The following is a 72,089-nucleotide window of genomic DNA, read 5'->3' as shown; positions in this document are numbered from 1 at the left end:
GATTTCAAGATGTTTTGATATGCGAAATCGGATCTAAATGATCAAAATAAGACAAAATTAGGGTTTATGATTAAATGATTCATTGGAGAAATAAAATGAAATGATCACACTTAGGGTAAAGGGCCCAAATTTATAATAAGAAATGACCTTAGATTTAATTTAATTAATTAATTAAATTCTTAAAGGGGAATTAGAAATGCAAGATGCAAGACACACTAAGGTAGGTGCTAACCTAAGTGTGAAATTGTACCACCCTAGCAAGGATGTACAATTTATGACACTACATTTATCCCACACTTTAGTGGTCATAAGACACTACGTGCATATACAAGCTAAAGTACAAAAAAGTAAACATCATTAGAGAAAGGATAATCCATAAGTTGTCGGATGAAGCCCCCGATGGTATCTGCAATACACAGTTAGGAACCATACCCTAAAAAACCACATGTTAGATCATAAAATTACCTAATTCTTACTAAGGAAGGTGATTAAATTTGTGGGTAGCTATATGCCCCCCTATTTTGACTTTCTCATTAGTGAGGTGAAATAGGGTATCATGTTTTCCACAGCGAATTGCGATAAAGAGTTTGATGAAGGAAGTTCACAACAAGACTTGATTGTTCATCCAATAATATTATGGAACTAATGCAGAGCGAGAGGAAAAAATCACAATTCCAATGCCACCAACGGTGTAAGAATTAGAGCTTCCTAGCTCAAGATATGATAGATTGAAGAAAAAGTGCAAAAATTAGGGTTTTAACTTATAAACATAAAGTGAAAAAAGTGCATAACACATAAATATGAAAGTGACACCTTCATTTGTCACTTTCTAACTTTTTGGCACTATTCATTGCAAAGGAGCCCACATACAAGCCATCATGCCTCGATGTTGACTTGAGCGACCTACAAGGATGGAGATCCTACGCCAGTCTGTACTCGTCGACCGACCACTCGACGAGGTGAGTTGACCTTCTGTTGACTACATTTGGCTTTTTCATGTTTTCATAGTTTTTAGGAATGATAATGTCATTGCCTAGTCCGGGCATGGTCCCCTTCTTCGGACAACTAGGGGTCCTAGGGCACCATGTCTGAGTAGGGCGCCCTGGTCCCTGTTCAGGGTTACCAACAGTGACACAGGATCAGACGATGAAGGCTAGAACCAATAGAATGATTGCATTGATTAGATGATGATAGATAATTGATCGATTATTGATGATAGATTTCTTTGCATTTTGTAGACACTACCGTACATCTATGAGGATACCACCAGTCTCACCTTTCGAAGCCTTCTGGAGAAGATCCCGAGGCTGACAACAGGAGAGAGGGATTTGCTACATGCAGTGGGCCTATGGGATGCGATGACCATGCCTACCATCTGATTCCATTCTGCAATGTTGATGGAGAGGTAGGATGCAGACACTTCGATGTTCTCACTACTTGTTGGGAAGCTGACATTCACCCTTGAGGATGTATACCGCATCTTGCGCCTTCCCATTAGAGGAGAGATCGTGAGATATCGATCCGATCGGACAGAGGAGGATTACAGGAGAGAGCGGGTATATGTTGTGGGGAAAGTGATACATAGCGAGATGAGGGGTCGCATCATGGTTATCTGGCTCCTACACCCTACCAGCAAGGTTCCATTAGTGAGGTGACTCATGATTGCGACTCTTACATTAGTCGTGTGCCCTAATGGGCATGACACACATGTGCATGGAGGACTCATCTACGTCATACGAGCTATGGAGAGACACATGAAAGTATACTATTAGGGTCGGAGCATGCTTGCGGATCTCTATCATGACCTTGGGGAGTATGTGTTTCGAAAGGGATGCAGCCTGATGACATGCACACTACTATAGGTGTGGATTTTTAAGCATATTACCTGCACTAAGCCTGGTGGAGCTCCGATAGAGCTAGTCCCCGAGCAGCCTAGGGTATATGGTTATCCTCTTACCTATGAGTGGCGATTTGGCGATCTCCTATATTGGAGGTTGACCTTAGATAGATTGACAGCGAGTGGGGTCATATGGAGACCCTACCTCAGGATATCCATGTGAGCAGGGATATGTAGACAGATGTTCAACATGTAAAGGAACCCCCTACTAGAGGCACAATATAGCCACATATTCATTCCCTTCTACTTCGATGACAGTTTGGGTTTGAGTAGTGTGTTCCTACTGACATGCCTGTATACATCTAACACTCACGCGTGATGCTGAGGCTAGGAGCCATTCCTAGGCCTACCAGTGATGAGATCGGCATCACAGACTCATATGGGTCAGATCAGGACATAGCGATGGATTAAAGAGATGATTCAGGCACGCACTGAGGGTACATCACATGGTGGGGGAGAACATACCATGGAGCCATCTTCCCCATAGACTTCCTTGGAGGGAACCCCAAACCATGGAGAAAGTCAAGCGATGGAGAGGGAACTGATACATCTAAGGAGGATTCAGATGATCAGGCTGACGACACAGTGGAGCAGGAGATGGGCGGAGATGGAGACGATCCTAATACAGGAGAGGGAGACCAGGATGGAGATGATGAGGAGGATGGAGAGGAGGATGAGGATGAGGACGATGAGGATGAGGACGATGAGGATGAGGATGAGGAGGACGAGGATGAATCAAATGCAGTTCCTCATCACTATGGGGAGGATACCATAGCCCTAGAGCCACCGAGTTTCCCACTGCAATCAGAGAGGGACCCCATAAGGGGTCCTGATCCTAGTCCCCATCGGCCCACACCTACTATACAGAGACAGTACGAGCACAGAGATCCTAATGGGTCCCAGTCTCAGGCGGTCGCTGTCCATGATCCCTATTGGTGAGAGGGAGATCCAGGTAAGGTGTCTTGTTATTAATTAACTTATGTATCTTACCTATTTTGGGAGCTGATGATATAGAATGCTACTGATGAAAAATTTCTCTATCTTGCAGCTATTGTCCAAGAGTGGTGTTCTTTGATTCAGAATGCAGTGGCGGACCTTATTGTGACTGCACATGTTCCTAGTTCCTCATAGATAGCGCACAGATCCCAGAGGAATGCAAGACGACATGAGGACCTTTTCTCCCCTATTCGGATGGAGGTGGAGGTCCTATGAGAGAGATTATGATAGACAGAGTGCAACCTAGAAGCATCACAGAAAGAAGCAGCCACATACCGAGGGATCATGATGGAGAGGGATTACAGGAGCTCCTCGCGGTCTGTATCATGATACACTCCCATGGGGCCACTCCCACAACTAGATCAAGAGGGGGCATCTAGCGACCATCCTCCAACTACTAGTCCTAGAGATAGGAGATGATTTTGATGTATTGATGTATATATGATGACACTCATGATTTTGTTATTTTTAATGCTTAAACAATATATGCATTGTTTATATTAGAAGTAACACATTGAGTAATGAGCATGTATGTCTAATTTGAATTTCCATGTAATTGATTTCTCAATGCTTCATGATTAAATTTATACATGTGTGATTTAATTAAATAACCAAGTATTTAATCAAATGCTACTTTGATGATGTAAAAGAAGAATGTATTAAGCATGAGAAATATATGATTAATGTGATTTAATTAACTCTTAATTAAGCACAACATGATATAATTCTACTTAACACATAAGAAATTGTATAATATGCCAACACATATGAAATGTAAATCTATTCAATTTACATAAAATAATCCAAGACAAACAATAAAGTAATAAAACATGCTTGTCAAGAATGAAGTAATGTAGACCAAACAATATAACATCATTTAATCCCACATACTTTAATGAAGATATGCTAGCATATTACCCAATTTTGAACAAAGAAAAGATATAGAAAGAGAACATAAAGAAGACTAGAAAGAGAGAGAGAGAGAGAGAGAGAGAGAGAGAGAGAGAGAATAGAACTAGGCATAGTATCTATGAAGGTGCATAGAATTTATGGGTTCCTTGAGAGGCGTACCTTACACATCTATTATATTGTAAGCACCTGATCCATAGACCTCCTAAAAAATGTATGGTCCAAGCCAATTAGGACTGAATTTTCCCTTCTCCTCAAGTAAGGCATTCCTGTTGCGTTGATTCTCGTAAAGGACTAAATCCCCTAGCAAGAAGGAGCGTTGAATAACCTTATCATTGTAGCTTTGTTCCAAAGTTTTATGATAAGCTTGAATATGATCGAGGGCATTTATATGCCATTCATCGAGCATCTCAAGTTGTTGAATTCTTTGCTCTCTATAGGAATCATCATCCACTATACCCCTAAGAGAAACTCTCAAAGAAGGAATTTCTAACTCTAAAGGCATAATGACATCAACACCATAAATAAGATTATAAGGAGTACAACTCGTAGCAACACACACACTCATGCGATAAGCCCACATAGCATAACTCAATTGAGTATGCCAATCCTTACCATGCTTGTTTACAATCTTTCGAAGAATTTGTTCAATTATCCTATTAGAAGACTCAACTTGACCATTTGATTGAGGATAATAAGGTGTAGAAAATTCTTGTTGAACATGATATTTCTCGAGAAACTTCTTCACAACCTTATTTTTGAATGATGTTCCATTATCTGAAACTAAGGCGGAAGGTATCCCAAATCGAGAAATGATGTTTTCCAAAATGAATTGACAAATTAATTCAGTGGTAGTGGATCAAAGAGGAACGGCTTCCACCCACTTCGTAAAGTAATCAGTGGTAGTTATAATGAAAGTATGTCCTTGAGAGGAAGGAGGAGATATTTTACCAACAAGATCCAAACCCCATGTAGAAAAGGGCCAAGATGCTACCTGAGATCAAAGTTATTGGGCAAGGGTATGGATCAAATTGCTATGTTGCTGACACATGTGACATCTTTTAACAAACACAAAGGAATAATTTTCCATGGTTTGCCAATAATATCCCATTCAGAGAAATCTCTAAACTAAAGACCTACCCCCAAAATGCCCCCCGCAAGCACCTAAATGTGCCTCTTCAAGAGCAAGAGGGACTTCAACCTTGTTTAAGCATCGAAGAAGAAGACCATTATAACCCCTCCTATAAAGAACATTAGAAAGAATAATGTATCTAGCAGCCAATTTGTGAATCCTAGCCCTAGTATTCTTATTCACAGAGTCAGGAAAGGTACCATCACTCAAATATCTCACAACATGTGAGTACCATTCGTTAGAAACTATAATGCAACAATATGCCACATCACTAGGATTATCAACAATAGCTGGGGAAGTAAGGTTGTGAATAGTGAATTTAAGATCTACCAAGGGGTCCTCTAGAGAAACAAGACAGGTAACACATGCCATCGCATCAACATGTCAATTATCTTTTTGAGCAACCGACTCCATGGTATAGGAATCAAATTTTTGTAACAAGGATAAAGATAGATCTTTATATTGTGATATTTTGTCTTGCTTAGCTTGATAAACTCCTGTCACTTGTCTTATGATTAGTTGAGAATCTCTATAAATATGTAGATGTTTCACATTCAATGCCAAGGATGCTTTAATTCCAGTTATAAGAGCTTCATACTCAGCAATGTTATTGGTACATAAGAAATTGAGACGATATGATAAAGGAATAGGCTTCTTTTTAGGAGAAATTAAGACCACCCCTACCCCCGATCTTGTACGACACTTAGAGCCATCAAAGTACAATTCCCAAGTCTCATCAACCTTAATGGAAAAATGTGCTTATAGGGAAAAGACTCTAGATTAGGTAAAGAGAAGGGTGAAGGAGCATCAACAAAGTGATCAATCAACGCTTGACCCTTTATTGCCTTTTGTGAGACAAATTTAAGGTCAAACTCGATCAACATCATAACCCACTTAGCTAACTGTCCAAAAAGATCAGTTTTGGAGAAAAGATGGTTAAGAGGATCAAATTTAACGATAACATGGATCTCAACATTCAAGAGATAATGTCTCAACTTTTGGGTTGCAAAGACTAAAGCAAGCCACTGTCTTTCTATCGTAGAATATCGGACTTCATAATCAAGTAGAGTGCGGCTTATGTAATAAACCGGGCATTCTCTACCATCCTTATCACATTGCGCCAATAAGGCTGCAAGAGCTTGAGGGGAAGCAACAATATACAAAAGGAAAGGCTTAGTAGGATCAACATGTTGAAGAATGTGAGGATTGGCCAAATAAGTCTTTAGGTCTTCGAATGCTTGATGACAATCCTCATTCCATTGGAAATTGATATTCTTTTTAAGCAATTGTGTGAAAGGAAAGGTATGATCCACAAGTTGAGAGACAAACCTACGAATAGCTTGGATCTTTCCTTGCAAACTTTTTAGCTGAGAAACATTCTTAGGAGGTAGAATATTAACAATAGCATGTACCTTCTTCGTATCTACCTCAACGCCACAATGTGAAACTATGAATCCTAAAAGTTTGCCACTATCCACACCAAAAACACATTTTCGGGGATTCAAACGCATGTTATACTTATGAATTCTCTCAAATATTTGACTAAGGATCTTACCGTGATCTGTATGATGAACGAATTTGGTTAAGATGTCATCAACGTAATCTTCTAAGGTTTTATGCATATAGTCAAGGAAGATGAGAGTCATAGCATGCTGATAGGTTGCGCCTGTGTTTTTCAATCCAAAAGGCATCACAATCCAAGAAAACATACCCCATTGAGTAGTTAAAGCAGTTTTATATTGATCTTGGGGATTGATGAAGATTTGATTATATCCTGAGAAACCATCCATAAAGGATAGTAAAGCATGCCCTGCTACCGAATCCACTATCATATCGATATTCAGGAGAGGAAAGTCATGATTTAAAGAGGCCATGTTTAGATCTTGAAAATACGTACACATCCTAGTCTTGTTTTTAGCTTTAGCCATAGCAACAATCATTGAAATCCATGAGGAATAATCGATAGGATGAATGAACCCAACATCCAACAATTTTTCAATCTCATCTTTAACAAGTAATGCCACTTTAGGGTGAATCTTTTGAATCTTTTTCTTCACAGGTTTAGCATCAAGAATTAGGACAATGTTATGTGTGACAATCTGAGGATCTACGCTAGGCATGTCAGAATATATCCAAGCAAATATCTCGGAGAATTCATGTAACAACTCCGCATACTATTTTTGCTCTTCTTCATCAAGACATTTCCCTATCTTGATGATCTTATCTTCAATACAAGGATCCATCTTGATATCAATGGTGTCATTTATTAGGAGATTGCTTTATTGAGGAGCATCTCTCAATTGAGGAAATTCTTTAACTATCTCATTGTTATTTCTTTCTTTCCCAAAGTAGGCTTCTACATTTAAACAATAGGGAAAACTGCAGTTATGGTGATAACGAGGAAGGTTGTCATAAGCTCCTAAGAATTCAGCTAAGGAATCATTGTAAAAAAAACATCCAAAGCAAATACACAAGAAGGGTCACAGTCAATATATTTTGGATATTTTAGTTAAAGAGAAGCAAAAATGATATTAACACTAATAGATGGTCTCTTAGAGGCTTTAATACACTTGAAAGGATCATAACCAAGCCCAAATGTCTTATCACGAAAGTTATTTTCAAGGGAACCTTAATCCCTTGTTCTTGAGCACCACATCCATTTCCATTATATCCACACCTAGCCAGGATGTGAAAACCAAGACCATAAAGGTTAGTCATTTCCGAAGAAGAAGGAAGATTTTCAAAAAGTGAAGGATCAAAATCCTCTAGACTAGAAATTAAGGGAGATGAAATCTGAGAAGCCACAAAAAAGTTATTACTCAATGGCCCAGACAAAGTAGATTGCTTTTTAGGTTCTTCTTCTTCTTTCTTCTTTTCAATCTTAGGCTCTGTAGGGGGAATTTTGTATTCCCCTACGAAAGTAGGATTGAAATCAAGGGATCCCCAATCATCTTCTGCAAGAATTTTTTTAGGAGAGAAAGTATTCGCAATCGCAGAGTCGGGTTGAGAAGACTCTTCCTCTGAAACCTTAGGTCCACTTGAGGGAGTATTGGGGATCGATCTAGATATAGGAGATGGGTTTGATGAACTAGTCACACTAATCAAAGTAGAAGCTTTAGAATAATTTTCTAAGATAGTTAGGGAAGAATTGAGTGAAGAGGATTTAGAACTCGATGTTTGTAAACAATCTTGGAATCTTGTGTCACCTAACAAGGTGTATGTTGTATTGTTGTAAATGAAATTGATTTTCCTATGTAATGTAGAGGGAACAACTTGCATGCTATTAATCCAAGGTCTCCCTAGAAACAAGTTGTATGTAAACTCTCCAGACATGACATGGATAAGAGTAGGTAGAGTAACAAGCCCTGCCTTAGTAGGCAAGGTGATTATACCTAGTTAAAATTTAGCAACATTGTCGAAGCCACAGATGGTAAGAGAATCATGTTTAATAAGAGATGTATCAACATTGATCTTATGCAACAAGTTAATGCTACAAACATTAAGGCCAGAACCATTGTCCACTAATGTTTGTCTTATCGTACTATCATTTATGATAACCACAATCATTAAGGGATCATACTATTGTTGAATTTCACTAGAGGGTAGCTCATCTTGTGTAAACACAATCTGAGCCTTTGGTGATGTAATAGAGTGAATCAAGGAATACATATTATTGGATGTCACTGTGGGTGGGACATTCAATGTTTTCAAGGCATCTTGTAGCATTCCATGATGAGTCAAAGAAGTTTGAAACAAATACCAAACAGATATCTTGGCAGGAGTAGCTTTAAGTTGTTCGACAAGATCATATTCCTCACCAAGGGTTTGTGAAATACAATGTGCTTGAGGAAGAATGAGTTGAGGATCAGGTAGAGGAGTCAGAACAACTGAAGGAGGGTTAGGTTGCCTATTGTCATGCTATAGGTATGTGAAACTGCATTATAACTCTCCTTAGTTAGTTGTCTAGCATAGCTATAAGGACTCTTAGCGAAATTTCTTCTTTGAACCATAATGATAGGTTTGTTTGGAGTGCTAAAGGAATCATGACTATATCCACCTTAAACTGTGAAAAGAGGTTGATTAGGAAGAGGTGAAGTTGGAGAAGGACAAGCACCTTGAACAACAAAAAGAGGTTTGCTATGTTCATTCATATTGATCATATTGATTAGCCTTTTGGATGCATTATTCTTGTTTGAAGGTTTGGGCAAAGACATAAAGTCATCAAGGACATCATCCAATAAAGCATGGTCATAGTGATTGAAAGGCTTATCTTTGGACTCAAAAGGAGACATAACATCATAGAGGGAATCATGGGAATCAACTATGTTGCTAGATCTAGTAGAGGAGTTGATAGGAATGTACCCATGAGATGGATCATTCAACTTATCTTTCTCATCATCACAAAATGACATAGCAAAAAGGTTGATTACTTTTTGGCAAAATGAGGGTTTAGAAGGCTTAGGGTTCAAAAACTCATCTAGAGCTTCATCTAATGCATCCTTACTAAATTCATAGTCAACAAAATTGCATATATCATCAAAAGCATGAACTTATTGCAAATAGAAATCTGACATTTTGAAATGAAAATTGCATGAAACTTAAACACAAAATGCAAGGAAAATAAAAGAATCCTATCTCTTTTTTTTCTCTCTCTTTTTCTATTTTTTTTTTTTTTTAATGTTTTGAAAGCAAATGAAATAAACTAGATCTAGATATAACAATGCAATGCAATGCAAATGAAATTGGATTCACATCGGGTTCACCAAAGATGTGTAGGGGAAAAAGTGAGACTAAGTATGGAAACCCTAATCCCACTCTCATTCATGGAATACGAAAGAGCCTAGGGAGGTAACACACGTCGACTAATTCTTATGAGAAAGAGAGAGTTGGGGATTACCTCTTAGGTTTTCTATTCCTTTCCTGTAAATGAGAGAGGAATGATGCACAATGCAATCTAACCTAGAAAGCAAGTAAGCAAGCAAACCCTAGTCTGAGAATGCAGATCAAAGAACAACTGGTACACTGCTGAAAAGTACATATCAAAAGGAAAAATTAGAGGTGCACCCATGTCTGAAATATGAGCAGAAATGTTCGGGACCAGGATGCCATGCCATTGTCCTGATTCTGCAATTCTGGAGCTGAAACTGGCAGGAGGGATTCTAAGACTTGCAAAGTGTTGTTATGCCAAGTCCTGCTGACAGAGGGTAGGACCATGATGCCACACCACTATCTTGGGTAGGACTAGGGCACCACACCCCTATCCTTGGGGTTTCTGCCAAGATCTGCAACCCAGAACTGTCCCTGTGTGCTCTTTCAGTCCAGAAACTTCCAGCGATGTTCGGATCCGAACTTGTACCTGAAGTTGAAAAATAGGGTTTGGGGTGGCTATATAGGGTTTTGCCTTAGTCAAACCCTCATGTTGGTGATTTCCACCTCCACGAATAGCTGATAATGTACTGAAAATGTGTGTGCAAGATCTAAGAGTGAAAGTAATCAACCTAGAGCAACCCTAAAGAGTGTTGGCATTTTGAGTTTGTTGGCATTTTGCATAGAGATTGCATTAATGATATGTTGTCATTGATATCAATTGAACCGGCAAATGGTATTCATGTTATTCCTGATATTGTTGTTTTTGATATTGGCTAGTAATTGGTATGTTAAGTTTGTGAGAAGAACCAGTGAAATGGTGTAAAGGGTTAAACTTTTCTATGTAATGTAACCAGTAAACCCTATCAGTTGTTAAACCCTAACTAACCAAGTTTGATGGTTTATTATCTGATAAGAGGTAATTATGGAGATACGTGTGATCATTTGATTGAGGATATATTCAAATTATTTTGGCATGTTTGTTCTTGTCTAGGGAAGGAGCAAAGTGGATTGCATATAATGCATAGCGTGTGATGAGTTACAAAGCCCGATGAAGTAGTGATCATGGAGCGGTTGGAATTGTCTTGAAGAATGTGAATAGATTGTCATGATTTCTAACGGTCAATATTGAACTGACTTGTTTGTAATCTCGATGATGAGAATTAGGTTTTTGTTGTGTTACCGACCTAATTGATTTCTATTTAAGGTCGATGAAGTTGTTGTAAAGGTTGTTGGAAAGGTTGGTAGAAAACCTGTTGAGTTTGTAGTTGCCAAACCGGTGAATGGATCTACACTTTTGAGTGAAGGTAGACTAAAGGTTATAGAAGGATCTGAACAAGAAAAACTAGTGCTACTCAGACAGACCAAGAAAACCTGTTGTTTTCTAACAATTACAACAGAAGTAAAATCCCTTAACTGGGTAAGCTCTAACAAGCTTGGTTACTCATTAAATCCTCTAACAAGGTGGTCCATTAGTTTGGATTCTTAAATCCTCTAGCGAGGTTACTCCTAACAGGGTATTTTGCTTCTAACAAGGCATATTTGTAAATCCCTTAACCGGGTGATTCTTAACTGGAATTAGTTCTTAACAAGACTTATTGTAAATCTCTAACAGGCTTTGGCTCCTAACAGGGCGAACTTCAAAAGAGTTCAAATAGCTATCCTTGTGAGTCCCATGAATGAAGAAAGAGAGCTCTTAAGTATGAAACCCTAGATCTTAATTTCATGTTTAGGCCAACCTATGATTTTAATTTCCCGCTAATATCTTGGGGTTAAGCATTACTATATCATAGGACTGTGCTCCCAAAATTTTGGGGAAAAAGTCGCAGACCATGTGCATTCCCGCCATGGTCCGACCAACGTTTCACCAAATTTTTGGGGCCGTTAGATATGATTATATTAGAGCACATTCCAAAGTTACAGCTGATTTTGAGATATTTTGATATGCGAAATTGGGTCTAAACTATTAAAATAAGACATAATTAGGGTTTATGATTAAATGATTCATTGGAGGAATAAGATGAAAATGGGCACACTTAGGGTAAAGGGCCCAACTTTATAATAATAAATGACCATAGATTTAATTAAACTAATTAATTAAATGCTTAAAGGGAAATTAGAAATGCAAGATGCAAGACACACTAAGGTGGGTGCTAACCTAAGTGTGGAATTGTACCACCCTAGCAAGGGTGTACAATTGATGACACTACAAGATTATAGGAATGGTTAGTCTAGTAAGGTTCTACCCATAAGTTAACGCCTTCATGAAAATCTATAGTATCCTAGGAGGGGATTTGAACTTAGTTTTAATGTATCACTTGCCATATTTTGTAGCTTGATTATAATTAGATTAGATCAATGTATGACATGCATTATAAGGCATCATAAACAATTTTTTGATGGTATTTTTTGTTATATGTGGGGTGTTGTTCATATATGATGTATAAATAAGAATGTTCTTTTATAAGTTTCCATATTTTATGAGTTTGTATGCATAAGCAAGCTTTGTTCCACAGTTGATTTGCAAGCATGCCTTCATCCTCTTGCTTGGATATGAATTTCATTGGAGTAGGCACCCATATAAGAGGTGAATAAACAAACACATTTAATTTTAGAATCCTCTCTTGTTAATTGTAGAGTTTCACCATGCCATCATTATTACTGTATCTCTTAGTTACTTCAAGATTTGATTGTGTGTTTGTTTTTAGTATCTGGAAGCAGCTAAGATATAATCTAATGGATTGTGGAAATCTGATAAAATTGATTATCGGTGTTATAACTGTGGCATATCTTGTGTTATCTTAAAACAAATAAATCATAAAAGGGGTTGTGAAATTTTGTTTTCCTTAAGTACATGAATATGATTAATGAAACAAATTTACTTGTTGGGTTATAACAAAGTAATTATCTTTTGTTGTATGTATATAGATTTTTCCTGTACTTGTATGAGGTCTTGTACATATACAAGTAGGCAATGCTAACATAAACTCAGTGACAAATATTGGGGTTCATAGAATATTTAGTATGTTTATGTGAGGACCTTAAATCTATTTTTTTCTTTTCTTTCTATAATTGTCTTATTCTATAGATCTTAGAGAATACCCCCTTTTCCTTGCAAATTCTAAAGATAAAAGGTAAGTTTACCCACTCACAAGAATCAGTCCACTCATACCACTATTTGATCATAATTCATTCCCATGACTGACTTTTACTCTCCTTGGCCTTATGTTTTGGTGCAAGTATTTAGGATTTATAGGGATACACGTTTTAGTATTGACACAATACACCATTACTAAGGAAATAGAATATGTGTACTAAATAAAATGAAGACTTTTTCAATTAGATGAACCCTACCAAGTTTGTTTCATTGGATATCAATATGCTTCAAAATTTTCCTCATTTAGTGAGGTCCCTAAGTTGTTTTCAAATACCAATTTTTTTGTTTCTACAATATATATATTGTTGGTTCTTTACGAGCACATGTGAAGTGTTACAATAGTTGGTAACAAAGGTACATAAAGTTTTCTAACATCCCTTTTGGAACAAGGTTTCTTTCTTAGGAAAGAACCATTCATTTAAAAAAAATCCTTTACTATCCTTGTATCTTAAAAATTTATACTCATGTCTTCTTGGTATGATGGTGACTATTCTAAGGTTTTCTTTCCTTATATTCCAAACTCTATAAACAATAATGAAGAAGATGACCATGGTTCTTAAGATGATACCTCCACCTACTACTTGATCAAGTACCTAAGCATGCTATGCATACTCATGTCAAAGCATCAAATATGCCAAAGCCACCAAACATTCACACTAGAGCACAATGAACTTATTAGGTAGAGTAAGAAACTCAAAAATCAAATCCTGTTGTTCGAGTCTCATTTGCAATCTGAGTCCCAACCTATTTTTATCAAGGCTCAATCCACCATATCTCAAAGGATCAAAATTATTGATATTCCTCTTGTTGATGTATATGAAAAGGTAGACTTATGATTGGTATTTAGATGATTTTGAATGTATGACAAATGAAATCTACCTCCAAAATTGTCCAACTTTGAAGAGATATATATATCTTAGGGTTAAACATATGTCCAAGTATCTTAGGGTTAAACACATGTCCAATTATTTTATAAACAAATACAATGAATGAGTGAGTCCTTATAAAAGGATGAATGAAACCCTAAATACAAAACCCAAAGGCTAGATTGAATTATCATACGCCAAGTGTCACAATCATAATGAATGAGATAACTTAAGCTATTATTACCTAATTAAATAAAAATCTAAAAAACACCTAAGTTTAGCTTAAGTGACAAAGTAATTAAAGGACCTAATTAATTAAATAATTAGATAATTGTCTTAATTACTCCAACAATTTCAAAGGATGATCTTGATGGTTTCTCTTGTATGGATGTTGCTTGTAATGAATTTGTTGCTAATGTATGTCCAATTCAAGCTAACAAGGAATTTGCTAGACTTTGTGATAGTTGTATGGATTATCATGATATACTTTTCTTCAGCTTAATGGATCCATTCTTGATGATGATAATGTTGCCAATGATGTGCATGAAAGTGTTCAACTTGAAGAACAATAATGTGACTACTTGTTTGATATTTTTTCATGTTCTTATGCTTGTGAAGATAGTTTTGATCCCAATACCTATAGATGTTGTAGAGAGGCTATGATATGTTGTTCTATTTCTCATGACAATTAATTAAAAAATATGGTTAGTGTATACACAAGTGATGAATGTAATTGTTCAACTTTTGAAGAGAAAAATTATTAGAATGGTGATCTAACTACATCATGTGAAGAGTTAGGAAATGCATCATATGTTTGATGATGTTCTTGAGGACTATGATGCTAGCAAGCCACATTTTGAGGTAAGTTTTTTTAAGGAGATACTAATGCAAGTGTTTGTGAACTTGAAAATGGAGCTAAGGGATCAATGCTTAGTGATGAATACATGATGATGATGATTGTGTATATACTTGTAATCATGTGGAGGAATATGAAATTTTCTTCCTATTAGATATGTTGTCTTATTTATTTCCCTTGGATGATGATACATCAAGTGAGGATCCCTCTACATGTATTTGTACACATGAAGATGAAATGAGTGGTTCTATATTACATGAAGAGTTTTCTAATATGAATGCTAGTACAAGAATTTATATTTAGTTTGAATAATTTTCTCTGGATGATTGCGAAAATGGTAATCATTTGGGAGCATGTGAAAGATTATTACTTTGATGCAAGAAATGTAATATTCCTCATGCAACACATGAGACAAAGAATATGCAAATGTAGATTGTTCAAATAAGTGAAGATAAAATAGAAGAGTTTTGTGAGCCTAATTTTAGTAGTAGATTTTCTATAGTAGATTGCAACAAAGGATACAAAATAGAGATAAAACTTGAATATTTTGAGTTCGCATGAAGTGACTCAAATTTCTAATCTTTATGTTGAGGGTATAGAAAGGGACTTAAATTAGGCTTATGATTCAATAATGAAATAATACATCAACATTTGTGGTATGGTTAGGTTGTAGGCTTTAGATGAATGTGAACATTCATGATGGTATTGATAGTTAACTCCACAACTCCCAAAAAAACACCTACAACCAAAATGCCTATCACATAATGAAGAAAATAAGCCATAATTGAATGCTATACAACCTTGAGAGAGAGATTGATCCATGAAAGCATGACATATATGCCTTTATTGATTAATTGAACAAACCTAGATAAAATTGGATTGTTTACAATGACAACTTATATATTTGTAAAAATAAAACCCTAGATCTAAACCCAGGAGAGGATTAAATTAAAGCATGACAAGTGTCCTCATCTTATTTAATGAGACAACATGACCTAAAATTAGCTCAATCTAATAATTAAAAAGCACTCCCAATTTTAGCTTAAATGTAATATAGTGATAGGTGACATCAATGATTGATTAATTAATTACTAAGGTCATTACCTAATTACTCCAACAATTCACATGATATAGCTCAAGTTGAGATTGCACCTAAATATGAGATATTTTAGTTGAATGTCTAGGGAAGCCCTTTCCTTGATATGAGGGCTAGTCAAGATGCATATCATGCCACTATGGATTTTAGAAATGTGTACAACCATATGTGTGAATTAATGATAATGATGATACCTAGTACATATGGTTGCCTTGTCAAGATGGTGGTTGATTTCACTTTCAACATGATTCTCTTGACTTCATCAATTTGCACTAACTAATATGAAAGATGTATAATGATTACAATTTTAGTTTGAGGGTGATCAACTAATTCATCATACCTATCAAAGGCAAATGGTTTGTGGCACTTTACCCATGACATCACGTCATGAATCTTCTTCAAAGGATCTAACCTATAATTATTCTAAGGTTTTTCTTGTAGCCATACATTATCAATCCTTTCTTGTACCTCCATACCATTACTTGTAGGTTATTTTATGTCTTGTACATATTCTGTCGTTGTTGTTTTCTCCTACACATTTGTGTCTATCTTTTGGTTTCTCCTCCCTCCCATTTCCATGTGGTTTTTGATCTACTTCTTAAAGATCTTGTCTAAATTATTATTGTTCCTACAAGAAACACACACACCCAACTAAATCCAATGCTACCACCTACCCCAACATTCCAAAATCCTCTAAGTGTGGTGTCCCCATTTTTCTTTATCCTACGGATGCCCATCATTGCCAATTGATTAGATAATTTCTTTAATTGGCCTACTTAGTCAAATTTGTTCTTGGTGTTTTTCTTTTCCCTCTTAAATATTTTTCATGTGCCTAAATTACTAAAGTCAAAAGTTTTTAAGTATGAGGGTGTTTAGATCAATTTCCTACTTTGGGCAAGGTTTTAGATTTTGTCTTGCTAGAATGCCTTTCCTTTGTCCCTTTCATCATATTCTATGTTTGGATTATTAGAATTCTATATGTTAGCATCCCTTCCCCTATATTCACACACCTCCATGTTCCATCTTTGTCCCTTGTAGGGTTTTTAATTTTCTAGAGCATCCCTTTCATCCCCTTTTCTCTAAGTTACCAAGAATTCCCTAATCATGTAGGATTTCTAGACTCCCCTTCATAGGTTGCTCATTCATTATCTTGTTGCCCTACTCCCTAGTTATTGAATTTATTTTCTCTATCCTATTGCCTTCTTTATTTTTGGGCCTAGGCCTTTGGCAATCCTTTTGAACTAATATCAATAAGCAATATCCCCAAATTTCTATCACTAAAACCTTGATGTTTCATTTTATTTTGGTTCTTAAGGGTTATGCATCTTGTCATCCCTTTTATATAGACCTTGCTACTCATATTTGGCACTGCCCTATATGTTTGAAGTTGATTTTTTCTAACAACTAAATGACCTCTATACATTTTCAATTAGCCATTGTGCATGAGGGATTATAGTGCTTAAGAGAATTTGCATCAAGGTATCCCTAGGCCCCAACTTCCAATCTTAGGGTTTCAATATTTTCTCTCACAAATTTCCCTTCTTGTATCCTTGTTATATTTTTCCTCTAATCCATGGAGCCTCACAACTTGTATTTACTTCTCACTTGTTACCTTGGCCTCTAGGCTTGAACCTTTTGGATTTCTAATACCATCATACATGAGGATTCCATCATCATGCATCCTTAATCCCTAGTCCTCGATAGGTTTCCCTTTCCTTCATATGTATGATAGTTTTTTTCCAAGTCATGATGCTACTTCCTCTTCCTTCAATATCAAATTTTCCTTTTCTTTGATCCATGATTGCTTCATTCATATTGTGGGTTTTTAAGCCTCTCCTTCTTCCCTAAACATATTAAGTACTTGATAATCTTAATACTTGAGTCTTGTCATTCTACTAATGCACTCCTCTCAAGATTCCAAGATTTGTTTTCCTTCCCCACACCTTCTTCCTATGGTAGAGGGTATCATGTTTCTTTGATCCCCTTTCCACTTCATGCCTTCCCCTCATTAAACTTTTGAACTTTTTATGTCAATGTAGCTACTAAACATCATTAGAGTGGTACTTGATTTCTCAAATCACATTTCCCTTCCCTCTAATAAGTTGTGCTTTCAAAGCTTTGGAGTTTTTCTTACCTCTATTTCTCTTACAATTGGAATCATTGTCGTATCTCAAATCCTAAATCCTTGAATTGTTGTTGCTTCTCCATTCAATTTCCTTGAGCTCTCAACATTTTATCTCCCTATGCTCTTGCCATTACTACATCCTATTCCACAATTCCCTAGTCCCTTCAAACTAACTTGCCTTAATCTAAAATTAGTCACTCATGGGGAAGAGAGTACCAAGATCCAGACCTTTATAAGTGGTCTACCCAAAAGGAACACTTGAGTTGCTACAATGTCTAATGAGATTTTTTTTAGGATTCATTTCCCTCAAGGGCCCCAAGAATCCATTTAGTACATAAGGCAATACCTTGATAATGAAAATTGAAAGTGTTTTAAGCCACCAATATTGCGAGAAGACAATTAAAATTTCCAAGCAACATGATGAAATCCTTGATGCTCATCATTAGAGGCCTAAAGAAAGTTTGTAAGTAGATTTTCAATCTTTAAATAAGAGGCTTTTAAAGGCACCCAACAAGAGGAATACTAAACATGAGTGCTAAAAAATAGCTGGAGCAAATCTAAAATTTGCCAAGCAAAAAAAGAGGCTTGGTAATCTTGTAGTTGAGTTTTTTTGTTCAATCATACTAGTAATGGCTTGGCAAAGGGAAATAGGAGAAGCTTGAAAAGCAAAGGGAATGCCTAAAAAAATGGAAGAATTCCTCATGAATGATCCATTTCCAACTAAAATTATTTGACCATCCTACCTTACGAAGAAGTAGCTAACTTGTTTTTTTGTTAAGTTGATTAAAACCCCCAAACAATAGAATTCAATATGCAAAATGAGTTGACCATCCTACCTTACGAGAAGTAGCTAACTTGTTTATTTTTGTTAAGTTGATTAGAATCCCCAACAAATAGAATTCAATATGCAAAATGTCATATTAGAGGCAAAGCCCATTACAAATTGTATTGGCCCAAATTGTATAGGGCTAGTAAAGGTTTTTAAAATGTATTGCTAGCCTCTTTAAATGTAGTGGAGCATTTTTACTACAAATTTAGTGGCTCACTCCATTGACACAATTTTGATTAAGTAAAGACACGAAATTTCCCTAGTCCATACTGTTAGCTTGCAACTTTTTGGACTAAACTATGTGAGCATTTTTCTTCATCAGTGTTTGAGATTATACTCCATGATCCATCATCAAGATGAACAAGCAAAATAAGAGAATTGACATATGATTTTGATTATCAACATTAACTTGAGTTCTTTGAATATATTTAATATTGACTAAGAGTCTATCTTTAATATATTCACATCTTATATTATCTTAATTTTTTTTAATTGTACAAATATAATTATTTTATGTTTAAAATAATTATTAAGGTTTTATTTTACAATTAATTATATTGTTAACAATTAATTTTATATTTATTAATATTTTTTTTTTAATTTTAAGATAAATGGTTATTTCATATAATAAAAATACTAACATTGATTCAACCCATTGAACAAATCCCAATCACAATCATATTTACCTTAAGGCAAGTAGGTAATAGGATCTAAAGTCAAGTATTGATAAGATTAATCATGTCATGCTTTGTAATCCTGGGAGAAAAGTGACAGCAAATTTATCTTTCTTTGCACTTAGTCAAGTTATATTTGATTGGAAATTTCCAACCTCCTGTTATGAAGTCGAAGTCTTAGGAGAAGCTTTGGTGTGTAGGGCTCCTTGAGACAGTGATAGAATCCAGTAAGCAAATCCAGCAGCGAAGAGGCTTACAAACCATGCATTGTTATATAGAATTCCATAAATGGGCGAATTAAGTTTTAGCACGCCAATTGTCTGCAGAAAGCCTGGAATGACAGGTAGAATGCCGATCAACAATGATACCAATGCGGTGATATTGTATCCTTTGTAGTGCCAATACTGTGCAAGGGGACTGCCTGAGTATAGATCATTGATATCTAAATCACAGTTTCTTAGAATATAGTAGTCAACAAGAACAATGGCTCCTATAGGACCCAACAAAGCTGAATATCCAATCAACCAAGTATAAATGAAACTTTCACTGGATTGCAGTAACCTCCATGGCTGAAAGAGGATTCCAATAAGAGCTGTCAACAATGCACCCCTTCTGAAAGTAAACCAAGAAGGACTGAAATTCACCAAAGCATTGGCAGGGGCCACCACATTAGCAGCAATATTTGTTGTCAGTGTGGCCAGTGCAATTCCAAAGATGGATAGGGAAATAGGCACAATACCACCAATTCGCCCAAGAACATCAATTGGATTCGAGATCACTTGGCCAAAAATTATTTCTGTGGAGGAAGTTACCGCCAGGCCTAAAAAAGTGAAAGCTCCCATAAATATTGGGAGACCCACTTGCCCAACTATCTGATCTGCTTGGCTCTTAACATACCTTGTAAAATCTGACACGCAAAAATATGGCAGGAAAATGAGTACTTGTCATCAGGAGACTACACTAATTACCAGAAAACCGAAATGCAATAGATGCAACTTTCAATCAAGAAATTGTGATTTAGAGCTTAGAAGTAACAAATGGTTTAGGTTTTCTCTATTTTGACAGAACAGTCTGATTTTAAATATAATAATCTATGAAAAAATCATTTATAAACTACAATGATATGTTAAATTTAGATCCACACATGAGAGCTGATAAACATAAAGCAACATTCATAATGGGCAGACAACCTTAATGCAGCATACAATCAGTTTAACTAGATGGTACATCTGCTTTCAAAAATATTCTGACAGCTGAATGTCAGGCCTCAAAGGTTAGTCTAGCCTAATTAAGATGCTCGATTTCTAGCCCAGTTATGGAATGTCATGAGCAGTCGTAATGATCCGGGGCTTTGCACAAAATTGCATAAGGAATTGTACTAGCGCTGTTAATGCAAACAACTCCCAAGAGCCTCACCTCTGCAGATCTAACAAGATAATTTTCCCTCACTAATTGAGCATTGGCTCAAAAGTACTGAGAGAAGATCTCCGATGGGATACTAATTGAATAGAAGTCCAATAGAATGGAGAAACTCTAAGACTGAATTATCATAAACTGTTGAAATGATACAGGAAAAGAAGATAACTAGTGTTTTCCTTGGTGATGGTTATTGCAGGCCTGTAATTGTCTATGAAATGATAGCACTGGAGAAACCTGCTCAGAGTGTAATGACTCCTGGCACTTCCATTTCCAGTAAACAGGTCAAAGCTAGTTCACAAATTTAATGAATCTACCTGGTTTATCGCAGTTGCAGCAATAGCAAGTGAAAAAATGGGATGTGGCTGGGCAGAGTCTAGGATAATGTTGGCAGAATATATAGTCTTAGACATGACATCTAAGGCAACAAAACTTGTTTTTGTCCTTATAATATGTTGTGATGAGCATAAGAACATAAATAGAAAGATGATTAAGAGAAACAAGAATATTTTCAGGATCTTTGCATCCCCCTCTCTTAAGAACAAAGGTAGAGAAAAAGGGGCTTACCAGTTATGTTGATAGCCACAGTAAACCAAAAACTGATGTTGGCAGTGAGAGAAGGAAAAAATACCGACCAGAATTTGCCTTCCTGTGCACCTCCCTTTCCGAATTGAGAACCAATGGAAAGCATAGAACCAAACCCACCTGCATTCACATAGGCCCACAACAGCAGGGCTGCCGAAAGTGTCATCAGAATTGGAGCAGAGTACTTCTCCAGCTTTCTGATGCTCTCCATTCCATTCCAGATAAATAACATCTGAAGAACCCAGAAAATCAAGAAGCACCCAAATTCAGGAGCACTAGTCCCAAGCCAGGGGATCAATTGCCCTGTCAAGGTCCCTTTGCGCAGGGAGTTAAGGAGCATAAATATGGCCTGACCCCCAATCCAGGTCTCAATGCCATACCAACCACATCCAACAAGTCCTCTCAGAATTGTAGGCACATGGGCCCCCCTGATACCGAATGAAGCCCTGCACAGAACAGGGAAGGGGATTCCATACTTGGTGCCAGGGTGCCCTGTTAAAACCAAAGGAAAAAGCAGGAGCAGATTGCCTGCCATGACTGTTGCAATTCCCTGCCACCAAGCCATTCCCATCTCAACGAGGCTTCCTGCCATGTAATACGAAGGCACACCCACCACCATACCAATCCATAGGCTGGCCATCTCCCACCCAGAGAAGCTCCTCTCCTCCACACTAGTGGGCCTCAAATCTTCATTGATGAGACCCTCATCAGGATCCAATGGCGCTGCAACAGATACTGGCCCTAAAAATCCATGTAACATAGTGAAGGACTTTTTTCTGAGTCTGGGCTTACCCAACTTCAGAGAGTACGGAGACCCATCTTCAGAATCACACACGAATCTCAATTGTTTTGAATTGCCAGTAAACAACGGAAACGAAGATACCCTGTGGCCTCTCACTCTCACTCTCAGCTGCCTCTGTCGCCAATACGTTTGCTTAATACGAGTTGCTTTGGCAAACAAACAGGGAGCTTCAATCGACGTTTGGCATTCCATGATCATAACTTTAACTCCAATCGCTTACCTTCTAATTGTGCTGCTTCCAAATTGCTGAGCTTCTGTCCACTGATAAATTAATGGCTGTGAATCATGCTAAGATGCAGATTCACCGAGAATCTTGTCTAATAATAAAATATAAACCAATAGCTTGAGCCCAACGATTCTTTCGTTGACTTTAATCGAATTGTACGAATTTCGACACGGGCTACAATCTTAATGACAAATTCTTGTAATCGTGAGATTTGAAAACACGTCATTTTCGATTTAGTAATAAATTATAAATTATCTATAAGTTTGGTTAATTTTTCTAAATTTTTATTTATTTTGATATATATATATTTTCACATGCTTAGTTCTTATTTTATTGTGATATATAGTTTGCTACATTCATCTTATCTAAGCATTTATCTAAGCATTTATTACACTTATCTATTTACGTACTTTCATTTAATTAGTATTCATTGATCTCATCATTCAATCATTTCAGAACATTTTTGAGGTTGGGGGATTGACTCTACGATGATAGAATTGATCTGAAATCAACTTCTATGTATGTCCCTACATTTTGTAAATTCTATGCTATAGGCTAGTATTGAAGGCATTTGACCTCACAATCAACGTCAATGCATTCATTTACATATTTACAATATTTGGTGATATGTGCTAGTATTTAAAGGCAATCAATGCTTCCATTTACACATTCAATCTTCTTTGAGCATTTGAAGAAGTAATATTCACATTAAAGGAAGGAAATATTCAATTAGTGCAATTAAAAATCATTAATTTTACATAAGCATCTTAAGAGTATTTGCAGGTTTAAAGAGTGTTGCTTTTGATCTTGTATACACATTTATATAAATTGGCCTAGGAGAATGAGTCCACTAACAACACAATGATAGCCCTACCAATGTATTTCTCCATATTGCCAACCCTAAGATATAAAATAAGAGCAGAGAAATTGAAGACCAATTAGACAAATCACATTGTAGAGTTGAATCTAGACATAAAGAACAAATTTGCAATTGTAAACTTGAACTATACTTGTAAACATGATATGAGGCAAGGCACAAAATAAACGTAGGTTCTATGTCATTTCATTAGTAATAAAATATAAATCAGATCACAAAACCACAAGGCTATAAAGTCACCGGACTCAGGCTCCAACATTGGATGTCGGTTGTTGTTCTACAATATGTTTGTCAATTTCTTCCACTATTTCCTCTTCTTCAATCAGTGTCAGAAGCAGATCTATAAACTCTTTCTCATCAAGCATGGTAGCTCAAAAAAAGTTTGTCAAGTCCATGACAATATCTTCCTACAATTCCTCAACATCCGGTTGCACCACAGGGCCTTTCTTAGCCTTAAGCACCATCTTGTTAAACTCAATTATTCAGGTCTCTTATTGCTGCAAGCTCGTCCTGCAAGCATTGTTCGTGATTTTCAGCTTGCTCTGCAATCTTTCCTAATATAGCGATGACCTTCCTATATTCACTAAAATTAGTTTGTGCTTTCCATGCAAAAGACCATAACTATCAGACTATATTCTCTTGCTCCTTATTTCGCCAATTCAAATCTGGGTTGTGAAATGACAACTCACCGTCATGAGGCAAAACCATTCTGATGCAGGCGAATCATGACAATTTCCTCTTTTTAGCTATCTCTAATGTTTTTCTACAAAAATGACAGCATCAAATGTAGTAACACATGTCGTCACCTTTTTCGTGTCCTTGGTTGCTTAATCGCCATTAATGACGGTACTCAGTAAATCTTCCCTTGATTTGTTTCTTGGAAGTAGTGCATGACGTGGCAGCCGATGAGGCAAAAAGAGTAGCGACATGAAGCAATTATTCTTATCAGCTTGATAGGTTTATTTAATTTCGGTGGCGCCCAAGCATGACCTATATTTACCATCACTCGTGCTGCCACCCCAATAGGGTAGCTTGAAATTACATCATCAAGAATATCCTTGTTTTTGAAATTGGAGGTGTACTTCAAAACTTTAGAGAAGCCTAAACTTTACAAAATATAAAGATATCGGAGGATCGGAAGATCAGGCAAGTTCACAACCATCGAACTCTTTCAAAGACAACCACAAGTCCAACTTTCTAATGGCATCGACTTCTTGCAGACTCCTTTAAGCATGTCGGGTTGTTGGGTAATTCTAAAAGTGAAGACCCCCACGACAAAGGTTCAGAAACTCAGAAAAGCCGCGACAAGGGGGAAAAGGAGAAGGGGGCAATAAAGATTTACGACTTACTAACATTTAAAAATTTATAGGTAACATATAGGCTCTGAATGGGGACTAGGACTAGCAAGACATAGAGAACTCCAGAACTCAAACCGGTGCATGAAAAATTGGGCAACAGAGTCAGGCATAATAGAAGGAAAAGGTGATGCCTGGTAGTAGGGTGGAGGGGCGACTGGGCATAAACTCAAAACTAACGAGCCAAAACCAGAAAACACACCAAAACGAGACCTAAACATATACAAGGCCATAAGGGCCCAATGTTAAATGAGTGCAACACTTTTCAAGTGAAACCATTTACGGGTTGGGAGAAATATATACCTATGTGAAATAGAGGGCTTCAGACATGACATAATGAAAGACAGATAACATTCGATTACGACTCCAAATCCAAACTTCTAATTGCAGCTACGCAAAAGTTTCTTGTAGATGCATTCGTGCCCAAACAACCACTCTTCATGATAGACCTCTAGAACCAGACCTATTACCTCTTCATGACTTGCTTGCAGTGACTGAAAATGATCCTTTCGAAAAGATTTAGCCAGTATATTTTTTCTCAGATCATATACCTCCCAGCTCTAATTTAAGATATTAACACAACAATCATGGCCCAACATGCAAACTTTACTCGAAAATGGCTCAAGATTCTCAACAACTGAGGATTTATCAGTAATTTCATTATTAGAAAAATAATCATCAACAAGGGCCCTGGGGTTTGGAATCAATAAATGACATCTCTGCTTCCTATTTATGCACAACAACATAAAGAATTGAACTCATCATACTCATAGCTATCTTCAAGGATTTGTCTCTTGGGTTCATTAGAGTTATGGAGGGATAACAATTGCTTAACCGACTGAGGATTTGTCAATTAAAAAAGAAGGTTATCCCTAACCTTGGCATCCTCATAAGATTCTATAGGGTAATACAAAGGATTTAAAGGATTCTATTCAATCCCTATCCCCTGGGACAGGGATTGCTCTTTAGAACAGGAGAGGAGATCTTCTTCGAGTGTTATGCCTCACACAAATCCAATCAAGTCAATCAGAGGACAATCAGAAAGAGAACTTTTTTTTGGCTTACCCAAAGTCAGAAAGGAGCTCATGCATGTTGTACATGATGGCATTTGATTGTCACATTGTAAAAGAATAGGATCAAACCTTGAGAAAACTTCATCTTCCCTCGCACATAGGAGCTCATCTCAGAGGGTGACTTGAGGCGATGTTACCTTCTTTTCAAATCCATTGGAAATGCTTATGAAATTTTTTACTCCAACCTCAGTGGTGTGACCTTTATCATCGACTATACCACATCAAAAGTCACCTTCAGAACCTTGCCAGAGCCAGTTTGAAACATAAACCCTTTTGAATTCTTCTAATGTCTTCACTTCTTCAGAGCTACCGACCGATAGTTCTTTAGGCTCAATTGGTATGTGTGTCGGAAATGACTCGACCTTTACACTTCCCATTAGGTGTACCTCTTCTTCTAGGCGTTCGGCATGATGATTTAGAGCGTAGCTTCAAAACTTCTTATGAGGGCGATGGAATCAAACAAGGACAATTCTTGTGTCTCTTCTGTTGAAATCTTATAGGCCCCTTTTTTAAAGGTGGCTTAATTGACTATATCTCCTATACGCATCTCTTAGAAATGATGCACATATGTAATCCTCAACAAAACATCTTTATTTCCATTAATTTTCTCCCAAGTATTCACAGGATAAGACGGTACTTGACTAACATTCTCTTTCAAATATTAACCATCTGTTAACTTAGGCCTAGCCCGAGACCCTCCTTTGAGTCTATACACAAACAAAGTCGCCAGTCTTCTTCCGAGAAGGCGTTTAAAATGTTTCCAAAGAAAAGTATGCATTGGTTTAGCAACCAGAACCACTAGCTCTCATAAATCTTCTAGTTTCTTTCCTAGCAGAGTCACCAAAAATCTGTTGGGTAACAAATTTATCACCTAACTCTATATTCTCACGCCCACAAAAGTGACAAATGTAACCATAGTTGAACTAGTCTAAACAAACTATCTACTAACCGATTCTCTGCTTATTTTACAAGGTGGCAACTACCTTCATATTATTCAATGAATAAAGAATTAATAAAATGCTTTTAACCTGAGAGCAAATAAGGAAAGAGTTTTTAACCAAAAAGCTTTGCAAAGGCATGCATAAAATATAAAACACAATTTTTTTAGATTTTCCATATTTTCAATCAACTAGATTACCACAAAATATCATTCACAGATAATATTCTTGTAGCAACAGAAAATTTAAACCATTCACCATCCCAATATAAATCCACCCACTGACAACCATTCAAAAGAACAAAAAGCATCCACACATCATAATTCAAAGATTACAAATATCTGAAAGCCACCAACTGTTTTTCTATATTCAAAATAGTAAACAAAAATATGCTTAAAGAATTTTTTACTCTTAAGAGTAAAACGAAGTTTTCCCAAAAGATCCCTCTAAATCTACTAACTTATTTATAACTATTATCCCAAGTCCTTTCGTTTTAAGAAATGGTTTTTTTAAAGATAATGGTCTTGAACGTGACCGTTCTCAAAACAAAAAAACATCCACTAAGCAATAAAATCTAAATCACGTCACAAAACCACAAGGCTATAAAGTCATTGGACTCAGGCTCCATCATCGAGTGTCAAGTGTTATTCTGCAATCCATTTGTCAATTTCTTCCGCTATTTCCTCTTCTTCAATCAGTGTCAGAAGGAGATCTGTAAACTCTTCCTCATTGAGTACGACATCTTGAAAAAAGTCAGTCAAGTCCATGACGATATCCTCCTACAATTCTTCAACATCTGGCTGCACCACAGGGCCTTTCTTATCCTTAAGCACCATCTTGTTAAACTCAATTATTCGGGTCTCTTCTTGTTGCAAGCTCATCCTACAAGCATTGTTCATGATTTTTAGCTTGCTCTACAATCTTTCCTAATATAGCGACGAACTTCCTATATGAGCTGAAATTAGTTCATGCTTTCCGTGCAAAAGACCATAACTGCTAGACTATATCCTTGTGCTCTTTCTTTGGCCAATTCAAATCTAGGTTGTGAAATGGCAATTCACCGTCATGAGGCAAAACCATTATGATGCAGGTGAATCATGACAATTTCCTCTTTTTAGCTATTTCTAATGTTTTTCTACAAAAATGACAACATCGGATGTAGTAAAGCATGTGCCACCTTTTTCGCGTCCTTAGTTGCTTAATCGCCATTAATGACGGTACTTTGTAAATCTTCCCTTGATTTGTTTCTTGGAAGTAGTGCATGATGTGACGGTTGATGAGGCAAAAAGAGTAGCATCACAAAGCAGTTATTCTTATCAACTTGATAGGTTTATTTAATTTTGGTGACACCCAAGCATGACCTATATTTACCATCACTCGTGCTGCCACCCCAATAGGTTACTGAATAAGCCTGAAATTACATCATCAAGAATGTCCTTGTTTTTGAAATCAGAGGTGTTCTTCAAAACTTCAGAGAAGCCTAACCTTTACACAATATAAAGATATCAGAAGATCAGGAAAGTTCACAACCATCGAACTCTTTCAAAGACAATCAAAAGTTTGAATTTCTAATGGTATCGACTTCTTGCAGACTCCCCTAAGCATGTCGGGTAATTCTAAAAGTGAAGAACCCTGCGACAGAGGTTAAGAAACTTAGAAAAGCTGCGACAAGGGGGAAAAGGAGAAGGGGGCAATAAAGATTTACAACTTACTAAAAGTTTAAAAATTTATAGGTAACATGTCTCTAATTTTTATGTATATTTTTATTTGATATTCATTATCCCTTAGTCATATAATTTGTCATTTTGTTCCATCATGAATATTCTCAATTATTTTCTCATCATGTTCACTTCTTATGCCACTATGCTTAATGATAACACATAGATTGTCGCCTGTGATAGTTACTTAGCCATTGCATCTATGTAAATTGAACCATATGATTTTATACTTAAACAATATGATATGTCTTGATTTATCTTTACTTGGATATTCTAGCAACATGGACACATGTGTCGCTAAGGTTCCCTCTTCTATGCCTAATGATATACTTGGTAATTTGAGATTGTCTATCTATGACTATCATAATGATGAACCTTATTATGATTATATCCATTCTTTCACTAGTAATAGACATATTAAAGAGGATAAACATTACGTACATGAACCTTCTATTGTTATGTGCATGAAACATCATATGATAAGGTAAATGTCATGAAAATTATTTATGGTACTTGTTGGTGCATTCTATATTGAAGAGACACTATTTTTTCTTCTTTTTTAATGGAAACATTTCAACATACATAGATGTCAGCATCTCTACCTTTATATATCGAATTACAACAATATGAGTAAGCATAATATAAACTACAAGCCTCCTTAAGTCGAGCATCCATGTGCAGGGGGATCCAATCCGTCAAATTCACCTAGGGGTTGAACCTGGCCCGAATGCACCTCTTGGGGTTTGAGCCTTGGTGGATGGATTCTATGTCACACACCATTATCCTCACCAATTATACTCAACCAATTGAGCTACAACCCTTTGGAAACATACTATTTTTAAGTTAAGCCCACTTAGGGCTTATTGGAGCTATTTTTAGCTCCCTAATTATGTATTAGGTTTTCATTTCTTTTTTCTATAAAGCAGTTCTTTTTCTTTTTTTCATTCATTTTTTAGTCTTTACTCTTAAGGAATATAGAAAATATTTCTTGTATCTCTCCTTCGTGGAAGGTGTCTTTGTCTTGTTGTTTGATACTGCTCATGTGCCCATTTTGCAAACTTTAACAATACTCTAGATCTATATGTCATATCAAGCTTAAATTCATCCTTGTTTTACATCTCATACTAAGCCTTATTATATTCCCACTTTTCCCACCTTAGTTATACCATTGATTCATTCACACCTTGGCATGCAAACATTAGGTATGTACACATTATAATTTCATACTAGCCCCACCAATGTGCATCTTAGAGATTTGGTATGTTCCTTGGAATATCACAAGATCATCTTAAAAGAGATCTTAGGGCATACAATTGTTTCATCTACTCTTAATCATGAGTTTAGTTCTACTATTGTAACCAGTCCTTTCAATATAACACCCAAATCTCCATTGCACTTCAAAATTTGTCATCTCTAATTATGGCTCATGAGTATAGGTTATTTTGTATTGTAGTTAGATGTGGAGCCATTGCAACTGAATTTATCTAGCCATTTATTGAATATTGTAATACACATAGCATGGGGTACATGTGACATAGAGATGCACCAAAATGATATAAAGAAGATACTCAAGTTAATTGATTAACTAGGCTAATAGGAATAATATAAATATATCTTTGTATGTTCATACCAAGATATGTTGATCATTGATCCTAATACCATGATGCACATAACATTATCCTATAGCAAGATGTTATACTAGTTAAATGCAATATTATGAAGATGCATCCTAAGGTTTCTTTAATGATTAAAGAGGAATTATAAATTATGTTGAAGGTTGGGTTTGTGAGACCAATTGATTATTTTAATTAGATATCTAATATGGTACTTATTGATAAGATTGATGGTCATATTTGCATTTGAACTAACTTTAGAGATCATAATAATCCATCTCCCAAGGATCAATTCCTAATATTGATATGATTGTGTAGACACCTAAAATTCCCACGTATGCAAAGTTGTTATGTTGTTGTTGAGGAGGTATGAAGTTTTGGTTTGGTGAAGTGAATGTGTTAGTTTGGGTTATGGATTTGTAAGTGTTTTTGTTTGATGGGGTCGTTGTAATCCTCATCATTTAATTTATCAATCCAAGGCTGTATCCATGGCTATATGAAAAAGAGAATGAAAAAAATTGGTATGATAGTCTATTCTAACTTGCAGGAAATGAAAGCTAATCTAAGGAACACTTGCATGAAAGGAAGGGCTAATATAAAACACACCTACGTGAATTGAAAAGGCTAAACTAATTCACACTTTTTGGAATTAAAATACTTGCTTGAATTCAAATTTACTTTAGGAAATTTTAGAAAATACATTGCTGGAAATGAAACTAGTCTATCCTATTTTCTCAGGCTGAAACAAGTCTTTCTAATCCCTCCCTTTGCTTGATTGATTACAATATATTTATAGAACTCTCATTCCATATCTACCCAACCAATCTACTAAGAATGTGGATCCAAGATTTTTTAAGGGGGTCATTCATAAATCTTTAAGAAAACCGACACTGTTGTCCTTCATCTTGCCAATCTGTCTCAATCATTTTCTGTCATCAACTGCTCCTTCCCTACTGTGAATCTCGCCAAACCATCAAAAGGTGTTTTATCCCTTGAAGTCTAATTTTCATATGATTTTGAATTTTTGAATTTCATTAAGAAACTAGGGAGATATCATTGTTTTACTAAGACTGTGTTTTTCACAATTTTTGGGTGCCTGATTTTTAGGAAGTCTCACGTTCTCAACATGAATGAAAGAATTAATCATCAAGTTGACCAAATCATTGTTGATCATCATGAATAAGATGCTAAAATCATGAAATCACATTTGAATGCTTTTTAAACTTCATTTATCTTTGTTGGAGAAAGATAACATAGTGTAGTGTGCAACTACAACTTGCATGAAACAAATATTTTTCCTATTGATTAAGGAATGACTGATGCTCCATAATTCTGCATGAATATTGGAATATGTTGAGAGTGTTCAAGAGCCTTCTCTATCTTCTCTTAATGTCTTCAAAACCTTGTCTGGAGTTGTTTGGATTTAATTTTTGGAGCTCTTTGTTGCAACTATTTTTGAATCTTCATGTTGTTATGAGTTATTTAATATCTCATTCATCTGCATTGTAACATCTTGCACACTCATGGAGACATATTAGTAGCAATTTAGATCAAATTTGTTTACTAAAAATTTAAAAAAATATCTAATTTATATTTTACCTTAAACAAGCTAAAGAACTTTCAATTATTACTCAAATCCACTTTTACAACAATACACTAAGAAGAATAGATTATTTTAATGGGTTAAATATGAGACAATTTATGGTCTCATCATTGTTCTGCTAGTAAGCAAAAGTGATGTGTTTGACTGTGGAGTGAAGTTAATATTTGTGTGTTGAAGGTAACTTGTTGTGTTTGTGAGATGGGAGGTGGCATGTTAGATTTTTGGTTTTGTGCAAGTAGATTGTAGTTTTGGTTTTTATTTTGGTTTGGGTTGGCTTGTGTCATGTGTTGGGTATTGTCCGATTGTGCTGATGTTTGGGTCAATGGTGGCATGTTAAAGAGTGGGTTGGTGTATTGTAGCCATATGAGGGAGGTGTAGGAATATTAACATTTGTTGTGTTGTGGGATGTTTTATTCAAAGGTATTCTCATATTTAGTTATTGTGAAACGAGGTTGTTTGGTGGGGGTATCATGTTTGTAGAGCCTATATTTTAGGATATGGAATTCAGTATGAGCTCTTTAACATTGGAGATGTCAAAATCAACTAGAAGTCTAACTTCATTCTGTGCAAGAAATAAGAAGTGTCTATTGGGATCTATAGACAAAAGTGCATCCATAATTCATAAGATTTTGAGATCTTGTGATGCATTATCAACTTAATCTTGTGTCATGTTTTGTTCAATGTTGGTCAAGGATAATTTTTCATTAGATGGCTGCAATTTAGCTCCTTGTCAGGGTGTCTAATATGAGTTTGAGGATGACCCAAATTGCCTCATGCTATTAGGATTAAAGTTAGGATATAATAAAATCTCCATTTGTTTCATTTTTCTTTGTGACCTTGTTTCAACCATACAAGACCTAGATATTGTCAATGATACATTATGAATGCAAAAAAACTATGGTTAGGAATCTATGCTAAATGATGATTTTTAGATTTTTTATTTATTTTTGGATGACTTGGATGTTGTTTTAATGCTAACATGATAGTACACTAAGTGGACAAAGGGAATGTATAAACCTCAAAGTGATGATGATCAAGATGTTGGATTGATAAAATTCAAACCTACACTAAACAAATGAGTATTAGGCCTAACTATTGTGTAATAATGGATGATATGAAATCAAGGCAACCAATGAAAACTATGGTCTGATTTGGATCTAATCATTTGTTGTTTCTAATGTGATTGTTTAGTTGCAATGTTGGATGAATGCTCAAATTAAAATTTGATCTAAAGGATGTGTTTATAAGCTAAATGGATGCAAGGATATGCAAGATGTGATGATAAGTTATTAAGTCTTGGGTCTCTATCTCTCCTCTCTCTATAAATTAGGTCCAGCGTCTAAGATTTGGAATCCCAAGGTGAAACTCTAATGTCTTAGTTTGAAGCTCAATTACAACACAAAAAGATATAGATGTGTCTTAATTGTGTAACTCTACTCAGAGGTGAAAAAATTTAGAATATAGTCAACATGACAAATGCATCACAAGGTCGACAGAATACTCGATGCATTAAATAATTGCTCAATTGCAGTGTTTGATAGATGAAATGTGTAGTCGACTACAACAGATGTAGTATGGGATATGATAGCTATGGCATTTTGTGTGGCCCTAGGTTTTCTAGATCAAATACATGATATGACTATTCACATGTGGTATTCTAGCTAGATTTTGCAATTTTAATGTTTAGGGCATTGTTCATTTTCGACAATTTCTTTATTTTTTAATTTAGCAAGAAGACACTTAGAAAATAGTAAGACACAATGTCTAGTTAACTATCATCAGGGTAATAAGGCCAATCGTATCACTAGTATCACATAATTGAAGATACACGTAAGTAAGCATAGCCCAATTATTCATGTAGGTGTATTTTTAATAGTATAAGGTTGAATGATAAAATACCATAGGACATGCATGCTCCACTCTCATGAGTCTATTGATAGAGGTCCAATGACACAAGGGCTCACCTCTCCTCTTACCCCAAAGGTTTGAGAAACATTTACTCAAGGGATTTCCACCTCACTCGGGATGGTACATGCCAAGTAACTTCAGGCATGATACCATACCTTGCACCATACTATGGAAATGGTAGATGGCTCTTAAGATTATAATAAGCAATGGTTCTTAGTGGGGGACTATCATGAATGTAGTGTCTATCTATAATAGCCTGATATTGGGAGGGTTATCTCCTCCTCTCCTCACCAAACAAGTCTCAGTGGACTGGGGACCTTGTCGCTTGACTTTGAACGACACTAGTGACTCATTGAGGTACAAATTTTGTTCTCCCCAGTTTATATACCTTGCTCAAAAATGTGGTTGAGGTTGAACCTTGAGGTGATGAAATCCATAGGTAGGCCTCCTACTAAAAAATAAAAATAGATTGTTAATTGTTTATCTTGCACCCAAGTTCTCACATGGACATGAGGGGAGAGAATATGCACACAAAAACCTAGATTTACAAATATGTGCAAGTTATAAGGACCTCATTAATTAAATATTTACATAATCCATAAAATAACATAAGTTAATGACACATGCTCAAATTTACAAGATCAAGGCATGCTATTTACATAGTGACATGAACATTTAGTACAGTAAGCCAATAACAAGGCTAAATATAAGATATATCATAATCCTTTACAATAGATCATAAGGTCAAGTATGTTGAATACATATGAACAAATCATGAAGGCCACCATGATAGGAACTCTTGGAACCTATCTCCTTCAAGTACACCGTGGGCGAGAACATTGTTAGAATGTATTTCCACCCTGCCATGAGGTATTTACACCTCCCTAGAATCTTTCATGACACGAAATATACCCAACCCAATGCAAGGAAGACTAACAATGTAATACTAGCAAGAGTAATGGAAATGTGCAGTATTTATATCTGCATTCTAATGCAACATCTTTACTTATCTAATTGAAGTCAATTCAATTCCAAGAAGACTTCGGTGGCAAATGAGTGCACAAGAGCACATAATGCACACAAGATCGCATAAAAGCATTAAGGAGCATGTCTCTATTCATTTTCTTACATGCATATAAACACCATTATGACTTCTAATGCATGGTTCTCCTACTTTGATAATGTGAGCAATGATATTATGTAAGATGATAACACACTATCATACATGCAACAAGTCGTCTATATGTTAAAAGTGCAAGTTAAACTTCTAGTATTTATATTCATAAATCATCCTATTTCCAATGCAGTGATAACTAATAAGCATACAAACTTGTAATAGAATTAATGGAGATTTCATATTTAAAGAATATGAATTATTAAAGAAGGTATATCACAAGTATGTATAAATAAATTAAATAAACATATGTGTATACATTCTAATACTTGAACTAGAAACTATAATATGAATAAATCATCATCGTGGATAGGGCCCATTAATGAGCCTTGATGGGTTGATCTATCCGATAGAGTGGAGGCTAAAACTGTTTGGATGAAACCAAAAGAAGGGTGGGTCAAAATATATTAACCGGAGGCCTTCAGGGGCAAGATATGTTGCCCAAGATTGGTGTGCAAATATTTTAGCATGCATTGTACAAAGGTTTGAGGAGGAGATGAACAATGAGTCCAAAATGAAAGATTCCTTGCTCTAAATGTGGCAAGCAAACATTCGGTGTCTAATATCCACTTGGAGGGAGATTAAAAAATAATCATCAATGCAATTATCAAAGGAGTGATGCAAATATGAAAATTAAATAAGGCCGCTAAAATAATTAAAGAGAGGCTATCCTCATTTCAAACTTCAAAATATATGAGGTAAGATGTACGGGAAATGAGGAAGCGGACGTACTGTCCAAGTGGCGGTAGGTTTAATGTAGGTTTAATGCTCGATAATGAAAATGAGATTTGGGAGTATCTCAAAGAGGTCTCCCTTGAAGACGATGACATATGGGCTGCAAAAGATTCGACATGAGTGTAAAGGGAATTGAAGGTGCTACATTTCCCGATTTTCTCATAGCTTGATAATTTATTAAAGGGAGATGGATTGGTTTCATCGCCATCTCATTATAATTGAAAATTGTTTCATAAGGTAGCAAGAAACACACAACATGGAGGCTAATTTCTCATTGCAGACCACAAAGCAAATGATTTCATTTTGGGGTGGATTTCAAATGATAGGTTGTAGAAAGTCTTCAAAATGGAAGAACCCATGTTCTTGTAGCTAGTGAAGATGATGATGGCTAATTTTTTCAAGGAAAAATATAAGTGTCACTCAAAGATTGATATAGTGTCTCTTTTTTTTAGCATAGTGCCTTGAGTTGGGGAATAAAGAAGAGGCACATTCACTGATGAGTCTGTGTGTAAAGGGCAGGTGGTGTTGGGGTGTTGCAGCTTTTGTTGCAATAGCTAGACCTAGCTAGGGCTTCATGTTGGAAATATTTATTGCCTGGCCACCCAGTCAGCCCCCAATGGATATCTCCTCACCTACCTGTCAGGAGAGCTGAAGCAAAACAGTCTGGAGAAGATTTGGTTGGGATTTCCACCCAACTGCTCCTGACGTGAACTGCGAACATTAGAGGAATTAATTTCATAGGTGAGTTTCTGAATTTGAAATTTGGGGGAATTTTTGAGTGGACAACAAGAGGCAAAAAGAGGAGAACATTCGCCAATTTAGTGCAGTTGCCAAAAAATCTCCAATAGAGAGAAGCAACTCCAAATTTTGTGTGAGTGTAGAGAATAGAAGTGAACAACATCAACCTGTGTGTTTGTGTGTGTGTTTTGTCAGTCGAGTAAGATAGCTCCTAGCTATATGGTGCATCAGTAGAGCAGTGATCATTCCTGAATGTGTGCAGCTCTAAGAGAGCATGTGTTTGTAGTGATCTCAAAGAAGCTCCATTTTGTGTAGAACAATACAGCTCCTGATCGCTGCTCGTAGAATTGTAATCAATAGTTAGCATATAGTTTGTATTTTGTAATCTCCAGTTCATTTAAAAGAAATCAAGAAAGCTTGTATGTCTACTTGTGTGTTATTGACTTTATTCTCGTGGGTGTGTTCCCAGTTGTTTGGGAATTGAGACAACGGTCTCTATGCTTTGTTTGGGTCTGCCCAACTTGATAGATTTGTGATCTCTCGACATGGTATCAGAGCTATAGAGATTTAGAGCCTAAATCCTTGTGAGAAAGGCATTTGTTTTTTCTGGGTATTTGAGTTTTGTGTGTAGGAGACATGGCTAGAGATGAAGGAAAGAGTTGGAAGCAGTCATCATCCTTTAATGGACAAAATTATGATGTTTGGGCCAAGAAGATGAAGACCATCATGGTTGCAAACGATTTGTGGGAACGACAGATCCAGGTTAGTATGTTGCCCTCACAAATAATCAAAAGAACCAGTTGAGGGAAACAAGGAGGAAAGATGCTAAGGCATTGAGTTTGATTGAAGCAACTTTAACAGAGGCAATATTTCCGAGAATAGCAGTAGCTAATTATGCTAAGGAAGCATGGGAAATCCTGCAAGCTAGCTACAATGGGACTAATAAAGTCAGATTGGTGAAGCTCTAGATGCTTAGAAGAGATTTTGAGACTTTTCAAATGAAGGACAGTGAGTCCATTTCAAAATTTCATACAAGAGTCTCTGGTTTATTGAACCAACTAAGGTTAAATGGAGAAACCATGGAGGAGCAGAGGATTGTTGAGAAAATCCTTCAAAGTTTGCCTTCAAAGTTTGATGCAATAGTGATTGTCATTGAAGAGGCAAAGGATTTGTCAATTTTGACAGTTGATGAGTTTATGGGTTCTCTTCAAACCCATGAGCAACGCCTATATAGGTCTGCTACTTATTCCCAAGAGCAATATTTCAAAGCTCAAGCCAATGCAAGAGGCAGGGGGAGAGGAAGAAGAGTTAGGAGTTCAAGAGGCAGAGGTCGTGGCAATGAAGAAAGCTCAAGATGAGCAAAGACCCAAGAGGGAGTGAGCAGCTCTCAAAATAACTCCAAACAAGGCAAGAAGAATAGCAGTTCGAATCAAAGGTATGATAAGAGCAATGTAGAATGCTTTAACTATCATAAATTTGGTCATTATGCAAGAGATTGTTGGCAAAAGCAAGGTAACCAGCCAAGGCAAAATGCTAACCTAGATTATGTGAATGTGGGTGAAAGTAATCAGTCCACAACCTTCATCATGTGCAACATTGGTGAAGAAGGCAACCTTGAAGTTTGGTATTTGGACATAGGTTGCAGTAACCACATGAGTGGTAATGAGAGTTTGTTCTCATTTATTGACAAAAATGTCAAATTTGAGATCAAAATGGGGAACAATGGAATAGTTCCAGTTGTGGGCAAAGGATCTATTATGATCCACACCAAGCAAAGTGAGAAGAAGGAGTTTGGGAATATTTATTTTTCTCCAAGGATTAAACATAATCTCATGAATGTTGGACAACTGATCCAAAATGGATACAAGTTGTTGATGGAGAAGGGTGAGTGTGTCATTTTTGACAAAGATGGGAGTAAGAAAGTTGTTGCAGCAGTGCAAATGACAAAGAACCGAATGTTTCCTTTGAGAATAAAGATGTGTTTCTCTTCTCAGTCTGTCGTTGCACCTCCCAAAAAAGCGTGTACAATAGTTCAACAGTTGAAGGCCCTCAAGAGCAGCATTGAAGACCCTTCCAAGCTATGAAATCTTAGGTATGGATACTTGGGTAATGTTGGTTTGAGTTTATTGTCCAAGAAAAGAATGTTAGATGGTTTTCCAAGCATAGAAGAGCCTAGGAGCAAGTGTGAGGCTTGCATTTTGGGTAAGCAACATAGGCTACCCTTTCAAAAAGGTAACTCTAGAAGGGGAAGAGCACCATTGGAGCTAGTGCATACTAATTTGGTTGGCCCTATGCAAACCATGTCTATTGGTAGAAGCCAATATTTTATGACCTTTATTGATAAATTCAGCCGTAGAACATGGGTTTATTTTTTGAAGCACAAATTTGAAGATTTTGATAAGTTTTTGCTATTCAAAGCCCAAGCTGAAAAGGAGAGTGGACATTGCATAAAGGTCCTAAGGTCATATCTTGGAAGAGAGTATACCTCCAATGCTTTTGTGGATTTTTGCAAGCAAAATAGAATCAAGAAGGAGCTAACAATCGCTTATACTCTGCAGCAAAATGGACTGGCTGAGAGGAAGAATAGGACCATTGTTGAGATGGCAAAGACCATGCTCAAGACAAAGGGATTGCCAAATGAATATTGGGGAGAGGTTGTAGCAACACAGTATATTTGATAAATAGAAGTTCAACCAAGGGGGCTCAAGACAAGATTCCACAAGAGGCGTGGTCTAGGTTCAAGTCGACGATTGAGAACCTTAGAGTGTTTGGGTGTGTGGCATATGCTCATGTGCCAAAGGAGAAGAGGCAAAAGTTGGATGACAAGGGTGAGAAATACATTTTCATGGGCTATAGTGTTGAGTCCAAGGCATATAGATTGTACAACCCCGTCACCAAGAAGATCATCATAAGCAAAGATGCTGAGTTCTTGGAGAATGAGTCATGTGATGGCTTGGTGGACACCTCTACATCCACCTTACAAAATGTGCCCATCAATGATGATGATGATGATTATGAGTATGAAAATCAGAAAGATGTTGTGATGGCTCTTGACAGCTCCTGACAGATCATGACACCTCCTGATGCAGATAAGAAGTCAAGCAAACTGTCACAGAATTCTCAGAGTTCGGTGAGCACTCGTCAGATCCGAACAGCTCTTGATAGCTCCCGACAGCTCTAGATGGCTCTTGACAGAAACAGGCAGAAAGACAAGCAGCTAGACGTAGCCAAAGAATTGGCTCCTGAATGCTCCTGATGGTACAGATCAAAGTCTGCACAAAAAAGTAGCAGTAGTAGTGAGAGTTCAAACCCCACTCTCACCTCCCTAATGCCAAAGAAGACCAAATGTCTAAGGGAAATCTACCAAAGTGATGGGTTTGATGAAAATGTTAATTTTGCATTGTTTTCTCATAGTAATCCAATTTATTTTGAGGATGCTATTAAAGAGGAGAAATGGTGTGAGGCCATGGATGAGGAAATAGATGCAATAGAGAGGAATGGCACTTGGGAGTTGACTGATTTGTCTCCCAACAAGCAAGTCATTGGGGTTAAATGGGTCTACAAGACAAGGAGCCACGCTGAAGGAAGAATAGAGCGCCACAAAGAAAGACTAGTGGTCAAGGGGTACAAACAAAAATTTGGGAGAGATTATGATGAGACGTATTCCCCCATTGCAAAGATGGAGACCGTGTGGGCAGTCATAGCTATTGCAGCCCAACACAAATGGAAGGTATTTCAAATGGATGTGAAGTCTGTATTTCTTAATGGAGTGTTGAAAGAAGAGGTTTATGTGAAGCAACCACCTGGTTATGAAGTTTCGAGTAATGAAGTCAAGGTATATAGGCTAAAGAAGGTTTTTTATGGGTTGAAGCAAGCTTCACGAGCATGGTACAACAATATTTACTCATATTTGATGACCACTGGCTTTGGCAAAAGCGATGATGAGCCCACTCTTTACATCAAGACAACTAATGGTAAGATTCTCATTGTTGTCTTGTATGTTGATGATTTAGTTTTCACTGGGGAGGATGATTTCCTCATTGCTGATTTTAAAGAGGCCATGACAAGAGAGTTTGAGATGACAGATTTGGGTCTCTTGAGGTATTTTGTAGGCATAGAAGTAAAACAAATGCATGATGGTATATTTATCTCTCAAGACAGATATGCTAGTGAGATCTTGAAGAGATTTAAATGTATGCTAGCAAGCCTGCATGATAGGAAGGTTGCTAGGTAAGTGCTCAAAAGGCCAATTTGAGTCAAAAGGCCATAAAAGGAAACAAAAGGTATTGTTTGTGTCTGCTCCTGATGTTTGCAATAACAAGTTTAGTTACACTTGATAGGTCTCTCTACAAGTCTTCACCATCAACCTCCCTTCTTGCTGGAAATTCATACCCTTTCTCTAGCTTACTCCAACTCCCCACTTCACCCATCTACACATTTCTCATTCCCTGGCTTACTGGACATTCAACTTATTGTTTCCAGTGTGCATTAAGCAGTTCCAACATGGTCATGTAGGGGCAGCAAGGTTTTGTTCAAGTTTGACAGCCAACTTAGTTTAAGGCTCATAGCCCTTAGCTTGCTCAATACACCAACCAAAAGGTCAAACACCCAACTTGCTTACTGGACATTCAACTTATTGTTTTCAGTGTGCATCAGGCAATTCCAACATGGTCATGTAGGGGTAGCAAGGTTTTGTTCAAGTTTGACAACCAACTTAGTTTAAGGCTCATAGCCCTTAGCTTGCTCAATACACCAACCAAAAGGTCAACTGGACATTCAAATTATTGTTTTCAGTGTGCATTAGGCAGTTCCAACATGGTCATTTAGGGGCAACAAGGTTTTGTTCAAGTTTGACAACCAACTTAGTTTAAGGCTCATAGCCCTTAGCTTGCTCAATACACCAACCAACTTAGTGATCTCATAGGGTTTCAAAAACCCCAAACTCCTCCTTATAATTGGGTTTATGCATTTTGACAAAAACAGTCAAATGTGTGTTATGCAGTCAAAAGGGCTACTAGCCCGTGGAGGCCTAATTGGCCTAATTTTGCTCACCCTACCCAACGATGGGATTCTTGACCATGATAGAAGTTTTGGATAGTGTGGAATGGGTCTTAGGAAAGAGATTTTTGTGGTTTTAGGCTTCCTCAATCTGGTTTAGTGTCTGTCCACAAATTTAGGCTTAAACATAGGGTTTAGTGAGGGTTTGGGTGCTTCCACCATAGATTCTCTCTACCAAACTTGATTCAAACTCCCACGCTGCTAGGAGACCTCTGCCACAACAAATTAAAGCTTCCCCTACTTTTGATAGTCAAGCATTATGCCAAACATTTGGCAAACAACTGAGAAAAATGAAGAGAAATGCCACTGTCACTGTTAAAATCCCACCCTTCTACCAGTCAACTGCTGCTACTTCTTTGGACCTACATAATGAAGAGTTTGAATTGGAAATATACCTCAATGAGGTATGCAAAACACTAGATAATCTTCCTATTACATTGCCTTCTCAGTTACAAGGCTTGGATGACGCTTTTGAAGCATTCCATGAGCATTTGACAAACACAATTCACAAAAACAGTGAACTCACAGTTTTGTTTACAAAGTGAGAATGTTTAATAGGAACAAGCTACTCCAACAAACCAAGGTGATCTTCAACACCCTTGGCCATATGTCTAGACCTCTGCCTCATACATTTGTTCACTCCAAATTTATTTTGGGTGAAAATCTTGAGTTTTTGATCATGCTACTAGCCGAGTAATCAATACTTGCCTAGTATTAACTCAAGTCCTCCTTCCAAACACAATTTTGGCATAAATTAAAGCATATGTACACTATATACATGAGTACCAACTTGAATAAATCCATTTTGTGGGATCCCAAACCTGGATTAGTCAAGTGGTGGCATTTTGGAACCTCAAACCCTTGGCAGGGCAGTGAGCACACAGAAGTAAAATAATTGTGTACAAACAAATTTCCAAAGGAAACCAGTACACAATCACTTAGAGATAATTGTAAAACTATTATGCACACTTTCCAAAGGTACAGTATGGACTATGAAAGCTACAGTACGGACTGTTACTCCAAGGAAGGAAAAACCATTCATAAAAGTCAAAATTTCATAATTTTTATTAGGAATCTCTTGCTCATACAATCACCAACCTTTCTCCAGGAAAAGGGAGGCCTATTTATAGAATTTATAATTAGTTACCAAGCCCTGTACATACATGAGGCTTCCACAACTGCATTTTGCTAGAAAAACCCAAAAATGACAACTTTTATAACTTTGGTAAGCCCAAATGACAACATTTCTTGCTCCAAAATACATTTTTGACACTCTAACCTTATCAACTTGTCTAAAAAACTTAGACATGCTTAAAACCACTTAGTAAACATGTTTCAATTATTTGGAAATCATTTGGAGACCTTTTAGGCATTTTTGCACATTTTTGCTAAAAAATGTCAACTCAAACCCTGAAAGGCAAAATTTGACCTCTTGAGCCCAAAATGAGATCAAAACCACTAGACAAGACACATAACAACCTAAAACAACATTAAAAACTTGACACAAGACATTACAAACATGAAAACATTAAATACTCAAAAATGAGAGTTTTACTCAACTAGGTGCTCCTGCACCATACTCCCCCAAAAACAAAGAAGTCATGTGACTCCTTGAGGCAGCAAAGAAGAAAGAATGCCAAACTTCTAAAATTCAGTTTTAGGTATCCATGTGGCCTCTAAGATATGTTTATCCTTCCACTTGATTAGATGCTCCATGTAGGTGTGATTCTTTGTCTTTTTGAGAATCCTGGAGTCTAGAACCTGTTCTGCTTGGGGAATAGAAAGAGAAGGGAGAGATAGATCAGAAAGGGATCGTGCAACATCTGAAACTCTTTGAATCTCCTCAGGTGGCTGCCCTTTGAAAGCAATCAAATCTGCAACATTAAAAATGGGAGACAAAGAAACATCAATAGACAAATCAATTTTGTAAGCATTAGACCCATACTTAGCCAATATTTTGCAAGGGCCTATTCTCCTCATCTGAAGTTTGCTTGGAACTCCCTTTTGTAGCCTTGCCTTGTTCAAATGAACCATCACATAATCTCCTATGGAAAACTGAACATCTCTCTTTGTAGCATCCACTCTTGCCTTGACTTTTTGGGAGGTTTATTGGAGAGCTTTTCTCACTTGCTCATGAACCTCCTTCATGGATTGAGCCATTTCATCTGTTGTTCCACTCTTAGGCTGCAAGTTAGTGATATCCCTCAACTCCATTATACCCTTTGGATGCATACCATAAACAACTTCAAAAGGACTTTTACTTGTAGATCGGTTAACACTATCATTGTAGGCATATTCTGCTTGATGAATGAGTCGATCCCAACTCTGCCCATATTCCTTTGTCAAGCACCTAAGCATGTTTCCAAGAGACTTGTTCACAACTTCGGTTTGGCTATCAGTTTGTGGATGATAAGTTGAACCAAAAGAGAGATTAGTACCCAATCTCTTCCAAAATGTTTTCCAGAAATGACCAAGAAACTTAACATCCATATCTGAAACAATGTTAGTAAGCAAACCATGAGTTCTAACAACTTCTTTGAAAAATAAGGAAGCAATATGACTTGCATCATGTGTTGTCTTACAAGGAATAAAATGAGCCATTTTGCTAAATCTATCAACTACTATAAAGATGCTATCAAATCCTTCTTGCGTTCTAGGTAAGCCTACCACAAAATCCATACTAATGCAATCCCAAGGCCTATGTGGAATGGGAAGAGGCTGATATAAACCAGCATTGGAGGAATTACCTTTTGCTTTCTGACATACCAAACACTTCTCAACATACCTCTGGATGTCTTTCTGTATCTTTGGCCAATAATAGAACCTTTGAACCAACTCTAAGGTCTTGTTGAAACCGAAATGTCCACTTAAGCACCCATTGTGCTTCTCCAGAATGAGGTTCTCTCTCATAGAACCTTTTGGAACACGCAATTGTCCACCCCTGAATAACAAACCATCCTGCAAAGTGAAATCAGCATATGCACCATGGAAATTATTCTCAAAATCTTGACAAAATTTATAAGCTTCAGCAAAATCATCCTCAGTAGGATACATCTCTTTGAAACTATCAATACCAATGCTCTGAACTTGAAACTCATGAATAGTTAACAACCTTCTACTCAAAGCATCTACTACTTTATTCAACTGACCCTTCTTATGCTTAAGAGTAAAAGTGTAAGCTTGCAAGTATTATACCCATTTAACATGCCTATGATTCATTTTATCCTGTGAGTTCAAAAAACTTGGTGCCTGGTTATCTGTGTATACAACAAACTCTTTAGGAAGAAGATAGTGTCTCCATTTCCTAAGTGCCTATACTAATGCATAGAGTTCTAAATCATAGGAATAGTACTTTTTCTTGGCATCATTCAACTTCTCACTAAAGAATGCAACTGGTCTATTTTCCTGACTTAAAACAGCTCCTACAACAATATTACTAGCATCACATTCAATAGTAAAAAGCTTATCAAAACTAGGTAAAATGAGCACTGGTTGAGTAGCAACTTTAGTTTTCAATAATTCAAACCCCTTATTGGCTGCATCTGTCCACTGAAATTTTACCTTTACACCCCCTTTGATGGTGTCTAACATTGGAGCACAAATCTCACTGAATCTCCTGATGAATTTTCTGTAAAATTGTGCCAAACCATGGAAGCTTCTGACATCACTGGTTGTCTTAGGAGTTGGCCAACTGGTTATTGCTGCAACTTTAGATTGATTCATTTTCAGATTGCCTCCTAATACAACAAAACCAAGATAGACCAATTCTTGCTTCAAGAAATCACACTTTTCAAGATTAATGGTTAGTTGTTCATCAGATAACTGTCTCAAAACAATAGCTAAATGCTTCAGATGCTCTTCCTTAGTTTTACTGAAAATAAGAATATCATCTAAATACACAACAACAAACTTGCCAATGAAATCATGTAAAACTTCATTCATGAGTCTCATGAATGTGCTGGGAGCACTAGAGAGTCCAAATGGCATGACAAGCCACTCATAAAGACCCTCATTCATTTTGAAAGTTGTCTTCCACTCATCACCCTCTTTGATTCTTATCTAATGGTAACCACTCTTCAAGTCAATCTTACTAAAATACTGTGCACCCCCCCAAACAATCCATCAAATCCTCTATCCTGAGTATGGGAAATCTGTATCTGATGGTGATCTTATTTATGGCTCTAGAATTTGTACAAAGTCTCCATGTTCCACCCTTCTTAGGTGCCAACACTATAGGTACTGCACAAGGACTAATGCTATTCCTAATCAGCCCTTGGTCTAAGAGTTCTTGTATTTGTCTTACTACCTCTTTATTTTGTTCAGGGGTCATCTTATAGGCTGCCTTATTTGGTAAAGAGGCTCCAGGTATGAAATCAATCTGATGGCTAATGGCTCTAGGAGGTGGTAAGGCTGCAGGTGTACCATCATTGATTATTTCTTTGAAGTTGTCAAGGATTTTCTACACCTCATATGGTATCTCAACTTTCTTTTCTACCTTTTCTTCCTTAGGTTTCACTATGAGTGCAAATCCCACTCCTTCACCTTCTTCTAGTATTTTTTATGAATTCTTTCTCATTTACTAACAAGATGTTAGGCACTTTATTGTTGCTCTCTCCTTCTTCATTGAGGGATTGAATCTGATAGGTTACTCCATCTTTCTGAAATGAGTAGGAGTTTCTTTTCCCATCATGTTGTGCTTTTCTGTCAAACTGCCATGGTCTACCCAATAGTAGGTGGCAAGCATCCATAGGAAGGATGTCACATAGGATCCTATCCGTATATTCACCTATGTGGAAATCTACCCAGGCTTGCTCATTTACTAACACACGTTGTCCCTTATTTAACCATGTGACTTTGTATGGTTCCTTGTGTTGTATCCTAGGTAGTTTCAATTTGCTCACTGCTTCCTCTGATATGATGTTATCTGTGGACCTTGAGTCTATGATAACCTTACACACCTTTCCCATGAGTTTACACTTAATCCTGAACAATGCTCTTCTTTGTGAGACCTTTGTACTATGTGGCTTCTTCATTAACACTCTCTTGATCATTAAACTCTCACCATCTTTTGAAGCTAGGTTCAATGCTGAAATTTTGGTATTCCCTCCATCTTCCTGAACATAGTTTACCCTCTTTTCACCACCATAGGATGAACTAGGCTTCTCTGGGCATCTATAGGAAGGGTGGCCCAACTTTTGACAGTTATAGCACTTCATGGTTGAGAAGTAGGACCCTCTCCCTAGTCCATTAGATCTACCCCTACTCGGATTGCTTGATCCCCTACCCCTATAGTTGGGTTTGCTATGAGAATCCCCACTTTTCTCTATAAGTTTAGACTCTCCCTGAGATCATCAATCTATGCACCTTCCCCCAAAACTGCCTCTATGGCCTCTACAATCTCTTCCCCTACCTCTTCCTCTGTTGTTTTGTTCTTTATTTCTCCTACCTTTCTCTTCCACCTTAAGTGCTAGTTGATAACACTTGTGTACTGTTTGTGGGCATAACAAGCTCATCTCTTCCTGGATGTTCCGTCTTAACCCATTCAAGTACCTTGTCACTTTTATACTCTCTTCCTCTACTACTCTGGATCTCATGCACAGTTTTTGAAACTCCTCAGTGTAGCTACTGACATCTAGGTCTTTTTGTCTCAAATTTTGTCTTTTCCTGTGAAGTTGTCCTTCATAGTCTTTAGGAAGGTAGGTTTCTTTTATTTTGGCTACCATTGCTTTCCAGGTGACTATTGGTTGCTTACCTTCTTTCACCCTTTCCTCTTGGATGAACTTCCACCAAGTTAGGGTTGCCCCTCTCAACCTTGATTTTGCTACCTTAACCTTTTGTGTTTCAGTTACTCCATCACATTCAAAATGATTTTCTAGACCTTCAATCCACTCTATAAGAGCATCTGGATCCATCTTTCCACTGAAAAGAGCCACTCCCTCTAAGGTTTTACCACTCATAGCTCTCAAGGATTTCAAGACTGGTTCTTTCTCAATGACAAGGTCGGGCATGGGGACCTCAGTCTCTATTGCCATCATTTTACCCTGATCTCCAGCCTTATCATGGACTTCTTCAGTTTTGACTTCTACTTCAGCTAGTTTCATTGCTAGTTGATCCAATCTTTCTCTGAGTGCCATATTTTCCTCTTCTTGGTCTTCAACCTTCTTGGCTAACTCGACATTAGTCACCATGTTTTCCTAATGTTCCTTTCCTTCTGAATCTTTTGTTGGCTCCGATACCACTATGATAGGGAGGTTGCTAGGTAAGTGCTCAAAAGGTCAATTTGAGTCAAAAGGCCATAAAAGGAAACAAGAGGTATTGTTTGTGTCTGCTCCTGATGTTTGCAATAACAAGTTTAGTTACACTTGATAGGTCTCTCTACAAGTCTTCACCATCAACCACCCTTCTTGGTGGAAATTCATACCCTTGCTCTAGCTTTACTCGAACTCCTCACTTCACCCATCTACACATTTCTCAATCCCTGGCTTACTGGACATTCAACTTATTGTTTTCAGTGTGCATTAGGCAGTTCCAACATGGTCATGTAGGGGCAGCAAGGTTTTGTTCAAGTTTGACAACCGACTTAGTTTAAGGCTCATAGCCCTTAGCTTGCTCAATACACTAACCAAAAGGTCAAACCCCCAAAACTGTCTTCACGCAGTCCAAGGTCTCAAAAGTTACTTGTTTCATTGTTTTGGAGTGATCTCATAAGGTTTCAAAAACCCCAAACACCTTATAATCAGGTTTATGCATTTTGACAAAAACAGTCAAATGTGTGTTATGCAGTCAAAAGGGCTACTAGCCCGTGGAGGCCTAATTGGCCTAATTTTGCTCACCTTGCCCAAGAATGAGCTTCTTGACCATGGGAGAAGTTTTGGATAGCGTGGAATGGGTCTTAGCAAAGAGATTTTTGTGGTTTTAGGCTCCCTCAACCTGGTTTAGTGACTGTCCACAAATTTAAGCTTAAACATAGGGTTTAGTGAGGGTTTGGGTGCTTCCACCATAGATTCTCTCTACCTAACTTGATTCAAACTCCCACACTGCTAGGAGACCTCTGCCACAACAAATTAAAGCTTCCCCTGCCTTTGATAGTCAAGCATTATGCCAAACATTTGGCAAACAACTGAGAAAAATGAAGAGAAATGCCACTTTGATTGTTAAAATGCTGCCCTTCTACCAGTCAACTGCTGCTACTTCTTTGGACCTGCATGATGAAGAGTTTGAATTGGAAATATACCTCAATGAGGTTTTCAAAACACTAGAGAATCTTCCTATTATATTTCCTTCTCAGTTGCAAGGCTTGGATGATGCTTTTGAAGCATTCCATGAGCATTTGACAAACACAATTCACAAAACAGTGAACTCACTGTTTTGTTTACATTGTGAGAACGTTTAATAGGAACAAGCTACTCTAACAAACCAAGGTGATCTTCAACACCCTTGGCCATATGTCTAGACCTCTGCCTCATACATTTGTTCACTCCAAATTTCTTTTGGGTGCAAATCTTGAGTTTTTGATCATGCTACCAGCCGAGTAATCAATATTTGACTAGTATTCACTCAAGTCCTCTTTCCAAACATAATTTTGGCATAAAGTAAAGCATATGTACACTATATACATGAGTACCAACTTGACTAAATCCATTTTGTGGGATCCCAGAACTGGATTAGTCAAGTGGTAGCATTTTGGAACCTCAAACCCTTGACAGGGCAATGAGCACACAGAAGTAAAATAATTTTGTACAAACAAATTGCCAAAGGAAACCAGTACAAAAATCACTTAGAGAGAATTGTGCAACTATTATGCACACTTTCCAAAGGTACAATATGGACTATGAAAGCTACAGTACAAACTGTTAGTCCAAGTAAGGAAAACTAGTCATAAAAGCCAAAATTTCATAATTTTTATTAGGAATCTCTTGCTCATACAATAACCAACCTTTCTCCAAGAAAAGGGAGGCCTTTTTATAGAATTTATAATTAGTTAACAATCCCAGTACGGACATGAGGCTTCCACAACTGCATTTTGCTAGAAAAACCCAAAAATGACAACTTTTACAACTTTGGCAAGCCCAAATGACAACATTTCTTGCTCCAAAATACATTTTTGACACTCTAACCTTATCAACTTGTCTAAACAACTTAGACATGCTTAAAACCACTCAGTAAACATGTTTCAATGCTTTGGAAGGCATTTGGAGACCTTTTAGGCATTTTTGCACATTTTTGCCAAAAATTGTCAACTCAAAGCCTGAAAAGCAAAACTTGACCTCTTGAGCCTAAAATGAGATCAAAACCACTAGACAAGACACACAACAACCTAAAACAACATTAAAAACTTGAAACAAGACATTACATACATGAAAGCATTGAATACCCAAAAATGAGAGTTTTACTCAACTAGGTGCTCCTGCACCACTGCACCAACACCGACAGTCGTAGGTCTCAAGTTGAGCAAGGAAGATTGTAGCAGCAGTGTTGATCTGACTAGGTATAAGAATTTGGTTGGAAGCTTGATGTATTTGACAACAACTAGACCTGATATAATGCATGCAATGAGTCTGATTTCCAGATTTATGGAGAATCCAAAGGACACGCATTGGCAAGCGGGTAAGAGAATCCTAAGGTATGTGAATGGCACCAAGGGATATGACATTTTGTATAATGCTGCAAATTATTTTAGTTTGGTTGGTTACACAAATAGTGTTTGGGCAGGAAGTGTAGATGATAGGAAGAGCACATCTAGGTATGTGTTTTATTTGGGTTCAGGTGTATTCTCATTGGCTTCTAAGAAGCAACCCATTATTGCCCTATCAACAACTGAGGCTGAATATATAATAGTGAATGCAACAACATGTCAAGCTATTTGGTTGAGAAGAAAATTGGCAGATTTGAAAGAAGAACAAGAGAATGGAACAATGATCTTTTGTGACAATGTTCCATCAATTGCACTCAGCAAAAACCCTATGTTTCATGGAAGAAGCAAGCACATTGAGATCAACTATCACTTCATTATAAGTTTAGTTGAGAATGGTGAAATAAAATTAGAGTTTTGCAGGTCTGAGCAGCAGCTAGCAGACATTTTCACCAAGCCATTGGGCAGAGACAACTTTGTGCGCCTAAGGAGAAATATGGGCGTAGTTGATTTAGATTTTGATTGAGTTTGTTGGCTTAGGACAAAGGGGGAGTGTTGAAAATATTTATTGTCTTGGCCACCCAGTCAGCCCCCAACAGATATCTCCCCACCTACCTGTCAGGAGAGCTGAAGCAAAACAACCTGGAGAAGATTTGGTTGGGATTTCCACCCAACTACTCCTGACGTGAACTACAGACAACATAGGAATTAATTTGGTAGGTAAGTTTTTGAATTTGGAATTTGGGGGGAATTTTTGAGTGGACAACAAGACACAAAAAGAGAACATTCTCTAGTTCAGTGTAATTGTGAGAAAATCACCAGTAGAGAGAAGCAGCTCCAGATTCTATGTGAGTGCAAAGAATAGAAGTGAACAACAACAACCTGTGTGTTTGTGTGTGTTTTGTCAATTGAGCATGATAGCTCATGATTGTTTGGTGTGTCAGTAGAGAAGTGATCACTCCTAACTGTGTGCAGCTCCAAGAGAGCATGTGTTTGTAGTGAGCTCAGAGAAGCTCCGTTTTGTGTAGAACAATGCAACTCCTGATCGCTTCATGTACAATTGTAATCAGTAGTTAGCATACAGTTTATATTTTGTAATCTCCAGTTCATTTAATAGAAAGCAAGGTAGCTTGCATGTATCTTTGCATGTTATTGACTTTATTCATGTGAGTGTGTTCCCAGCTGTTTGGGAATTGAGACAACAATCTCTTTGCTACAAGAGGCGATTGGTTTCACGTGGTGGGGTTCATTCCTCTGCTACACCCTTTTTTCACCTAGAGTGCAAATTGTGACAAGGAGGACTGAAAGACCAAAGACCAAATTGGGTGGAACTTTAAAAAAGACTATCTTCAAGAGATGGAAGCCGAGGAGAAGGATGGAGATGGCTTGGGGAGACAGGTGCAAAGGAAATGCTTGAAGTTCCGAAAACAAGATTACTAGGATGGATGACAGTAGGAGAAGAACAAGAAAAAATGTGGATAGATTTGTTTGTTGTTTTATAAGTATGGTATTTTTTGTCTATTTATTATGTTAATATTGTCTTGCAAGTAGGTAGTATACGATGTAAATTTTGGAGGTGGTCGAATTTTAGGTTGCATTGGTAGTGGAATGTTGTAAACTCGTTGATATTTTTTGTCAATAGAATTTTTTGTTGAACGAGGGTATAAGTTGATCAAATTGTTAGAATGATCGATCGACAACTGAGAGAGGGGGTGAATCAGTTGTCAATGGATTATATTAATCAAACCACTTTATAACCTTTAACCGGAGCACATAAACAATGAATACCGGAATAGCATAAACAGATTCTAGTAAGCAATAAAACTTAAGAATGAAACAGAGAATTAACACAATGCAACCATATCATATAACACCATGATTTGTACGTGGAAAACCCAGTAAAGAGAAAAACCACGGTGGGAAGCCTACCCACAGTCAGATAATACTTCTGCAGAAAGTATGTGATACAATAAGAGGCTTGCACATGCATGAAGACACATTGCCTAGAGTGTACTGCTCATTACAAAAGAGTCTCACTGACTACATAAAGGTTATAAACACCTCAATATAATTGGACAACAATCCAGAAGAATGAACTACCAGTGATAGCATCTACCATGCCCAATTACAATCTTAGTTAAGCTCAATACCGAAGGCCTTTGACCTCTTACATAAACCCAATTCGATCACCTATGATTGACCAAATCTCCTTTGCATATGATTTTTCATTCCATGACCATGACCATGATCTACAATGAGATCTTACATCAATTTATACAAACCCTAAGGTCTAAACCAATTAGGTCGGCCACCTAAAAGATATTACAATAAGATCATTACATACATCCATATTACAATGATATGTCATGTCGGCTTTAGACCAAAACAACATTAACCAATCCATAAATCATCCTGGTAACGTGTAGAGAACACGTAACATGATACAAGTCCATAACCTAGATAGGTACCAGACCTAATTTGGGTCCACCGCGCCAAAGCGATGTCTCCAATCAGTCGAGGCACGATCAAGGATCACCTTCTGCTTCCTAAATTCCATCTAGAAGCTGCACCAACACCACTTATGTATCATGTCAAAGATTCTCAGTAAAAGTTGTCGGTAAAACCTTAAACCCTTATCGGTATAAGCTTACTAGAGTGTATGATAGCATCTGATCATCAAGTCAATACCAACTGACCAAAGCATACTCCAGAAACATCAAACCAAACATATTCCATTGATCCAAACATGTCGATAGTATCCAGCTGATATTCCCTTCTGCCGATAACACTAGTTCTTCCACCGGTAACCAAAATCTGTCTGTCGGTACCCAATCATAACAGCTAGTGTTGACATCAATGACAAAACGTCAATGCAACACATAATCAATTCCTTCATATTGCCAACACAAATGAGTCTAAAAATGTAACATTTTTGCAATAGAAATACAAATAGAACTCTTTGCCAATCAAAAAAAGTCATCAGCACAGATGGAAATAATCACATGCACACAATTCTAAAGGAAAGCTAAAACATTTCCTAACATTCTTTTAATTCTAACTTAATTTCCCAAATTGTCACAAACACTATTCACTCTAGGATATTAATAAACGATGCCTTGTAATCAAAGCTTCATAATCTATTCTACAATTTCACATTGCAATAATTAATAATGATTTTCTCTATCCTTATATTCACCTATTTCTTTTGGGAAACCATATGTCTATTAAGTCATACTCAAACTATTAAAGTTTGAAGTTAAATAATAAAAATGATCTTCCATACTTTCTTTCAATAAAATTCCTAAAGAATAACTCATTTACCAATGTTACATTAAAAAGAGTTTGTGTTGGCATTATAATAGACAAGGAGAAATTGTTGGCATTTCAATAAGGATATTAAGAAGGTTGTTGATGATTATGGATATAACTGATTAAGGATGTTTACTGTCTTAATATTATTATTTTGTCGTTGATGTCAAGAAATTGATTTTCTAATTCAGTATGATGTTGTCATATCTTAAAAAGTATGATTTGATGAATATAAAGATGTCGGTAAAAGACACAGAAAGAATGTGATGAATAAGGGGAGGAATAAGTTATGCAATGGGCAACTATTACCGAGTTAGACAATGATGAGATCATGATGTTTACATTGTTTTGATATCCTACATATGTTATTGATTATAAGGTTAATACTATACTATGTTACCGAGCAAATTACCTAGTTGGTAAACCCTAAGGAACCTAGTCGGTAAATCCTAAGGTTATCGCTATCGGTTAAAGAAGGCAGAATGTCTACCGAGTGAAGTTTAGTATTTACCGAGTTGCAACCGAATAGTAACAGAATGCATTGAATGAATAAAAGCATTATTTAATGAAGGAAGCTGATGAGATGGCTATAATTAAATGATTGGTATGCCGTGCATGAAGTTTGTTAAAGAATCTATGGCAAAAAAAAATCGACAGGAAGATCTACAGCTCAGATTGAACCGCAATACCCTAGCACAAGTTCCAAGAAATGTATACAAGTTCCAAGGCGGTGTAAAACATTTTTCAAATTGAAGGATACGTTGAACCTGGTCAAGATTGAAGATCTGATGGCTATGATTGATCATGGGAAATGTGATCAAGGAGATTAAGCGGTCAGCAAATTCTTTATAAATAAGGAATTGTTGATAAACAATGTATGCGGGCAAATGTATGCACAGGGATGCTACATAGTGATTATTGAGCACAGAAGCTTGAAGACCTATTTGAATAACAGAGTATAGAGCCCAACAGATGGACAAGGTAAGTCCTATTGTATTGAGCAAATAAGAATCTGCTTTAGCATTTTAGATGTGAAGTTGTAGATAGATTTTTATTACTGTTATTTTGTGAAGTGACAGAAAATCTCTTAACCGAGTGGACTTAACAATCTTATTTGTAAAACCCTCTAGCAAGGTGACATTTTGATTGAGTGTTTGAAATCCTTTAACCAGGTCACTTCTAACAAGGTGAAGATCCTAACAGATCTGAAGGAAATCCCTTAACCAGGTCACATCTAGCAATGTGTTTGTAATCTTTAACAAGATTTGTTTTTAATTGAGCATACTCTAGAAGAGTATATTTCTTAGTGGGTCCGAAATCCCACAGTGGTTTTTCTCTATTTGGGTTTCCACATTAAATCTGGTGTTATGAGTGTTATGATGTTTATATGCTTTTGAGTTTGCATGTTTAGCAGTTTTGGTTATATTACTGAAGCATATGTACCGAGGTTGAATCTGTTGTTTTTATGAAAGATTAAGTTTGTATGATTAACCCCCTCCTCTCATCTTGTTAGCTATTGGATCTGTATTTACATTAAGTATCAGAACTATCAGTTTGACCATGACCAAGACAATAAATTATTCTTTATTAATATCTATATCATAAATAAGCCAACATCATGGATATAAACGGATTACAAGAATAAAGAAATATAAATATGATCCTATTATGTCCACTATGACAATAATATCTCAATGTTCTAATACTATTTTATCATGAGGAAGATCACTCATCATCATTCATAACTAGGTTCAATGCTATTAATCTTAATGTAAATTTATTGTATTTCCAACCTGTCAAGTAACTAAATTATGACATGTTTCCTTATTTATATAAGTGAACTATCGTATTCACTTCCTCTAAGTACAAATGATCCAATCAAATCAACCTTGAGATAGTTTCAACATTCTAATACAAATAAAGCAAAGATGATCAATCATTTCAGTTATTGTTGCAAATAAGGATGTTACTGATATATTGTTGTTTTAACTAACATGTCACTTCCTTCAAAGGAGGATTACACTCAATTTGAATTACATTCAAGCCATAAATCATTCTAAATTGATAGTAAACAAGGAATGCAAGCGTCATGTTCCTGTTGATGGTGTGTTGGTGCATGATGCAATGTGGAGCATGTGAAAAAATGTGTTGAAATATTGGAGTAAGTTTAATGGGAAGTGCTTAATGTTTTGTTAATAAATTCTATTGTTTACATGAGTCAAAAACCACATATGATGTTCTACTATGAGCAGAATACATATAGTATCATTACCATTATTGGGTGCATTATTATTAACTTGCACAAAATATATGGATGCAATTATCATTTCCATTCACCATCCTCTGAATGTCTAATGATAATAATGGAATAAAAGTGTGAGGCAATATCCTTTAAAAATCTTTTTGGAGGAAACAGGAAACATCATTTTCATTATTGCTATTAAAAATGAGACTCCAGTGAATAGGGAAAAATGCATTCAACATTTTCATTATAGAAATAAAATGACATATTCTTACACGTACAATTGTTCAAGTGTTGATTGAAGAGAAACTATTCTTCCTTAGCAAATATTGCTATTAAAAATGAGGGTCCAGTCAATAGAGAAAAATGCATTCAATAGTTCCTTAGCAAATATTGCATAAGGAAGAAGGGGAGGTCATATAATTAGGAATATGACATGACTTACATGTTGTAGCTAATACAAAACTTGTAAAATGTGACAAATATATATTTATTGTCTGCATAAGATCCATTGATTTTCATAACTTGTCCACATCCATTGATTTTTATAACTTGTCCATCAATCAAGGCTACTTGAGGATATTGTACGCATAGATGTGTTTTAATTTCAATGTTAATTTGAGTTGCCTGCATTGTGTAAAAAAAATTGTCAATTTGCTTATTTTGCACAGTTGCATTAATAGATATTAAAAACATGAAATTGTTTATGTATCACATTTCCAAGTTAAGTTGGGACAATTGTAAAGCAAAACTACAGAGGTTTTTCTATCGAGCTAAAAGACTATAACTTATAACTGTCAGCAGTTTACTTTTCAAGAAGTAACTGCATTAGTAAATAGGGTTAAGCCAAGAGTTAAAAATACTAGGGATTTCATGATAGAGCTAGAAGAATATAATTGTTGGTATTATGGATGTGTTGCATTAGTTTTGTCATTGATGTCAACACTTATCCTTTTCAAGATCTACATTGTTGATTTGGCACTATGGTTTTATTGGTTTACTGTTGAACCAGCACATTGTGTTCACCGGCAAGGTCAATGACTTATGCACATTGTTATCATCTGGAGATCACTTGATTATGTCGAAGACATGGTTTGGATACTTGGTTTTGGTATTTTGGTTATTGATCTGATCGAGTTGACATATTTGTTGTTACCGACATATTGGTCTAGGTTATGGACCGGTATGCGTTATCTATTCCAAATAAGTACGACACGCTATGGAGATGATTTATTGATTGGATATTGTTGTAAATGTATTGAGCCGACATGATGCATCACATCAAGAATTATTTGTAATTGATTTAATTGTAATATTCTCAGTGAAACAACCTACACATTTGGTCTTAGGTTTTGTATATATGTAAGATCTCATTTATGAGATAAACATATGTTATGGTAATGGTATGGTATTGTAACATGGTATGTACGAATATTGAAAATCATATGAGCAGACCATAGAGAAGGTTCAAGGAAGGTTTGAAGGTGTTTATCAGAGCTTAAACGGTACTGAATCTAGCATTGAAGATGTTATTTTGAGCAGTACATTATTATAGGATTTAACCATCTTACTGTAGTCATTGCGACTCTTATTTGAACAGTGTGCTCTAGGCGGTTAGTCTTTCTGCATGTGCAAACCCCATTTGTATACACATACTATCTGCAGTAGTATCATCTGATTGTGGGTAAGGTTTCCCACCGTGGTTTTTCCCCTTACAGAGTTTCCACGTCAAAATATTTGTGTTATGTGTTGTGGATGCTGTTAATCAGCATTAAGTTTGGTTTACCGGTATTAAGTATTAAGTTTGATTAAGTTATAATTGGGTTGAAATTCATTGACAACTGATTCACGCCCCCCCCCCACCCCAACTCTCAGTTGTCCTTCCGGTTCCTAACATATGATAATCAATGTCAGTATCATCAAACCAGAAAACCTCAGGAGGTAAAAACAGTAGGACTTACATAGGTGAACTGGAACTTCATTCACACAAAAGAGTTGATAAATATTGAATTTGATAAAAAGTTTTAATTCCTAAAAATTGGGTTTTCATGGCTTCTAGGCTGTGTACCTGTGCTAGGAGCCTACTTAATAAAAAATAGAACAAAATCAATGGCATTGTTCCAATTTGAATCAACTGATCAAATTCAATAAATATAAGCAAGTAAAGGGAGTGCATTTTGTTACCTTGTTAGTAGCCGAAACATTGGATTTAGCTTTTACTTTATTCAAAGGCTTTGAATTTTTATGACTGGTGGTAGCGAGCTCTGGATGCAGTCCTGCCACTGTTTTAACCTCCCCTTGACAACTTCAGTTTGTTATTAAAAAAAATTCGGTTATCAAATAGTGGTGTAATTATAATTAAAACATGGAGAGAACATAATGCAGGTGCAAATAACAAATGCTAGTTTCAAAAGACATGGTAAACACAACTTATCATATAAGATGCAATACCACATTTGCCCCAGCTATGTGTAACTGACCAAGAACTTCTCTGAAGTAATCACAAAGAAAGCAAAGGTTTAATGACCAGCAATAGTAGTAAGCACTAAGAACAAAATAACGAATCTATGATGTTTCAGAATTTTGAATGGAGGCAGTTATGAGTTATTTTCTAATACAAAACTCACTTGTAGACCGGTAGTATTGAATTTAGCAGAAAATCATTTGCACTTTCCATCACATGGGCTAAACCAGAATGATATTAAAGGCTTGCATATGCCATAGCCTGCACATAAGGGCATTCTATTAATGTTCATGAGCAATTGTTCTACAACACAAACTGAAATTGAAATTTAGTTTTAACATAACTAGCAGTGCTGAAACAGGTTGTAGTGCATTCCACCTTTAGCATGAATAATTGGAAAGCATTGAGCCCTGACTACTGAATTTCACTTAGCATATGACAGAAAATACTTTTTTCTAAGCTTAGCTTTGGATAAGTAGACATTGCATTTAACTTAGCAATCAGAGGTAGGATCTTTAGGACCTTGTATTTGAATTTTGTAATCACCATGCACAATTATAATTAAAAGAACCAGTTTAGCTTAAAATAGTCAATTGATGAACAATGAATATGAAATTATATTGCCATATACCAGATTTACAATATTTTCAGTGTACTAGATGGGCTATAGACTTGTAAAATGATCAACTTGATTTCAAATGTAAAGACAAAGGAGCAAGGTAATCAAATCCACATAGTCAGAGAGCAATTTGTATTAGATTAGGTACAATGGAGACATATCATTGTGTCAAAAAATTTGAGATCTGGAATTTGTTCATTATAAGTCTGCATCAATTGCAATAGGCATACACCATAAGTTTGTATTCAATAGAAGACAATTATATGTTCTAACTGACAGACATACATGAAAAAACATTTAGCTTTTTTGTGGATGATATGCTCACCTCTAGGGAAGAACAGTGACATCGATAGCGAAATGGGCTATCAACATTCTTATTCTCTTCCTAAAATGCAAAAAATAAAGATTAGCCAGGAACGGAAATAGGCCATCTACTTTTACCAATTAGTCCTAGAAATAATACAAAGTCAGACTTTCCTCTTGGATTCAAGCAAAAAGTTGTTCAAATACACGAGGATTGAGACCTCGGTCCTTGTTTGGGAATTTGTCTGCACTTGAATCACATATTGGGGCAGATATACTATATGCTTTTCCACTATGAGTCTGAAAATAAGGATTAACAAACCCAGATGGGTCATTTTACAAAATTGCATTAGCTAAGATGTTTGAATCCATGTGTTATTTTGTAAAACGACTCTTATAGTTCATTTGTATGTGCCACGTGGACTATTTTAAAAAATATAACACAAAGCAAACCAGTGTATCTTGAAGTTAGCCAATAAAAGGAAGTAAACTTTTTTGACATGCTCCAAAGCATGATTTACCTACTAAAATAATACGTGGGAATAAGAAAACTTTGAACTATTAAACCCTGACATGCAATTTTGTACCAGTCGCAGACCAACTATCTCGAAAAATTCTTTCTGAATATAAACACATAGAACAAAAGATAGAGTCAGCTTTTCCAAAGATTTCTTCATACGTACATCTTACTTTAGTTGCAATTATATATATAATTATTATAAGACCGGTTTCAGAAAAAACTACAGAAATAAGGTGCAATTTCTATTTCATAAGAACTCTATTAGCATGATTGTATAATTGGAATTGTGTGTCATTTTTGTCAACTTGTAAAGAATAATGTGTATATGATAATTTCCTCGGATTATTAACAGCTCGAGGTAGATACCTAGCATTGCAGCTACTTTGTGGGATATTTGTATCCCCAAGTCCTGCCATAGAAGATGTATGAATGGTTTTGAATTTTAGGTTTCAGGTTTTCTGTTGAATGTTACTCTAATAAACATAGGATGTTTGTATAGAGCTCCTCAATCTGAGTGTAATCCTCATGTTTTAAGCTGTTACATCTCTCAACCTCTCTGAACCTTGAACATCCAAAGCATCTTTTTGCAGATGCTCTGTCGAACCATAAACCTTGGCAATTACATTTACAAAATGTTGATACAAATAGTTTGATTGTATGCATTTATGTTCATTGCCATATATTTTTAACGTTAAATGGCTAGTTAAGTTTATTATTACCACTATAAGTAAAATCAAAATCAAAACTTCTCAGGGCATTTAATCAATGGAGCGCAGGAGGAAACTAGGGTTTGTAGGCAGCGACGGTTTTCATTCGCGAGCTTGGGAGGATGGCTCCAGGCGCCTGGAAAATCAGCGGCCCTGGCTTCCACCGCACGCAAACCACTTGCAGTGGCAGGTCTCAGACCGCAGGAGGAGAGACGGGTAGTTTTGGCGAGGATAGACTCTCTTTTGAGCAAGACAAAAACAAATGGGGCCATTCCCGAATTTTGAATTTTCCGAAGTGGAGCAAAAAACAGACTGAGGAGCGGTTGTGGAAGAAAATACCAGCAGCTTCGAAGAACCCCATCTCGGTGGAGGTACTGGTGACGACAGATAAAAGAACCATCAGTATCTGTATTGATTCAATGGCTTGGAAGGAATCGGTTCAAGTCTTGCATGCTAGAGCCTTCTTCATGAAGTGGGGAGGTGACTGGCCTGCTTTCTCCAAGATTAGGAAATGGGTTGATGAGGAATGGGGGAGCCACGTTGAGATAAAAACCCTAACTAATGAGTTCTTCTTAATCATTGTTGGGTCTGTAGTGGAAAAAAATAGAATAATGAACAATGGGCCTTTCATGATGTTGGGAATAGGGTTCTACATTAAAGATTGGATCCCCAATTTTGATCCCCAGCAAGCCTCTATTGAGGAGATCCCTGTTTGGATTAGGCTGTATAACCTACTGCATGAATATTAGAAGGAGGAAGTCTTCAAGGTGATTGGTGATAAGCTAGGGAGATTTATTAAATCTGATGAAGCCATAGACAAATTGGACTCATGTATGTATGCTCGAATGTATCATGTGGAAACCGCACCCTGGGCTACCCAAGGCCATTGAAATCCACTCACCTGAGGGTTTTTGGAGGCAAGAGATTGAAGTTGAAGAGATCATGGTGAAGTGCAAGTCTTGCAAAGAATGGGGGCATGAGGAGCCCAATTGCAAGGCAGGTCAGAAAGGTAAGGGCAGGGCAAACAGAGCACTCGAGGATCAATTGTTAGCAGTAACGGATGGTGTAAAGGAGGTGTCGGATACCATACTCGCAAAGTCGGTTCCTGCCTTTGACTCGGCAGTAAGTCCGGATGGGATGTTCTGTCATGGTGTCACAGAAAGGGGTGGGTCTGAAGTGTCCTTGGCTTCTAAAAATGCAAAGGCCTCTAAGCTGGTAGATCAAGCCATGGCCTTTGTTCCTGCTGTTGGTGAGGATGTTACGAATAGGAAAGGTTTTGTAGGGGAGACTTCCTTGGATCGGTCTTTGCTTCTGGCAGGATGTGTTGGGGCGACCCACGTGGCTTCAGCAAATGGAGAAGAGTTTCGGGGAGGTCTCAGTCCTACAAATGGATCTATCTCAGAGTCAAACCCAGTGCTTATTTCTCATGCTGGAGTAGATGGTGTGGGGATTCCCTCCCATCCCCTATCGCCTCCCCCATTTGGACCCGGGATGGAGGTACCGGTTGGTGGCATGATAGGGAATATACCAGTGAGACTGAGTTATGACTCTGGTGCAGGGATTGAAGAGGTAAAGGCAGGCAGGTTCAAAGATATCCATATGTCCCTGGTTAAGGAGGATTTTGTGAACCCAGTGGAGCTAGAGTCCGAAGATGAAGAAGGCCTGAGTGATGATTCTTTGGGAATGTCAGCAGAGGTAGGGGAGACGGATTTAAGGACCATCAAACAGTCTAAAGAAAATCCTGCTAAGGTGTCTAAAAGGAGTATGAGAGGAAGGAAAAAAAGACAGAAGTTGCTGGAGGAAGCAGGCAACATGAAGGGACAGACCAAACTTCTTAGATCCGGGAGAGACCTGTTCTCTCCTGGGCAGCAATGAAGTTCCTTACTTGGAATGTCAGGGGCTGCAATGCCTCTGACAAGCGACGCTTGATCAAAAGAGGTTTTGATTAGGCGAAGCCGGAAGTTATTTGCATTCAGGAAACAAAGTTAGGCAGTGAAGAAGCGGCTAGAGTTCTTAGCGTTAGACAGAGGTGGTCTAGTTTTTTTGTGGATTCAGAGGCGGCTTCAGGTGGGTTGGGTATCTTATGGAACCCCCAATTAGTGAAAGTGGAAGTTGTCTCAAGTTCTAGATATTGGCAGATGGCAAAGGTAAACTCAAGGATTTTCAACTTTTCAAGTTTCTTAATCAATGTTTATGGTCCTACTAAAACAGCGGATAAGTGCCAACTATGGGAAGAAATTTCCAAGATTTTAGAGGATGTAAGGATGGCCTTAATGATTTTTGTGGGGGATTTCAATGCCACTCTCTCCTATTTGGACAAACGCGGAGGGGTGAGAAGGATGTGCAGGATTCAATCTGATTTTCAGACATTTGTGGATTCCAACGCTTTGTTTGAGGTGGCTGCTAAAGGGGGGAACTTTACGTGGATCAATAGGTGGTTGGGCTTCTCCAATATTGCTGAGAAACTCGATAGGTTCTTTCTAGCTGGGGACTGGAACTTGTCTCCCCTTATCTTTGAGGTGGAAATTTTGGCTATTTCAGGTTCGGACCACTTCTCGGTCTCTCTGGTTGCGCAGAAGGATGGAGTTCCACTCAGATGTCCCTTTAAGGTGGAAAAGATGTGGCTAAGGGAACAGGGCTTCAGAGATCAGGTGGTTTGTTGGTGGAAGTGGCCCCTGTAGCTAATGGCTTCTTGGCTTATCAGTTCTTTAAAAAGCTAAGTTATGTTAAATAGAAACTGAAAAGCTGGAACAAGGATGTTTTTGGAAATATCTTTGATGAAAAATGAAATACTGAAGGCGAGTTAGGGGCTCTGAACTCGAAAGTCTTGGTAGAGGGTATGGACGAGGTGGATTATCTCACAGAGAAAGACCTGCTCAGTAGATATGGGGAAGTTCTGCAGAGGGAAGAGATTTTCTGGAGGCAAAAATCGTGAGAGAATTGGCTTAGAGCTGGAGATAGAAACACCAAATTTTTCCATAGTTCGGTGAAGGTTAAGAGAAGCCTTAACAAAATTTTATCCCTGAGACTCATGGATGGTACCTTAATGGAGGATTCCGCCCAGATTAACCAAGAGGCGGTGGTTTTTTTTGGAAATTTATGGAAGAAGAGCGGGGCAGGTCAGGACAGTTTGAAAGCAGAGTTTTTGGAGGTGATCCCTCCTTTAGTCTCTAGGGAGGACAATCGGATGCTTGAGGAGCCTGTCTCTCTGAAGGAATTGAAAGCAACTGTTTTCAGACTGGGAGGGGAGAAAGCGTCGGCCTGGACGACTTTAAAGCTTTCTTCTATCAGTTCTTTTGGGATTTGCTTGGTGGCGAGCTGTTGGCGGTGGTTGAAGAGTCAAGTTCTAAGGGTTTTATTCTAAAAGAATTCAACTGTACTCTGGTGGCGCTTATCCCAAAGAAAGATAAACTGGTGGGCTTCGAGGAATTCTGCCCGATCTCACTGTGTAACACTATTTATAAAATTATTTCAAAAGTTGCTGCTAACAGGCTTAAACTGATTTTGGACAAACTGATTTCTTGTGAACAGAGTGGTTTCACTCCGGGGAGGAATATTGTTGATGGTGTTATTGTGGCTCATGAGGCGATCCAAATGGCCATGAAGAGAAGACCGAGAAGAATGATACTAAAGCTAGACATTCAGAAAACCTACAATAGAGTTGACAGGTCTTTTCTTTTGGTCGTGCTTGCCAAATTTGGATTCAATAAGTCTTGGATTAAGTGGATTTCTAGCATGGTAATGCAGTTCACTGCTTCGGTTTAAGTTAATGGCAGCCCCCAAGGTTTCTTTCCTACCTCGCGGGGTATTCGTCAGGGGGATCCCATATCCCCCTTTCTTTTCATTCTATTGGCAGAAGTTCTTGGTTGATCGATAGCTCGTAAGAGATCTCAGGGGTTGTGGAAAGGTATCGAGATTGCACGAGGGGTGGATTATACAACTCATTCTCAGTTCGCCGATGATACTTGTCTATTCGGAGTGGCCTCCATGCAAGAAGCATCGGTGATGAAAAAAGTGCTGGATAGATTTAGCTAGGCCACTGGACAGGAGATAAATTGGCAAAAATCGGAGATTTTTTTCTTTCACACAGAAGCTAGTTCTTAGAGGGCCATAGCCAAACTCTTTGGAATCAGAATTGGACAGATCCTTGGGAAATTCCTTGGTACGCCGCTCTTTGTTGGAGCGGGTAAGTCAGAAATTTGGAAAGGGCTTCTTGATGGTTGCAAAGAAAAAATGGAGGGCTGGAAAAGTAAATGGCTCACATAGGCTGGTCGCATTTTAATGTTGAAATCAGTTATTTCGGCAATGCCGATCTTTTCCATGGCTTGTTTCAAACTCCCAGGCATGATCATTAAGAATATTCAACAAAAAATGAGGAAATTTTTGTGGAACGGTAAACAGGATCAGGACAAAATTCCTTTAATGGCTTGGGATAGAGTGTGTAAACCCAAAGGGGGAGAAGGTGCGGGGCTCCGCGGCTGGAAGTTAATTAATGAAGCTATGGGGGCAAAGTTAGTGTGGCAAATGTATAGCAAGCCGGAGCAGAGATGGGTTCGCATTTTTCAAGCTAAGTAATTGGATAATGGTGCTAGGGAAAGGATTCTCACGATTGAAAACCCCCCGAGAGGATCGGCTCTTTGGAATTTTTTGGTGAATTGTAGGAGCTTGATTACTAATCATCTGACTTGGCGGATCGGAGATGGCCGTAAGGCGATTTTTTGGTAGGATTCTTGGGACGGTTGCCCATCTTTGGATATCAAGGCCCCCCAGTGGATTATCCAAAAGACCATCCAACATTGGGGTAACAAGGTGAGTGATTTTTTGGTCCAAGACTCTCTTGAACTGGGACAACAAATGACTTGGAAGGATCCTCGTGATCTGGACTTGGAGGAGGCTGATGAAAGGTTGTTGAGGAATATCCTAGCTAGCAAAGAGGTGACGAGTTCTAGGGAGGAAGATGAAATAATATGGTATGGTGCGAAGAGTGGTAGTTATTCTGTTAAGTTGGGGTACACCTCGTTGGAGACAGAAGGCAGGAAGGTGGATTGGGAAGCTAAGGTTTGTTGGAACAACGCTTGTTTGTCGAAAGCAGGTGCTTTCTCTTGGTTGGCAGGCAACAATCGGATTCTGACTGGAGATAGACTCAAAAGAATGGGGTTTGCGGGCCCCTTTCGTTGCGTGCTTTGTAAGACGAAGGAGGAAGATGTGGATCATCTTCTGGTGAATTGTGATTTTACCCAGGAAGCTTCGCGTTTTGTGTTGCAAAGGCTGAGTTGGAAGGGGCCACTGATAGGGAAATTGCGCAAGTGGTTGGACTCGTGGCCAGCTTTGCATAAGTCTTCAACCTTTGCTACAATCTGGAAGGTAATGCCTTCAACTATTATGTGGGAAGTCTGGAAAGAACAGAACCGAAGACTTTTTGAGGATAAATCGGAACCAATGGAACGCTTTTTGATCAAGTTGGAGAGGGCAATTTCGAAACTAGTCTCTAATACTACTTCCCAGGTTAACATGGCAAAGACCCCTTTCACTCAGTTTGATGTTGGTATCCTGATGAGATGGCCTTTGATTAAATTCAGACCCCTTTCACTCAATTTGATGCTGGTATTAAGTATTAAGTTTGATTAAGTTATAATTGGGTTGAAATTCATTGACAACTACAAGAACATGTTACTATCAAATTACACTTTCTGCAAGAACATGTGTTAGCTAATGCATTTCAGATGTTGTATGTTCCTTCTCAGGCACAAGTTGCTGACATTTTCACAAAAGCACTATCTAAGGAAGCATTTGAACGTTTCTGAGATAGGTTGGGAGTTATCTCTCAATCTACTCTTTCTTAAACTCCTGATTTCAGTCAGGGGGAGCTTTACTCTCCACAAGAAGTATTCTGCTACTTGAGTCAAAAAGGGGGAGAAAGCATTTTATGGATAGTTTGGCTTGTATTGGCATCATTTGGCATAGTTTGGCTTGTATTGGCATCATTTGGCATAAGCATCATTGACTACATTATGAGATATTGGCATTTCATAGACAGTTTCATACTTGACAGTATTCACTCATTGACTACATTATGAGATATTGGCATTTCATAGACAGTTTTATACTTGACAGTATTCTTGGCATTTGACATTTTTGACATTTGGCATTCATAAGATGATATATTGACATTTCATGGATAGTGGTTTCATGTTTGACAGTATTGGCATCTGGCAATACTTTCATTTTTGGTATGGACAATGGTTTCATTACATATGATAGGTGACAGGTTGACATCTTGATTGCTTTGACATAATGGTATTCTTGTATTTACAGATGATAGGTGACAGGTTAACATTTGATACTATTTGGTTTACATGCTTATTGACAGTGATATTTCGTGTGCATTTCAAAGTCAATGATGGCATGATTTTTGCCATCAAGGACAAAGGGGGAGTTTGTTGTCCTTTGATTGTCCTTGACGACAAAAAGGGTGACGTCGTGGGCATTTGTTATATGCATCTTGTCATGGTTAAAGTCATTAATTATTAAAATTCTTATGACTGCACTGTTGTCATGTGAGTTAAATAAAAAGGCACTTTGTATAGTGCTGTCGGCAACTTGAGGAGTGGGACATGAGCTGGAGTTTGTTTGACGTGGCTTGGAATTTCAATAACATCTTTTTCTACGGAATCAAAAACTCATTTCAATATTGCAAAAAGTTTTGGTATTTGTGTAAAGCAAGAAATAAGGTTTATTTGTTGGTCTATTGCAAACCCTAACGGGCTGCCGCCATGAGATTCATTCTTACAGTTACAGGGCTCGTTGTAGTCAGAATCTGGTCGTGGGTTTTTGTTATGTTATTCCTCAGGGACAGACGATTATTGTGGTGGTCTTGGTTGCCGATTTCAGTGGAGTTAGTTACAGATTTTCACGGATTATCAGGTACCATCATTCCATTTCATTTCTGAGGTAAAATCGATTGAAAATGAAGTTTCATTTTTTGAAAATGGTAAATAAAGAAAGATGTTTAGTTTTCAGTTTTTTTCTTCAACGAAGTTTGCAAAGTTAAAAAGTTGTTTTTGGATTAATTGCAGAATGTTGTTGTTTTAATACATTGGTTTATTCTGCAACCTCTTTTAGTCAGTTATAAAACCCTAACCGAGGGTTGAAAATTTTGAGCTTTCAAGGGTTTCGTTTGTTTATATAATGTAATGGTAATTTGAAAAGTGTTAGAGATATGTGGAGAAAAAACAGTTTTGAAGGTTATAGATGTTGACAGACAGGTGTAATTCACTGTGAATAAAAACATTATGATCTCTGGATAACAGAGTGTATAAGTTCCTTTATAGGGCATAAGTTGAAAATAAGGCAGTATTGATTGCATTTTCAGTCTTTAACAAAACAGTGAATTGGAAAGATGTATTGTACTGTGATAACAGTATCTTGAAACTGAGATTATTGCCTATCTTTGTATTTTGAAATCTCGTTCAAATACTGGTAAATTTGTAGATGCACTAATATAGTGTAGATATAAGTTTGGCAGTACTTGTAACTTGAGATGCAAAAGAGAAGTTGAGAAATGTAGGGGGGGGTGCTCCTTGAAGTCTTCTACACACTATGTATTGAGTTGGTGCTCATTGAGTTAATAAAGGAAATTCGTATCTGCATGGTTTTTCTACCCCAAGAGGGTTTTCCACTCATGAAATCTATTGTGTTATGGGTTTATATTTGTATCATTCTATTTTAGTTGAGCTAATGCTCTAATATCTTAGTTTTGTTTATGGTTTGCAGTTTACTATTCATGTCTTGCATATTCTCTGCTTTACTCAAAACAGTTGAAGTTTTTATTCTGCAAAAATCAGTTATAGTTATAAGCATGACAAGGGTTATTCAAAATGAATAGTGGATAATCAACTTCATATACTTTTTCAAAGTCTTTTGTCTTAATCTCTAGGATTGGTTTTTCACATTCATTATCTTCAAATTATCTCAAAATTGCCCAGTGAGTTTTCTTGTTAAAATTGAGTCTGCATTTCACTCACTCTGATTCCCCCCCTCTTGGAGTGAATCCACTTCCAACAAAAACTACAATGGGCAATCTGACCATCAACCTACTAAAATCAATTAAACTACAATAGGCAGTCTGACCATCAACCTACTAAAATCAATTGTTCAAAAGACTTACCAGATCAAATTGCTTGCAATTCTAATGATTGAATTGATAAGTAACAATGTTCAAACCCTTACAAAACGTCTCTGCAAGATTCTTATGATAAGCTAAAATCAAATTAAGAAAAGCATGATGAAATCTTACGAACAATCAGTAGACCATTTTTTAATTTAAGGCTTAAAGTCAAAACTTGATTACGAACTTTAGGCTAATCCAATTAGTAGCCAAAACAATGGCATGAGCCACTCTAGATTAAACAAGAGAACTCATATAGACTTAGCGATAGCCACCATGTTGATTTGGGACATCTGCTTACTGACTCAAAAACTGATATTTTATTCAAAAAGATCGATCAGTCGTATATGCTTTATCCAGTCTAATTGAAATAAATAAAATAAATAAATAAATGCCAAAATTCCTTCTTAATTTTCTGTTTTCCTCCGAACTGCTAAATTCCAAAGTTGATATATGTGGGGGCATACCAAGTGAACATGCAGCTAGGCATTTCCCTGATACTGTGTCGAAACTACTTGAGATGGAGACTTGAATCATATTGAACATGAGGTGTATGCAGTAATCAGAAACCAGCAAACTTTATTTTTCTTATGTTTGCATTTTCTTGAAATTCTAGCTTTTATTTTTTTGATTCATTCTAATCTAAGGTTTGAGTATATTTTAAAACAATATACATGTCCATTAATATATTTCATAATTAGACAGACATTGGAAATATCAAACCAAATGGAAAGAAAATATATGTAGTGTCAAGAAAGACCAACACGTGGCCAAAGATTAAAGTTGGGAAGACAAATACATGCAGTTGGGTGCGTGGATGTGTACAGTTCTCTTGCTATTTCCTCATTTTCCCCTCAGAAGATGCCATGGAGATCTGAGTTTGGGAGATAGACAATTGAGGCCTTAGTTGTCATTGGGCTGGGGACTGCTGTTGCTCAAGAGGATGAGGGGGACATTGAGACAGCCGTGATTACAGGTCTCCAACTGTATTTACCTATCCAAAATGTGAGAAGATTCGCCTCTGTGAACTCAATTCAACAGAATAGATAACTACATTTCTAGCTTTTGTCATTTAGTTATTTCTATTAGATAGTTTATAGAGTTAGTTACCAAAAAAACCTCAGAAAGCTCTCATTTAAAATATGTTATATTTGTTAGTTGTGTGTTTTATGTTACAGCTTCCTTGATTTTGTCTTTGGGGAACTGTTCTAGTTCGGAAAAATCAAATTACCTTTTTTATTTCTTAGGTAAATATTTCCAGAAAATTGTTCATACTTCAAATTGTCAACTGCCAGGGACATTCTGTCTTCAAATTAGGAAAACTAAAACATATGCTTCAATCATTTATTAAAATATTGGGTTGCTTACTACTTAAAAAATTAAAGTTTAAGCAACACAAATTCTTTCGTTAAGTTGAAACTGGGAGTGCACTTTGAAATGGTACTAAGAACTTCTGAAAACTCATGGGAAGAGTGTGCGAAACATAAACAATATTCTGAGAAGATGAATTCAGATGCATGAAAATTCAAAGAGCTATTAGTAAATGGTTGAAGGACTATCATAACTATCCTGAATTTTCCAAGCTCTTTCCAGAAGTTTTTGTTCACTGTGCAGGAGTTTTTTGAAAGTTTGTGCGATGGAAATGGTTTGGAAACTTGTGAAACTTATCCAATCCACAGAAGAAACCAAATGAAATTGCAGTTTACCCCAATTCAAGTTTCAACTATTAAATAAATCCCCTTCCATATGAACGACGTTTAGCTTAGCCTTTGACAAAAGTCAATATGTCTGCTCTATTAACATTTTCATTTGCTCAAAAAAAGCACAAAGAATATTTCATTTAAATTTAAAAATAACAGTGATTACTAGTCACAGATCATAAACATCCATAGCCGCTCGGTCGGGAAGACTTTGAGGCAAACTAAAAATTTGTCGTTTGCCAGATTCCCGGTTGAGAACATTGCGCTGCCCATATTCTAGAGTGTTTCGCCTCTAATAATGCAAAGTGAATGCACACAATAGATTTATTATGTAGTAGAGGACCTTGCCATTAATGAAAGCTCTAGCAGTAGGAAGCCCTTAAAAAAATGGGTTTAAAGTTTTTTAAATATTTTTTACGAAAAGATTTTTCCATCAGAATTAGGATTTTCAAGCCTTCAAGCTTTGACAAAATGATTCAAAGATATTTTTTTTGGATAAATGTTGTATAGAGAGTTACAGACACCGAAAACAAAATACAGCCTATCTGCATAGAGTTAACTCGTTCGAATTTCATGGGTTGACAATAGGATTCGACATACCCCACAATGCATCCAAGGCTCCAGCGTTGACAAATCCCTATAGAAGTCTATCAGATAACCCTAAAATTTTATCTGCAAAACCTTGACATAGAAGCAAACAACTCAGTGAAAAGGAATTTGTTGTGATGACACAAAAGGATTTTTCGAAAATTAAAAAGAAAATACAATGCACACCCAAAAAAACCAGACTAATATCAGAAAATGCACTTGTGTACATTAAAAGAAAATTTAGAACAAGCAAATAAAACTTAAAAAACCAATAAAATACCAGCACTTCAATATGTCCCTGAAACTGCCGAAAATGTATAGAAGCACTTCAATATGCCCCTGAAAATGTAAGAAGAAGACAGACAAAGAAGGAGGTAAGCCAAGAATGTGTTGCAGAGAAATATAGACAAGAAAGCATTCAATGACATTAGACGCCTAACATAAGCATTCAATAAGATAATTTAGTCCATCCTAGATGCAAATATTTAATATGCACTAACTTTAAAAACATTTAATTTGCACAAGAAGCAACTTTAAAAATATTTAATATGCAAGGAAAACAACTTTAAGAACATTTAATTTGCACAAGAAGCAACTTTAAAAATATTTAATATGCAAGTAAAACAACTTTAAGAACATTTAATATGCACAATAGCTCAGGAAAAAAAAAAAAAAATTCTTTAAAAAATACATTGAAAAATAATTATACACCTACATGAGCCAATAAGAAATAGAGAAATAATAATATTTAAATTATATAAAATGTATTTCTAAAATGAAACTATACAAACAAGAGAGAGCATATTTATATTAATCAATATGATTGGTCAACCTAAAAAAAATTGCATTCTGAACGAATGCAATAGTTACCTACCTATCGGCCGGAAGTAATAAACAACATGTCTATTTCTATTTTACTAGAGATTATCAGACCATCATTAAAGGCGTAGACTAATACACTGATCCAGGTCAAGGCATGAAGAGCTATCAATATAGATGGTGAAGGGAACAGAACAATTACAGCCAAGAGATGTCATCTTATGGAACGCAATAATGCACAAAAATGGGTTTGCTAACACACAGATTAATATCTCTTAAATGGAAACACAAGGATCCACACAGAGATTCAACATATAATCTTTGAATTCATTTGTATTGATAGTCATGCAGCCTTAATCACGTTTTACCTTCCTATCATTTTTTTTCACCACAACAAGCAAGGAAGGTGAAATGGGTATTGATAGAGGGCTAGTATTAAACCATATACTAAGCAATATATTAAGTTTAGAGAATATTAGTCAATTTTGAATGTTTAACGTTTTTAAGTTTAGAAGTGTATTCTTAGTGTGACTCCACACATTAAATCTAAAAAATGTCAATCAATTCTAAATATTTAACACTTTTAAGCCTAAAAATATAAGCTTACTGTTATGATAAAACTCACCTTCCTTTCGCAGAGCTGCTCCAACTAGACTACCTTGACCTTTGATATGGGTCGTTTCCTTTCGCAAGAGCTAAGACGTACAGATTTGGCATTTCCCTCCCTTCTCAATGATTCTTGATCTCTCCTTCACACCTTCCACAAATTGTGTGTAATGCTAATAATAATTGCTCCT

The 72,089-nt window shown here is 36.9% G+C and overlaps 1 protein-coding gene across 16 annotated transcripts; it reads right to left on the bottom strand.

The window, feature by feature from the left end:
• Nucleotides 1-19,384: 19,384 nt before the first annotated feature.
• LOC131070926 (purine-uracil permease NCS1) lies at nt 19,385-70,934 on the bottom strand. Of its 16 annotated transcripts, none has more exons than XR_009112430.2 (7): nt 70,754-70,934; nt 70,486-70,566; nt 59,013-59,091; nt 58,814-58,873; nt 58,033-58,130; nt 57,590-57,896; nt 55,622-56,032 (listed from the first exon to the last, which is right to left on the bottom strand). XR_009112430.2 is itself a non-coding variant. In XM_058006614.1 (2 exons), exons 1-2 carry the CDS (start codon nt 22,402-22,404, stop codon nt 19,565-19,567), a joined length of 1,764 nt encoding a protein of 587 aa, XP_057862597.1. In that variant the 5' UTR covers nt 22,405-22,563; the 3' UTR covers nt 19,385-19,564. The 16 variants fall into 16 exon arrangements, 1 of the variants encoding a protein (XP_057862597.1); XR_009112432.2 differs by having other exon boundaries at nt 70,486-70,557; XR_009112427.2 differs by lacking the exons at nt 55,622-56,032; nt 59,013-59,091 and adding an exon at nt 51,790-52,695.
• Between the last annotated feature and the right edge of the window lie 1,155 nt (nt 70,935-72,089).

Source organism: Cryptomeria japonica, chromosome 1 (assembly GCF_030272615.1).
Source record: "Cryptomeria japonica chromosome 1, Sugi_1.0, whole genome shotgun sequence".
In the NCBI taxonomy this organism is placed as follows: Eukaryota; Viridiplantae; Streptophyta; class Pinopsida; order Cupressales; family Cupressaceae; genus Cryptomeria; species Cryptomeria japonica.
This window is presented reverse-complemented; position numbering and strand designations above follow the sequence as displayed.

Bases quoted from the DNA above. Each gene is read 5' to 3' on its own strand.
- LOC131070926 (XM_058006614.1), bottom strand. From the start codon at position 22,404: ATGATCATGGAATGCCAAACGTCGATTGAAGCTCCCTGTTTGTTTGCC. The intron at 20,311-21,386 runs GTAAGCCCCTTT...TTTGCGTGTCAG, and splicing joins TGTGGCTATCAACATAACTG to ATTTTACAAGGTATGTTAAG.